General features: G+C 37.7%; 1 protein-coding gene across 1 annotated transcript; it reads left to right on the top strand.

The window, feature by feature from the left end:
* Positions 1–33,093: 33,093 nt before the first annotated feature.
* TMEM47 (transmembrane protein 47) lies at positions 33,094–62,135 on the top strand. The gene is made up of 3 exons (XM_058535620.1): positions 33,094–33,550; positions 48,739–48,879; positions 58,740–62,135. The coding sequence occupies exons 1-3, from the start codon at positions 33,325–33,327 to the stop codon at positions 58,916–58,918; spliced, it is 546 nt and encodes a 181-aa protein (XP_058391603.1). The 5' UTR covers positions 33,094–33,324; the 3' UTR covers positions 58,919–62,135.
* Positions 62,136–72,089: the final 9,954 nt, after the last annotated feature.

Here is a 72,089-nt window from a genome sequence, read left to right as displayed (position 1 = left end):
AGATCCATGGAATGTAATAACGATTTCCAGAAACTGAGATGAGGAGACAAATTCTCACCGGCCTCTCCTGGAGGTAAGGAGTCAAGCAGTCCTAGCTCACTTTGGGCAGGTGTGGGGAATGGGGGAGTCGGTGGAGGGGATTCCTCAGAGGTTAATATCTCCTTCGCCACTGATCAGAAATCAGATTTGAGGAATTTAAGAATATGTTTTCATTGTAGATCCTCTTCTCCTTCATGCCCTTCATCTGCTTTTGGGGATCAAATCACTGGCTAAATTCCTGAGCATATACAATCGGAAATATCACATTCAAGTAAAATAGAAAAATATATTCATATATATCCAGGTAAAGTAAACAAACCAAAATAAATAAATAATAATGAAACTCCTACAGTACTACAGTGAACACTAGTCCAAAATTTGCCAAAAGAAATTTTACATGTGAAAAGGTCTCTTTAATACTATAGTTGCTGTTTCGTAAATAGGAGAGAGTTATCTCACCAGTGTCTCCATGCCTTGTGCATTCTCCCTCGGTTATCTCTCTTTTTTTTTAAAGATTTTATTTATTTATTTATTTTCCCCCCCAAAGCCCCAGTAGACAGTTGTATGTCATAGCTGCACATCCTTCTAGTTGCTGTATGTGGGACGCGGCCTCAGTATGGCCGGAGAAACAGTGCGTCAGTGCGCGCCTGGGATCCGAACCCAGGCCGCCAGCAGCGGAGCGCATGCACTTAACCGCTAAGCCACGGGGCCGGCCCTCCCTTGGTTATCTCTTTATCATTAATCTTTTTCTCATCACCACCCTGCTCCCTGTTCATATTTTGCTCTTCCTGTCGGCAGCTCCTCTCCTTTCTACTCTATCTTACACCTTTCTGCAGGATTCCATTTCCTAAACAACACTGGTTCACGTACTTGTCATTCCTTACATTAGCATGTCTCACCCAAGATCCTCAAAACACATATGTTTCTGGACATGATACATGCTGTTTGATGAAAAAGAAAGGGAATCTGTGCTCAAATATACTTGGAAAATACAAATGAACAGAGTAAAGTCAGTTTCTCTACTTCTCATAACCTTTGGTATCCCAAAAACTCCTTGCGAATTTCCAATTTAGAGCTAAGATATGAAGTACTTCTCAAATTAACTCATCAGAATCATTCTTTGCAGAACATTTTCCAACTTCTTGAAGGACACTTAAGAACACATTTGAGATAGTGGTCAACAGTATAATAACTCAATTCTAAATCTGATATTTCATGAACTTCACAATAGGGCCCTGTATTAGTTTCCCTGGGCTGCCATAACAAAGTACCATAAACTGGGTGGCTTAAAACAACAGAAATTTATTCTCTCATGGTTCTGAATACTCAAAGTCCAAAATCAAGGGCCATGCTCTGAGGTCACATTCTGAGGTTCTAGGTGGGACACTGTTCAACCTAGTACAGGCCCCAACCATCTTGGTAATATTTTCCCTCACTATTCTTTTAGTGTTTCCTATATTTCAACCAATAAGGTTTAGTTACTGTCCCCTACACTATATCCGGTGCTTTCCTTCCTCTGCAGTTCAGACTTACGGATTACGTGCTGGGATGAGTTACCCTTGAGGCAGATCCTGTATGTTGGCTCACTCAACAACTGAACCAACTCTCTCACTTTCTTCTACTACTGAAGCTAGAAAGGGAAATACTTGACTTCCTAGCCACCCTTGCAGCTACGGGTGGTCATGTGACAAGTTCACCACAAAAGTCCTTGATGATAAAATAAAAATGCAAATCATCATGAGGAGAAGAACCTTTTCCTTTTTATTTTACACTTTTCCTGTCTTCCTACCTGGAAAATGGAGAGACATGATGGCTGGAAGTGCAGCAGCCATCTTGTGACCATAAGGGTGAAAGGCATACACACCATGTGGTAAGGCAAGAAGACCAAAGGAGCTTGGGTGCCTGAAAAGAATATTGAGCCTCCCAATAACATGGATTGCCTATTCCTAGACTTTGTGTGTGTGAGAGCCACTGTTTGGAGGGTTTTCTTTAGCTAGCAGCCAAGTGTAATCCTGATTAATAAACACCTTCCATTTATTAAATTCAAATTCTTTCTGTTCTCGATGTTAAGACACTGCTTTCTACAGCTGGAAAAGGAATTTTCTTCTCTGAATTGACATAATGACTGATTGCTGGGATTCATTTATCAATTAATCCTGCCCTGCCAGGCAGGATTCTATTCTACATTCTACCCTTGAACTCTTATCTCAATATTTTGTGTACCTTAACTATTTTCATATTTACCTATATAACTAAAGATAACATAGTTGTATTATATGACTCACAAAAACATAACATACTTAAGAGAAAGTATGGCTTATATTTCCTTCTACTTCATAGCATACAATAGCTGAAAATATTTTATCAAAACATGTCCACTATATTATTAAATTTGGGGTTTGTAACTATCGCTAAAGATGTTGTCTAATATTGTTTTCTCAAATAGTTCTTTTTGCTGAATCTTCTGCTACATCCATCAGACCGTGCTGCTGACATCCTACTGCTTAATAAATCTAGAGGCAAACATTTCAGATATTTTCTATAAGGAAGGCATAGTCTATATATTGATTTCTTTGAGAGAAGAAATTAAGTGTCTGGTACTCAAAGGGTCAGTTCAGAGTTTGTTTTTTGTTCAAACCATAACTTCTCTCTGCTCTTGGAACTTGACTCTTGGCAGAAAGATAGACAGGCCTAAAATGTTCTTTTAGGAGTCCAGAGAGAAGGAGCCAGAAAGGACCGATGCTGATGTTTGCAATAAACTTTGAAGAATTTGGTAAATGTCCCATTTACCCTAAGATGACGTTTTGACAATCTTAGAGGAAAATCCCTTTATGGATTTAATGGATTCTGAAGATAACTATATGTTTGCTTAGGCCTGGCCCCATAGCATAAACAGAGCCAAGCCTCTACTTAGTGCCTTTGCTACGCACGCACACATTCATAAATATATACAAATACCCAACACACACATACATTCACAAACATGCACATATATACACAAAGACATTCGTAATACACACAGGTACACACATTCATAAATAGACACATTCATAAACACACATATATCTACGAATACACACACACACACACACAGACATTCATGCGCACACAGAAACTCTGCACTAATTCTTACGTATCTTGAATATGCCAGATCTTCAAGGTAAATGGAGAAAGAAATGTCCACAGTGTTTTCAGAAGAAAATTTATAATGAGAAGTTTCTGTTGTCTTCACCACTAGATAAGGAGCACCATGAACTAATGGCACCTAATTTGTTTTTAAATAGGATGAGAGAAGCCCCAGACCTCAAATCCCCACAACAAGTATTGTTTTAAAAGAATGCCATGCCACACCCTCTCCCACTTAATCTACGTGAGCCACCCATACTGGCATTCATTTAGTTCCTTAAATGCTATACCATCTTCCTTCCTGATTCAGAGACTTTGTCCATGTTTTTCCTTTCCATCACCTAGTTAACTGGCACTTTTCTTCCAAATTCTAGGGTAAATGTCCTCTCCTTAGGGAAACCTTAACTGGAAGAAGCACCAAGTGAGTTCTTCCTTTTATAGTCTTTTATAATCTTGAGTATATTTCTTATATTGTGCTCATCAAAGGTTGCAATTGTACATTTATTTGTGTGATTATTTAATGAAAGCTTGTCTCCGGCACTAGACTGTAAGCTAAGAAAGCAACGGTTATCTAATTTGTATAATATCATCTCTCCTGCACCTAGTAGAGTGACTGGCACATACATAGTGGATGAACAATAAATATTGTTTGATTTGACGGAAGGTTATCTCTGAAAGATCAGAAAGCACAAAACGTTGCTGCCTTGTATCAGAATACATTCAACTGCAAAAAGACAAGCTGAATACGGCTCAAACAGTAAAGGAAACTTATTGGTCTACACAGCTAGAAAGTCCAGATGTGAGGTGAATTTTAAGGATGGTACAATTCAGTAGATCAATGGGGTATACATGAACCCTGATCCTTTTCATCTCTCTCCTTCTGCAGCATCATCTTAGACCTAATTCCCCTCCATGGTCACAAGATGGCTGCCAAAAACTCCAAAGGTTGCATGTTTCTTGTCCATATTCAGAGGAAAAAATATCTGCCACAGTAAAAGAAAGAATCCTACAAGTTCACAGTAATTGCGCTGGCATAGATCATATGTCCAGCACTGCACCAGTGACTGTGGCCAAAGAGAATGGAATATGCTGACTGATCTAAGTCAATTCAAACTTACCTGTTGGTGCTAATGCTCCCATAAACAGGTGGATATCCGAAGGAATATCTTGGTAGTCTGAAGAAAGGGAAGAGATAAATGGATATTGTATAGACATCCAACTAAAATGTGCCATGCTAATGCTATGTAACAGTGCAGTACATATGGAGGTAGAGCACATTAAGAGGGTTACAGATCAGTGAAAAGAGAACTCATGGAGTGTTAAGGACTGAATTGTGTCCCCCTAAATTCATATGTTGAAGCCCTAACCCCCAGTAACTTAGAATGTGACTGTATTTGAAGATAGGGTCTTTAAAAGGGTAATTAAGCTAAAGTGGGGTCATTAGGATGGGCCCTAATCCAATATGACTGGTGTCCTTATAAGAAGAGATTAGGACACAAACAACACAGACAGAGAGATAACCACGTGAGTTCACAGGAAGAAGGCAGCCATCTGTAAGCCAAGGAGAGAGGCCTCAGAAGAAAACAAACCCACCTACACCTTGAACAGTTCTACCCAACAGAACTATGAGAAAATATATTTCTTGTCTTTCAGCCACCCTGTCTGTGGAATTTTGTTATAGCAGCCCTAGAAAACTAATAGATGGAGATAATACAACTTCCAAATTAATTAGCCAACTATACATAACTTAATGGGAGTACAGTGATAACAGTGATAACACAGAGTTCTTTCATGGGTATCACATTGGCTTTTCACTTGACTCTGGGTTCCTCCATCATATGTAGTTCCTGTGAAACTCTCATGCAAGTAAATTCCTGTCATACTTTAAAAACATTCAAATTCCTGCTCGTTTATGCTCAGGCTTTTATATTACTGCTCTTCTATAATCAGGCTTACATCATCCTCCTAGAAGACTTAAGAATCTATACGTTTCTATTTAAAAGATGTTTATAAATACTAAATACTTTTGTCTCTTGAACAAAACTGAACAAGAGCATGTTCACATTACATATTCAGCAAGAGAAAGTAAGGTCTTCCTAAACAGATCTCCCTAAAAAATACCCATGCCTCAGTATCCCAGGGTTCTGAAAAGCCAGTAGCCCCACAGTCTAACTCCAAGGACTAATATCATGGATCCATCTCTTCAGCAGATGTTTCCACTTCAACAATGGGACTATTAGTGAATATGAGGTAAGAGCTGACATTTTCCAACAGTTGAAGAACGATAGACAAATTCAGGGCCCTGCATCTACATCGACTCCAGAGAGGTTATTAAAGAGACTTCTAGATCAGACTAGGAAACAACTGCAGCATAAACCTACTGCTCTTGAAAGAACTGAAACCCAAATCCTCTGCTTTCCTTCTCTTAATTTAGGATTCCTATATTAGACATGAACATAGGGCCATAAACTCAGCTGTGCCAGAATTGCAGATTTATTTATTGCTTTAGAGCTCATTTTAATTTTTGTAATGATTTTCTATTCTATGCCATGCTGATTATACTGCATTTCCCCACCAGATCCATTTTCACTTCTTCCCTGCTTGGTTCTGTGCCCCAGGAGGCTGACCTCTACAGTCTGCATTTCCTAGACTCCTTTGTTCCCTGGCTTCCAGGTGGGTTTGACCAATGGAATGAGAAAGCAGGAGGTAGTCAGTTCCCCATCCCTCACTTCTCTGCTGCTAGACAAAGCCCTGAGAAGGGTACAGGAACCTTCTGCTATGCCAGCTATGCTTTCTGCCTTACTGGATTGTGGGGAAATCCACATATTCCCAGGTAAGGATATGTCAGGAAGACTGGTGCAAGGCAGGTGGGAGATCCACATGGAAATCTGTGGCAGCAGCAAATTACCAAGTGACACAGTAGTATTTCCAAATGTTAACAATCATTTCAGTTGAATCGGTTCTTACCGACTGAACATCAGCCCTAGTTCTGCTCTAATCCATGGCCCTGCCTGTGGGTTTGAGTGTGAGGCTTCTGCTGGACTATCCTGTGGCCTAAATGAGGCACACTGGCCTCACAGAATTATAACTCCAATATTCTTTAAAAGAAAACTAGAATAAGACTTTGATTCTGTAATTTCAATGAACAACTTAACTACTTTGAGGCTCAATTTCTTCAACCAAAAATGGAGATGGTACATACCTCATAGGATAACTCTAAAGGTAAACGAACTTAGCATGTGTAATATGCTCAGTATTGTGAATGACACCTAGTTTAAGGATGGTACTAGAGCAACCAATCTATGATCTAAACGAGGTAAAGTGACATACATACATACGCGTGTGTATGTATACACACACAGAGATATATATAATATAATATATAAATATAATATATATCATAACATATATTATATATTATTATAATTACATACTATTATATATAATTATATATGATTAAATTTAAAAATTAAATATATAAATTTTAAAAATTAAATAGAAATATATACTATATAATTAATATAATATACATAATATATAATAATATATAATTTATATATATAAATCAGTACTTTGAATTTGTAATCAATACAGCAAGTATATACTTACTATAGTAATACAGAAATCATTATGTTTCAAAATAATTTGAAATACTTTCTCTTATCTTATTCTATTTGAATTTATTTTCTCCATAGAAAACTCAGGATGGATCCATTCCCTCTTTGTTACAAGATAAATTTTTGTGAGGTTGTTATTTCAACCTTATCCCAGTCCAACTCTTCCCACTCTCCACAGTTGCACTTTTGCTGCGCTGGTTTTTCTCCTCCTGAGCCAGAGAAGAAAATGCTTTCTTTTAGATTTTGAAAAGTCTTGAAATAGGCAAGAAAAATATTTTTACATTGAAATAAACCATCTGGCCACTTTATCCTGTTCCACGTCTAACATCCGGAGTTACTATAACATTTATTTATTAAATTCTTTATTCATGAAAGTGATATTACAACTATAAATTGCCATGAGTATTCAGCAACTGATTTTAACTCTTTATTTTCCTTTTTTAACCAAGAAAAATTCTCCTTAAGACAAGAATTAAGAAATATTCATGAAAATTAGAGCATTGATTAGGAAATCTAGATCCAAACCTTAATTCTGCCACTAACTAATTTTGTAATCACCAACAATTCACGCAATTTCCTCACGAGTTAAGTGTAGGATCGGGATAGGTGATCCTTAAGGAATCCTTCAAATTCAATTATTATATCTTGGTATTTCTAAGGTATTTTTAGCATAAAATAGCACCTAACATATATTCACCAATTATATCTCAGGCCATGTGCATTTAATAATCACAGCAACCCTACTTTCCAGATAAGAAACAAAACTGTGAGATTAAGTCTCTAACTCAAGATCTTATAGGTAGCTAGCGGAAGAGTCATAGTTTGAAATGGTTATTTTGAATTCAAATCCTATAATGTAGTGAATATTACCTTATTTTTATTATGGTTTTCCAAAATAAACTAGAAGCTTAAATGACTGAAAAAAAAGCAAGGTTTCACAGGCAGTCAGCCAGTAAGTAAATAAGCAACAATTTTAGCAAATTTGAAAGACTGATAGGTATTCAAAATGTGTCAGTCAAGAAATGTGGAGATATTTTTAATCCATTTATAAATAAACTATAAATGTAATTCTGCATTTCTAGGGAGCAGAACAATAACCGCTACAAGAAATAACACCCTCTTTTTGCCTCAATGGAACCAGGGATTGTTTTACTCCAAGCAAATTCCGAGAGCATGGCACCTGCTGCCTATTTTCCTGCTGTGCTTCTCAGGCAGGTGTTTCTTTGTTGGGTGCTAGTGGAATTCGATGAATGGTTCACTCATGACCTGCAAATCGTTATCTGCATATTTATTTTTATAGTCAGTAGATTGTTCCTCAATAGATAATAACGGTTTCCTAAGATTTACGGAAAACCAGTGACTCTGAAATTCCTACTGGTGGAAGTTTCAAAAAGATTCATGAGCTAGGAGCGTTTTTAACTGTTTTATAAGTAGAAAAAACTAGGAAATATAAAATAATCTTAAATGAATACTTAAATATTTAATATATATTTTAAATTAACTTAATAAAAGGAAATGACAGTAGCCATCTCTGTGGCAGTATTGCAAGGATGAAAGGAATGATATTGACAAAACTTTTTTTGTGTGTGAGGAAAATTAGCCCTGAACTAACATCTGTTGCCAATCCTCCTCTTTTTGCTGAGGAAGATTGGCCCTGGGCTAACATCCATGCCCATCTTCCTCTACTTTATATGGGACGCCGCCACAGCATGGCTTGCTACGCCACCCAGCCGGCCCCAACAAAACTTTTTTTAGATGTGAGATGATATTGCTCTTGGTTAACTATTAATCTCATTTACAAAGTCTTTAGGGTCCGGCCCAGTGGCGCCAGCAGTTAAGTGCGTGCGCTCCGCTGCAGCGGCCCAGGGTTCACCGGTTCTGTTCCTGGGCTTGGCAAGCCATGCTGTGGTGGCGTCCCATATAAAGTGGTGGAAGATGGGCACGGATGTTAGCCCAGGGCCAGTCTTCCTCAGCAAAAAAAAAAAAAAAAAAAAAAGAGGAGGATTGGCAGATGTTAGCATCGGGCTGATCTCCTCACTAAAAAAAAAAAAAAAAGTCTTTAAAAGAAATACCTTTTTGAGGCAGTGATTACATTTCCCTTCACGCTATGCAATGCTTGTCTATGTAGAGTGCTGTAAAAAATAATCTTTGGGGGATATAGAACTTGAACTTCACTTCTATTTATTGATGTGAAAGCATCAGTAAATAGAAATGTCAGTAATTAGAATCAGTAAATAGAAATGACACGTCATTTCTATTTGGATACGGTCTGATGTCAGTTCTTCTGACTCACTGAAATTAAAGCTCAATGTACTTCTTTCCCTGGATAGAGCAATAGAAAAAAATTGCACTATCAATTGATCAAGATCAACTTGCACAGCCTATGCTGTGGTGTCAGGCCCCCTGACAATTAGGCATTTCAAAACCATTATATCTACTGTTCACAGATGATATGATCTTATATGTAGAAAACCCTAAAGATTTCACACAAAAAAAACTTTTAGAACTAATAAATGAATTCAGCAAAGTTGCAGGACACAAAATCAACACACACACGAGTTGTGTTTCTATACACTAAAAAAGAACAATTTGAAAAGGAAATTAAGAAAACAACTCCACTTACCATAGCATCAAAAAGAATAAACTACTTAGGAATAAACTTAACCAAGGAGATGAAAGATTTGTACACTGAAAACTATAAAAAAATCCTGAAAGGAATTAAAGAAGACACAAATAAATGTAAAGACATCCTGTGTTCATGGATTGGAAGATTTAATATTGTTAAGATGTCAATACTCTCTGAAGTGATTTACAGATTCAATGCAATCTCTATCAAAATCTCAAGAGCATTTTTTCCAGAAATAGAAAAAAAAAATCCTAAAATTCATATGGACTCTCAAAGGACCCTAAATAGCCAAAACAATCTTAAGAAAGAACAAAATTGAAGGCATCACACTTCCTGATTTCAAAACATATTACAAAGCTACAGAATAAAAACAGTGTGGTACCAGTATAAAGACAGACAAATAGGCCAATAGAATAGAATAGAGATCCCAGAAATAAACCCTCACATATATGGTTAAATGATCTTCAGCAAGAGTGCCAGGACCACTCAATGGGGAAAAGACAGTGTCTTCAAAAATGGTGTTGGGGAAACAGAATATCCACATTGAAAAAAGGAAAATAGACCCTTATCTTGTACTGTATAAAAAAACTGAATCAAAATGGATTAAAGACCTAAATGTAAGACTTAAAACTATTAAACTCCTGGAAGAAAAGAAAGGGCAAAACTTTGTGACATTAGACTTGGCAATGATTTCTTGGATATGACACCAAAAGCACAAACAACAAAAGCAAAAATAGACAAACGGGACTACATCAAACTTAGCAAATTTTTGTGCATCAAAGGAAACAATCAACAGAGTAAACAGGCAACCTACCAAATGAGAGAAAATATTTACAAACCATATATCTGATAAGGGATTGATATCCAGAATATATAAAGAACTCCTACAACTTGACAACAAAAAAGAAAATAACCCAACTAAAAAGTTGACAAAGGACTTTAATAGACATTTCTCCAAAGATGATATATAAATGGCCAACAAGCATATGAAAAGATGTTGAACATCACTAATTATTAAAGAAATGCAAATGAAAACCACAATGAGATATCACCTCACACTCATTAGGATGGCTACTTTTAAAAAAATAGATATTAACATGTGTTGGTGAGGATGTGGAGAAATTGGAAACCTTGTGCACTGTTGTGGGATTGTAAAATGGAGCAACCGCTAGGAAAAACAGTAGCAAAATTCCTTAAAAAATTAAAAATAAAGCTACTATATGATCCAGCAATCCCACTTCTGGGTTTATATTCAAAAGAATTGATAGCAGGGTATCAAAAAGATATTTTCACCCACGTGTTCATTGCAGCATTATTCACAGAGGTAGAAGCAACCTAAATGTCCATTGACAGATGAATGGATAAACAAAATGTCATATATACATACATTGGAATATTATTCAGGCTTAAAAAGGAAGAAAATCCTGTCACATGCTACAACATGGATGAACCTTGAGGACCTAATGCTAAGTGAATTAATCCAGCCACAAAAACATGAATACTATATGATTTCACTTACATGAAGTATCCAAAGTAGTCAAGTTCACAGAAACAGAAAACAGAATGGTGGTTAACAGGGGCTAGGGGAAGGGGGGAAAGGGGAACTGTTGTTGAATGGGTATAGAGTTTCAGATTTGCAAGATGAAAGAGTTCTGGAGATCCCTTTCAGAACAATGTGAATATGCTTAACACTACTAAACTGTACTCTTAAAAATGATTAAGATGGTAAATTCCATGTTATGTGTTTTTTACCACAATTAAAAAAATTTATACCTAGATTAGCTCAACAAGAATATTGTCAATTCTAACCATCTTCTTACAAGAGGATATAGTTCCTAACAACATTTAATAAGTTTCACCTATAGCACTTAACCTGTGAAATATATTTTTAGAGCATTGGTCTCAGGAAACGTATTTTCAAATGAAGAGTGAATGACTATCACCCTCAGTGTATACAGCAGAACCACAACAACACTTATGGTGATTATTTGGCTGTCAGTACCACCAAAAGTAGCATTCAACCTCATTTTCCATATAATTTCAGCCATCTTTAGAGAAAGAATATGTGAAGTGTAGCACATCTTTGTCTCTAAGAAAAACACTTAAAAATTTAAATCTGTGTGAAATGACCACTATAAATAAAGCTACTAGTCTTATCCATGGTTAGGTTTGCTTTTCACATCGTGACAAAAATAATCCCCTCCTGCCTAAAGGGCCATTTATTCCTAGGTCAGAAGACTCTACCTGCCAAATTACCAGTAAACAAAATACTATATTCCTTGCCATTGAGCTATTTCGTATTTTAGCTCTTTGGCTACAAATTAGTATACCAATTTTCTTGGAAGAAATTAGTGCAATTCAGGGTTCATTTCTTTAATTATAGCTGTAAGGATAAATAAACCTCAGAAGCTTTTTTGCTGTTGTTAAAATAAATGCCTCTTAGCAGCATTTTATGCAACAAGAATTTTCTCTTCTTTTAAAAATATTGCTTATAAGCATGCATCTTACCTTTTACCCACAGTAGAAATGTTGGCGTCATTCTTCACATTTTCCTCTCCCTTAGAAGAAATCACCACCCTCTGCTCATTTTACCAAATAATGTTAACAAATCCATTCTTTTTGACCAACAGCTGGTGTTGAGCTTGTTAAGAGTGTAAACTCTGGAACAACACATCCCGGGTTTGGGTCCAAGCTCCTCCACTTCTTTTTTTTTTTTTTTGCTGAGGAAGATTTGCCCTGAGCTAACATCCACCGCCAATCTTCCTCTGTTTTTGTGTGTGAGCTGCCGTGACAGCATGGCCACTGACAGACGAGTGGTGTAGGGCCGCGCCCGGAACCAAACCCAGGCCACCCAAGGGGAACACGATGAACTTAACCACTAGTCCACCGGGGCTGGACCCTCATGCACTTAACTCTGATCTTCAGTAAAGTACTTAAACTTTCACAGCCACAGTTTCCTAAAAATGGGTATAATAATAATTCCTATTGATATGGTTGTTGTATTAAATGACTTATGTAAGAAACTAATGTATTTGCACATACTGACTGCTAAATAATATTAGCTTTTATCAGGATTGTCTCTATTATCATTGTCATAGTTTCAAGTCCTGTGGTCTCATCACTGGAGAGCTATAACAATCACCGTATTGGTCCACTTCAATTCCATCCTCCAAAAACCCTCTAGAGTGACCAATCTAGAGTACAAATCTGACCACATCACTCCTACACTTATAACCCATCCACAGCTTCCTGCCACTGACAAGACAGAAATCCTATTATGGCAAACAAGAGCCTCCATGACCGGATGCCATATTATCTTTTCAGGCGTATCTCATGCCATCCAGCCTCACATTACACTTCAACAGCTGCCAACTACAGTAGTCCCCCTTATCTGCAGGGGATATGTTCCAAGACCCCCAGTGGATGCTTCAAGTTGAAGATAGTACAGAACCCTATATACACGATGCTTTTTCCTATACATACATACCTATGACAAAGTTTAATTTAAAAATTATTCATGGTCAGAAATTAACAACAATAACTAATAAGAAAATAGAACAATTACAGCAATATACTGTAATAAAAGCTATGTGAACATGGTCTCTTTGTCTCTTTCAGTCCAAACCTGTCCCTGAAGCTGTGTAGCCATCGCTTACCTGCAGTAAATGGCTTGATGTCACTCGTTTCAGGGGATCCCTTGCTGAAGTCTTCACATAGGCTCAATGCTTTCTGGTGCAGTAAGTTGACATCAATCAGAACACATTTTCCATTCATGTCTTCTATCCACAAATGTAATGCCTTTTCCATCTTAACTAAACATTTATCACATGTTGTGGCCATAACTTTTGCAGTTTGAAGTATGACAGCAACACTAGTACAAATTTTTTTCTTCTTCACAATTTCACGAATAGGAGATTTGTTCTTACCGTAGATCTTAGCAACCTCAGCATATGATTTTTTTCTTTCCTTATTAAGTCGAGAATGTTTACCTTTTCACTTAAATGAAGCACTTTGTGGCTTCTCTTTGGCATATCTGAATTGCCAGCATCACTACTCTTGCACTCCGGGGCCATTATTAAGTAAAATAAGGGTGACTTGAACACAAGCACTGTAATACCCTGACAGTTGATCTGATAACCAAGAGGGCTACTAGCATATACAGCGTGGATAGACTGGGCAGAACGGAGCAGGATGGCGTGAGATTTCACCACACTACTCAGAATGGTGCACAACTTAAAACTTATGAATTGTTTATTTCTGGAATTTCCCATTTAATATTTTCAAGCCACGGTTGACCACAGGTGACTAAAACTGAGGAAAGCGAAACCGCCGATAAGGAGAGACTACTGTATTTATGGTTCCCAGGGTATATCATGTTGTATTGTGCCTTCATACAAGTGAAACCATGCTCTGCCCACCTGCATTTCTTTAAGAGCTTTCTCTGGCCACCAAGGCCCATTTCTTCACCTGTATGGCACGCAAAAAATGCTGGGGAATCAACACCTTCCAGGAGAAACCCTCAATGGGTGACTAACAGGAGCTGGTGTATAAAAACTCTCACTCCCTCACCCCTTAGGAACCACTGAGAAATAATTCTGAATTGCATAGTCTACGCTGTCCCTCAGAATTCCCCAACAGGATCAAGCTCAAGTTACCCATAGCAACTGCTTGAAAACAAACTTTTTATTCACCATCATCTCTTCACCATCTTACTTCCTCACTGGTGTGTCCTGGTGTCACCTCTCAAATAAACTACTTGTTCTCAAATTCCAGTGATGGCATCCGTTTTGGGGGATCCCAAACTAAGACCTTACTATATTAATCTAGGTAATTAACGTTACCTGCAGCTATAGCCAGAACATCTCATAACTAAACACAACCAGTGTTTTTTTTCCCCCTTTTGCGAAGTCTAGTGAAGGCTGGTCAGTCCTTCTCCGTATTGTTGCCATATCATCTGGAGCACACCGTTTCCTAGGTCATGTCAGCAGGCAGAGCCGGATGGGAGAGGCACTCCCGCTCTTAACTGCCTTAGCTAAGAAGTGCCACTTTCACTCATTGTCCATTGGCCAGAACTCATCAAATGGCCTAACCTGACTGCAAAGCAGGTTGTAAAATACAGATGGGATAATTAGTGAGCACCAACTGTTTCTCCCCTACCTAATCTCCCATTTTTTCTACAAAGTCCATTATGGCTCAACACCTCAGCCCCGTGATACTGGATCGAGGTCTTTCCTACGTGATCGCATAATGCTTTTAATAAATCTCTATTCGTTGTACCAATATAATTTATGTCTTTGTTGGTCAGGCTGAACTACCACCCAGTGGGCTTTTTGAATATAGAGATATCTTGCTTTTCTTTTAATCTAAACTCTTAATGGAAAATAAACTTCTCTTGTCAAGGAGTTTATCGTGTCAGTATTTTATAAAAGCTTCTGATCTTTGATGATGAAATTCCATAAGCTTTTAAGTATATATTCCATGGTTGTCAGAATGGAAATCAATGACTAGGGAGAAATCAGAAAGAAGCTCAGGGATTGTGTTTTATCCATCTCTCTGTCATAGCTCCTGTCCAATTTCCTTGTATTGCTAGAGAAAGTGAGAAGAAACACAACATTAAAATAATTGAGTGGTTTTCACCTCTGGCTTTTAGACCACCAATTTGGAAAATAGTTGTCTACATTTTATACTAACAACTGTGCTTTATATTTTGCTGATTTCTAGTAGACTTGGGTGATGATAATTTATTATGTCCCAGGAAAACATCTAATTGTATTATCACCCAAGTCTACTTGGTGGATATTTTCCTGTGGCATACTAAAATATAGTTTGTTTCTAATTTTTACCAACAATTATCAAATTATCAGGATTAACTCTTGTTATCACAGTTACTTCTTTCTTCACAGTATATAATTTTTTGGGAGAGGGTTAAAGTGGAACAATATATTTCCTATTAACACAGGCCAAATACACAAAAGAGGAATATAATATATATGAAGGGAATGAGAGCATGTGTGAAGTGGCTTTTATTTGAAGCAGACTTGAGACCTTGAACATCCCTTCTAAGGAAAATAACAAAAAGTCGTATAAAATATAAACATCTTTTTTTTTAATGTTACCACTGATCCGGCAAGAAATAAAGAATAGACAAATTGCAAAAAATAAAATTAAAACAGAAATCTCAGGATGTAAGAGAGAAATAAAGGTAAGCTTTATCCTCGGGGCATCTGTAAACCTTGGTGACCTTGAGCAGAGTATTCTCTGCTGCTATGAAAGGCACAGGGACAGGAGCAGAGCCTAAGGCTTGCCCAAGGCTGGAGTCTAATACAACTCCCAGGTTAGAGCTAGGATCCAAAAGGGGTAGACCTTCAGTGTAATGGTAATGAGAAACAAACCTGGCAAACCAAGGGACAACAAGAAAATTTGACTGTCTTGACATTCATCTTGTACGGAGGGGAAATACAATCTCCTCTGAGAATATTTAAACACAAGCAGTCCTCACATACATTTGTAGCCCAAATTCACATAACGAGAAACCTCAAGAGGAGTGTTTAAGATAAGTGCTCTGGACACCTAGATGACTGGCAGAATAAAACAAATCCTTCTTGGGGGAAACAATTGCAACCCAGCCCTCAAATAATTCCCACAGATAACAATCTAAGGAATATGAGATCACAGAAAAAAATGCAAAAGCCACAAGAAACCAGTTACCATAACTAAGAGGCAGAATCTGATGTGCAAAGAATTCCAATGTTGGAATCATCAGAAACAGAATATAAAATAACTACGGTTATATATTTAAAAACATGAAATAGAGGTTTGAAAATTTAAACAAGAAATAAGAAACAATAAAAAAATAGAAATGCAGATCTGAAATAGAATCAAAAGAATTTGTAGAGATGAAAACCATAATAATTAAAATTAAAATTTTGATGTTGAGTTAAACAGCAAATTAGACAGCTGAAGAGAGAATAAATAAATGAAAGATGGATCCATAAGGACTCTCCAGAAAGCAGCTTAGAGAGATAAAGAGTTGGAAAAATGTGAAAGAGACTAAATAAAGTATGCATGTGTAAACAGCCAGGATAAACACCAAAAGAAATAGACATATGGAGTATTATATCTAAAACAATATAATGAAGAACTATAATAAAAATAAGAAAAACTGGCAACAGTAATGAAAGGGATAAACAGTACAAAATAAATGCATGAAGATATCAGAAATTAATTTTAATATATCAGTAATCCTCTGACAAAGTAAATGGACTATACTCTCACCCTGAAAGACAATGATTTTCCAGATTGGATACAAAATAAAATAAAATCTAGCCAGATTTTGTTTACATGAGGCCTACTTAAATTATCAAAATACAGAAAGATTGAAAGTCAAATGTTGGAAAGATACAACAGACAAGCACTAACCAAAACAAGGGTGGTGTCAATATGTTTGAATCAAACCAAGTAGATTCTAAGACCAATGTGTTATTGAGGATAAAGAGAGTCCTACATAGTGATCAAAAGTTTCAATTTGCCAAAAGATAATAATGATTCTTAACTTATATGGGCTTAATAATATAGCCTCAAACTATATAAAACACAAGTTGACAAAAGTAAATGGGAAATTACAAAAGTTCTATCACATTGGGAGACTTGAACACATATCTGTAGTAACTAATGGATTAAACAAATAAAAACGTAGCAAGAATACAGAAGATTTGAACATCACAATGAATGTTTGGTCTAATGAATGTATATGTAACATTGCATACAATGACTGAAGAACACATTTTCTGCGAGAACTTGAGGAACATTATGAAAATTGACCATATTCTAATCTACAAAGTAAATGGCAATACATTTTTTTTGTCTTCTTGCTTCCTCTTTGTCCCTATTCAATTTATTCTCAACTCCACAATAAGAGTGATCCTGGGAAAACCTAATCTGGTTGAGTCATACCTCTCTGTGGATTTCTCCAATGGCTTCACATCATGCTACAAGTGAAAGCCCAAATCCATAGTCATTACAGTAGCCCACAAGACCTACCCACTTACCCCTCCATGTGGCTTTGTCTCTCCCATCTTATCTCCTCCCCTCTTCCTCACTCAGTGTGCTCCAGGTACACTGGCCTCTGGTGTCCCATTAAAACACTAAGCCTAATTCAACTGCTGAACTTTTTACTTGCTGTTTCTTCTGCTAGGATCCTTCCTGCAGATATCTGAACACTCACGCCTTCATCTCCCTTAGGTCATTTTACAAATATTACTTTTTTACTGAGTTTTACTGAGGCTTTTAACACCCTATCCATAACTCATTCTCTATCCTTCTTCTCTACTTTATTTTTCTCTAAATCATTTCACACCATCCAAAATATTACTTATTTTGTCATCTGTCTCCCTTCCCTAGAATGTAAACTCCTGGCACCTATAGCTTTTATTCTGCTTTATTTATTACTATATCACTAGTTCCTGATGATATAGGAACAGTCAACATCTTGAGCAGTTCCTAGTACTTTGTCTGTATATAATAAATACTGGTTGAATAAATAAAGAATGAATGAGTTTGGAAACTTAAAAGCACTTTTTTATATAACCCTTGAGTCAGAGAAAAAATCATAATGGAGTTATAAAATATTTCAAACCAAATGACCAAAATTATACATATCAAAACTGTAGGATATAGCTAAAGTGGTACTTAGAGGAACTTTTATAGCCTTCAGTATGTATTTTAGAAAACAAGAATCATTTAAAAATAATTAACCAGGCATCTAATCTAAGAATAAAAAAAGAACAACATAATAAACTTCCCCAAAATAGTAGGGAGTAAATAATAAAGATCATAAATAAATAAAATAGGGACAAAAGATAAGAGGCCAACAAAACTCCCAAAAACAATTATTTGAAAAGACTATTAACTTGCACAATCTGGTCATATTAACAAGTAAAACAAAATAGAGAAGGCAAAATAAACAATGTTAGGAGTGAAAGAGATGACATAACTACAGATACTACAGCGAATAAAAGATAAAATAATGTTATGAATAATTTTATTAATAAATTAAAAATATTAAATAAAAATTTTTAGAAAAATGCAACTTACCCGAATTGGTTGAATTAGAAAAAAATAGAAAACCATTAAAATACAGAATCAATAGTTTAAGTTGTCCTACCAAAAAAACACACTAGAATCAGATGACTTTGCAGGAAAGTTCCAGAAAACATGAAATAACAAAGAATTCCAATAATAAATGAAATTTTCCAGTAGAGAAAAAGAAGGACTATGTCCTCCAACTCATTTGATGATGACATAATAACCTTAATAGCAAATTTTGTTTTTAAAATAGTATATTAAAAAGTTATAGGACTGGGTTCCTTGAAGAAATGTCTAATCCTAGGACTGGGGCTACACACAATGAGCCTGGAGCATCTTATGGTACCAGAAAGAAAGGAATTGTTTGAAAAAGACAATACAAAACAAAACAAAACAACTCAATGATTTGAGCATGTCACAGGAACATAGGAGCCGACATTTGAGTGACAAAATAAATAAGAAAATATTGAATTATAACCCAAAGTATAAAATAAATATCCATGAGTCCATAGTTATATAAATAAATGATTACATAAAAAATAATTAAAGGAGAAGAAAAAAGTCTCCTGTGCAGAAGAATTCCAAATAGTTTACGTAAATACTCCTCCCTCAAAGAGCGGGAGCATAAGTCTCCATTCCTTAATTGTGGACTGTGTATAGGGACTTCCTTCCAAAGAGTATAGTATAGAAAGTTATAGGAGCATTTCATGAACACAAATCACTACTCATAAACAAGCTACCTGAATATAGTCGTGTTGAAAAAATAAATAAATCATCATTACTAAATTGGTATTATCCCAGGAATTATTTTAATATTAATAAAAATATTAATAAAATTCACTACATTAAGAGACTATAGGAGGAAAAAAACACTTGATCATATAAATAGATCAATGAAACACAGTTGATAGAATTCAACATCCTTTCCTAACAAGAATTTTTAGAGAACTAGAAATAAAAAGGAATCATTAACCTCTATCATTAACTCTGGAAGGCGGATCAGCAGTTGCCAAGGCCTAGGTGACAGGGGTCGGGGTGAGGTGAGGAGGGAGACTGCAAGAAAACAAGACGGAACTTATTGGGGTGATGGAAGTATTTTACATCACGATGATGCTGGAGGGTACACAACCACATACATTAGTCAAAAATCATTGAATTGCACACTTAAAATTGGTGAATTTTACTTTATATATATTTTATTTCAATAAACCTGACAAAATCCAAAAGGAACTATTAACTTGATGAGGGACACCTACAAAAACAAAAACTACAAAAATGATAAAACTTCTTGTGTACTACTCTTGTGCATCAACTCTTATTTCATCCATGCTGCCTTTAATGAGTGTGTTCAGGAGTTACCTCTCCATTATAACTCTCCTAGATATCTCATTCCCTCAGTTTCATATGGCTGCCATATACCTGGATTTTACTTCTTGCTCTGGCACCTTAGGGTGGAAAATCTGTTTACGTGGTCTACCTGGCTTCTCCTCAGGATGCAGCTTCCTGTATTCTTCCTGTTTCTGCATTCGTTGCACTGCCCATGAACAAACAATGCTCTGGCTCAAGGTCAGAACCTGCCCTGCTCTTTCATGAGGGAGGAAGGGGCAAAGACACCTGCTTCATATTCACATGATTTTTGTGATGCAAAAAACAACTAACTTGGGGGGCCGGCCTTGTGGTGTAGTGGTTAAGTTCACATGCTCTGCTTCAGCGGCCCAGGGTTCACAGGATCGGATCCCAGGAGCAGACCTACGCACTGCTTGTCAAGCCATGCTGTGGCAGGCATCTCACATATAAAGTAGAGGAAGATGGGCATGGATGTTAGCCCAGGGCCAATCTTCCTCAGCAAAAAAAAAAAAAAAAAGAAAAGAACCTGGACAGAGCTGAGTGCAAATATTGGTCAAACTGCAATATCAAATGATAAAGTTAATATTGAAAATATAAAGAATTTTTCTAGGATCTGTACCTATAAGTGAAATTATTGGATGAACCAAAAGCAAGAAAATAACCTTAAATTAAATGTAGATTTTACAATGCCCTTTTATGCAAATCATAGTTTCTCTATATCCATAGCTTTTTACATTTGCAAATAAATGGATATTAAATAACTTTATTTCTTGTGTTAGAAAGATAACTAGATCATTTTATATTCAATATAACAATATTTCCTAAAATGGGGCTTAATATTTATGACCTTTTTCAATAGGCTGAGATATAAACAAGGTCATATCTCCTTTATTTTTCAAATTGATTGCTTATTAGCAGTATGTCCAATTTCTCCTTTGCGAGGGCTTTAGCTTGCATTAACCAAGAAAAGGAGAGTTTACCTAGTTCAAAGAAATCAATTCTTCTCCCAAAGTCTATCCACACAGAGAGGTAGAAATTCTGGTTATCTAACATCATTGCATTGTTGCCATATGGAGTCACAGTTGGACTCTGGTTCTCTGAGGTCTGAGGGGTCCTTGACCACTGCTGAGGTGAAGCCTTTGGTGTTTTGGATCCTTTATGGGACACAGGGGTACCCTGGTCTATGGTTCCAACTTTACCGTTGTGTGTGTGCGTGTGCACACGTGTGTGTGTGTTCTTAACATCACTCTCACATTCTCAGCCCTTATTCTTTAAAGTAAAATGGGACCTCCTCAGAGATTGAGCATCTATTTACCAATCTTGTGATATAGGCCCAAGATATTTCCTTTGCATAAGAGTCTACTGATGGATGTCTCCTAATATCTTTCATGAATAAATGATTATCTAGTTTGGGGTTTTTTTGGTTTTTTGATTTTAAGTACAAAGGGAACTTAGACACTTAGGAGTCATTCTGGATTTGGACTGCATCTAGATTTTTGTCTGATTATTTTCAATTTTTTACCATTGCTTCTCCCACAGTTAATTTGACAACTACCAGAACATGCGCAAGCACCATAAACAGGTATAACACACACAGATAATTCTTGGTAAACGTTCCTCTCCATGGTGAGTGGGCCTATGGTAGAGTAGCCTCTAGCCCTAAGTCTTAAGTATGCCCTGAGCATCAGTTGGCTTGCTTTACAGAGACAGTGGAGAGTGTTAGTCAATTTGGTTAGTTGGATGAGTAGACATAGGTTTCTTACATGAGGTCATGATACATTAAAACGACATAAAATATGACAGTACAAAAGAAATCTGACCTGGGAGACATCTGTGTCCCTACATTTATTATCTTTTGCTTAAGATGCCATCACTCATCTCTAGTTAATATAATAGTCTTACAAAATTTTGGTTTGTATTAGTATTCAGATCATGCTTTACACAAAGTGAGCTTGGCGTGTGTTTTTTATAAATACTGCTTAGTCTGAAAGACTAAGTCTCAAGGTGGAGAGAAAGGCGATTAGCAATGTCAGGAGAAGAAAAAAGGTGAATGGAGGGTTAGTCTTGAGCTGAAGTCTCCTGGCAGAAATAAAACAAAAGGCAATTAGCGGTGCTTGTCAACTCTTCTTCCCTCGGTATAACATAGCTTTAGGCCTCCTTGTGAAAAAACATTAGCTGAGAATAATGAAGCAATCTTGATGTTCTATCAATTGCAGATGACATAAGATAAAAATCTCAGCTTTACTACTTAATTGAGTGGCCTTAGGTAAGTTAACTCAAACTTTATGCAACTCGGTTACGTCACCTGAAAAGCAGTGCTGGCACTTACCTCTTTGTGTGGTTGTATTCATTTAATAAATAAAAAAGCATGTATAAAACTCCTAGAAAATGCTAGCAGTTGGTAGGTACTCAATAAATTACAGTTAATATTAATAAAACGATGTGCAATGAAATCTAATTTGGAGCTACTTACATCTCTCACACACTAGGTCATTAATACACGTGTGTCACAACATTCAAGCCTCTGACAGTCCTTGTCCAGTCATCTGAGTGATGGCCACAGAATCCTCTCTGTCTCCCAACCTTCTGGCCAAACTTGACAGCACACTGTAACGATCTTATAATGAACTCCTCTTGACTCAAATTTAAATGAGGCACCAAATAGAACAGATATTGGGATGCCAGAGTGAGGGTGACAGAGACTCCTTCTTCCAATTACTGAATTTACAAAGAACAGCAAGTAGGACCAGTTCCATATCTCTGGAACCCCTCAGCCTGATAAATAACATAAAAATAGACCTAGAATGGAAGCAGGACCCCTTAAAAAAAGAGTAGCTTTATATGTCCAACCTGGATCAAGCCTGAGCTACAAAGAAGTTTTAATGCCAAATGAAGTTTGCAGTTTTTATTAACATATTGCAGCTGGACATTCTTTTTATTTTTTTCTTTTTTTTCCGCTGAGGAAGATTTGCCCTGAGCTAACAACATCTGCTGCCAATCTTCCTCTTTTTGTACATGAGCCACCACCACAGCATGGCCACTGACAAATGAGTGGTGTAGGTCTGTGCCCAGGAACCGAACCTGGGCTGCCAAAGCAGAGTGTGCCAAACCTAACCACTAGGCCACCAGGGCTGGCCCCAGCTGGACATTCTAATTGCTGAATTGAGATTGTATTTGCCACCTAAAGTGACCATGGGACTCTCTATTACCTGAAAGTGAACAGACACCCATGAGCTCTGTAAGAGATTTCAACAAAGAGTGGAGGTAGATTACCCCACACTAAAAATGTTTAAAGAGAACTTGGAGGAAAGAAAAAATATAGGTTGCCTTTTTTTTCTTCCAATTTTTTTATTATGTTAAAATATACATAACATTAAATTTACCATTTTAACCATTTTAAGTGTACAGTTCAGTGTAATTAAATGCATTCATAATGTTGTGCTACCATCACCATTATCGATCTCCAGAACTCTCTTCATCTTGAAAAACTGAAACTCTAAACCCATTAAACAATAAGTCCCATTCCTCCATTCCCCTCAGTCCCTGACAACCACCATTCTACTTTCTGTAAGTTGTCTTTTGAATCATGTTTTTTCAAACAGACCAGTTACTCATAAATAGTGGAATCATTTCCAACTATTCACTCTTTAGTATCTATGTACTTGGTTATTTCCAAAAGGCTTCGCATTTTTTTTCTATATACTGCTTTTTTAAACTTTTTCTTCTTATGGAGTCATTGCCAAACAAATTATTCAGAGCATAGTCAACTCTAACTTAATCTAGACTAATTTCTCTATTTCTGATCTCTTTCCATTTAAAGCACTATTAATGACTACCAACAAAACTATCCTCATTTATGCACATAACCTACTATTTTACTTTTTTCTGATACTTCCCAGAAGGGCTGATGGGAAGGCAAGAAACACCTTACAAGACTAAACATTGCAGCATTAGCAGATATGATGAGAAACTCGGGCATGCTTGGAAAATCGTTTGGAAGAGTGAAGGAAAAATGGAGTGATGACAAAACCACTTAAATGCTTGGCTTGCATAGTAAAGAAGTCTGACTGAGAACAGAGATCAAGGTCAGAGTGAACATTCTGCACTACAGATTCAGCAGGCCCGTGTCTGGATTTTGCAGGACACTCCTGATTTTTAATATTTTGCCTAGCTATTCCTTTAGAACATTTAGTTGGTCAGAACTTGTGTCCTAAATTTGGGTTTGATGACATGCTGGTTGGCATGGATCCGGCTTGGTAATGGCAAAACCAGCCCCACATTCAGTAAGGGCAGTAGGAACATTATCTCAAAATATGCAGAGTTTTCAGTTTGGCGAAATTGCTCACATCCAAGTGAAATTTGACTGTACTTCAGGGAAAAATGGTTGTACATATTTCCTGGGGAGAGACAAGGATATTCACGAGGATTGGATGTCATACAAATAATACGGTATGGGATATGTGTGTGTGTGTGTGTGTGTGTGTGCGTGTTTTCAGACAATTTGATTCACTGCTTGCTTATTCCAAAAAAAAGTCAGAATGTGGATCATGTGAGAGACTAAATATGACAACAGCAGAAAAAGGAATAAAAAGGAGTAAGATTTTTTAAATGGAAAAATCATGCACACATACTTTAGAAATGCTTTTGATTGTTTCTACCTCTCTCTTTCTAGCTCTGTTTATCTCACTGGATTTACAGAATGGGAATAAACATTGAAAATCATCAGGAAAATATCATGAATTTAAAAGGATATGGAAAATGAAAGTAGAATTAAGAAGCCTGGAATAACTGAAAGTATTTTGCAGCAGGTCTATCAATAATTAAAACCACACTCTTTAAAATAATTTCTGTTTTAGTTTTGCTGACTCCAAAGCACAACTTTAATGTATTTTTTTTAATATTATTTGATCCTGTACTCAGAAACTTGAGCAAAGAATGAAAACCAGATTTGGTTTTTCTCCTAAAAGGAAGCTGGTTTCTAAGAGAGAAATGTACTCCAAGAAAGGCATGAGCAACAGCAGTGCACACCAGTTCAGTCAATGAAAAAACGTGAAAAAAATAAAAAGACCCAAAGCACACACAACACACACGAAAATTTGTGCTCTCCCTCCTGGGCACACACAAAGTATTAAAATCTATGATCAAAGAAGTGTCCAGAGATTGAAATGAACGTGACAGTGAATTGGTAAAAAGATTCAAAACATTTTGAGAAAAATTGCAATAGATACTGAATAGAAGAATATATTGGAAAAATGTACTTCTCTGACTGTGTTTAGGAATCTCTTTTATCTGTCTTGCTTTATCAAAATTGGTGTTACCTTGTCAAGAAATAACAAAGGGTTATCAGAAATCAGAGCTTCACTTAGTTCACTGTAGGGCGATGGTGTCAAAACATAGAATGGTGGTGTCAATCACCCTGATCCTATGCCAGCTGTGAAAAATTGGTCCCTGCAAGGGTTACTAGCCTGTCCTGCAGTCCTAATTGTCAACTCTAGTAATCAATAACTGTTTTTTATCTTCTATTTTTTTCTTCTGACCTGCCAACTATTCATATATAATTGAGCATTTATAATTTTTAAAGTAAATTTTACTTGTCTTCCACTTTAGTTTTCTCTCCATCACCCTGAAAATCCTGTTATCTGCTCTCTCTGTATATCGTGTCCCCTTGATGAACTTTCCCAAATGCCATCTTTGGCTTACTTTTGCTTCCACAGGCAGTTTCTGTTCTCAACACTGTTCACCGGCACACCATTTTTTGTTTGTCAATTTGTCAATTAAGAAGACTATATATGAGTTTCCAAAATCTAATAATTGGCTTGGCTAAAGGTAAGGAATTGAAAAGGAGCCCAGAGAGCAAATGTCAAAGTGGCCAGAATTTGAAACCACCACAATGCAGCTTCATCCTCTTACTTTACCTAGAGATAGCATTGCCAGGCCTGTGACTCTCCGTATTTGATGGTCTTTATCAGTGGTGATTAGCTGCCCTTTTGTACTTTGTTCCATGAAGCTTTTTCAGATGACTTGGATAATTGAACTTCTACCTTTTCCTTCTCGATCCCTGTGGTTATTTATGTTCTGTGAAGCCACATAAATGTCTCAAAGTGAATTCACAAGAAGCCAGGGGTCACTCTTGGTGTTCCTCAGTCTAAAAAGTTGGTTTTTAAGGTGCACTTGGAGAAGCATCATCATTTGTCTTCATTAGTCAATTAACACCTTGTCAGAATCTTGGGACCACACTGAGAATTATAGCTCTCAGAAGTGGGAGCAAAACGAAACAAGGTGGTTTAGAACTACTGAGTCAAGAATACACTGATGCCAGTTGAAGTAGATGACGCTGACTAATTATTGCCAATGGGACTCAAATCAGTGACAATTAGAGCTTGCTGAGAGGTGGACATGAAAGAAACACCATTCTCCTGGTCACCACTTAATGCACTAAAGAGTAAGGAAGAAAATGATGATTTTTAATGATCTTAGCGGCTACTTTCATACAGCTACTTGCGGTAGAGGTTGAGCCCTGAGAGGCCTGAGAAGATGATGGAGATCAGTGCTTCTCAAACTTTAATTTGTACACGAATCACTAAGGATCCCATTAAACTACACATTCTGATTCAGTAGGTCTGGGGAGAGGCCAGGAATCTGCATTTCTAGCAAACTCCCAGTTGATTCCAGAACTGCTGACATCCTCGGACCACACTTCTAGTAGCAAGGATTTAGAGGACTAGGGATGGACTCTAACTGAATGAGCAAAAGAGGGAGATGAGGGAAAGATGGGCTGACAGAGAGAGAAGAGGGGATAGATGTGGATTCTGATGAGGCAAGCAAGCCATGGAAGGCTTTACTCTTCATAGTGTAGCGCCCCTTCCTCATGACTTCTCAAGAGGTCCAAAAAGTTTTGTAAATTCAAAACTATATAGTGTTATTTGATGAGTTTTTCCTGGAAATTGGTGAAGAGGCCAACATTTGCACCTAGGTTGGTTAGGGGTAGGATTGAGCATTTGACTAGATGCAGAACCAGATACAGAGAAGGACAGAAGAAGCAAGGATTTGGGAAAGGATTTTGGACTCTGAAGGATCATGAAATTAGAGATTAAAACAAAGTTTACCTAAATCTCCCAGGGACCAGAAGGCCCTAGCTGACATCTGGATTATAATAATATAATAATTATGATTCGTCCTTACCATATGCCAGACATTACACATTATATAAATAACCTCATTAATCCTCACAACTTAATGATGTAGGTATCACCCCATTTTATAAAGGAGGGAACTGAGGTTAATGGCATGCCCAAATCTGTATATTCAGTAGGTTCCAGAGTGAGTATCCTAACCTCGGTCTGGCTGAATCAAAAGCACTTCCCATTCTTGTTTACCGAAGACCAAATAGCTTGAGACGGGGAAAATGTGAAACAGGTAGGCTAAGGAAGAGTTGCAAGAAAATGATTCAGGAAATGACAAAAAGCACTAATCTTCATATTGTTCTGATACTCCCACCTATATTTGTTTGGACCTGAATGAGCTCACATTTCGAATTTTGACAGACTGCTGACGAATTGTGCAGTACTACTCACTCATTTTACAGACAAATTTTAAAAGGTGAAATCTAGAGGTGAGAGCTACACTGAAATACAATTCTTAAGAGGATCTTTTTTCCACTAGCCTCAATCCCCTAGCATTGCTGACATTTAACACCACCTTTTGGAAATTCCAGAGAGTAATGCTTAGCTGCATTCTTCTCCTTGGAAGTGTGAGTATAGATTGCTCCAGTTATCCTTTCTACTTAATCCTTTTTAAATTTCAGCCTGTTCTTCAATTAACTTTGAGCCATCACTATACTTGAGATGTATGAATTTTGGGATTCATTTTTTTCCCATTGTGAATGTTAGTCCTTCACAAAGGAGGAGAGGGATTCACTTTCTAATGAAAGAGAACTTTCTTACACTATAGACATAGTCCCTATTAGGAGAACACTTGGGAAGGACCCCCAGCAATAACAATTTTGAGACTGTCTATATTACGAAAAATAAGCACAAGGGAGAGAATACAACAGTGTCCATCAGCATGGATGAAACTATTTTTGCAATGACACTGCTCCAGTCTCATTTGGGAAGTGGGAGTTCTAAGCAGGCATTTCTTAGAATTTTTCCATTAGTCACAAGTGTCTCCATTCAAATGGCCAAAGGTAAAAGGTCTCTACAACTCACCAAGAAGTGCACAAAATGGCTTTAGACTAAAATATAAAGTCACAGAGGAAGCTTAGCTAAAAAGCTCCAAACAGAGCAATGGAAGGGGTGAGCAATTTCCCAGGACGATTCCTGATGATGATGATTCCATCTCTACTCTAACTTCCCTTGGCCTGTGTTTAAGTCAACACCTAAGTCGTGATTCAACACTAATTCCCTTCAAGCTCCACCAAGCATCAACTAAACCTGCTCATCCTACCAAAGTATTCAACTATTCAGGGTAACCACTTCTGAGGCTTCTAGTGTTCCATTATCAATTTAGTCCTCAAGCATGGGGCACGCAGGAGAGATGTAGAAAAGACGTATCATGCTAATGGCAGCCAAGGATAACTGAAATGCCACCAGGATGAGAATATGTTGCTAGGCCTGCACTTGCTTCAGGGTAACCAGAAGATTCAGCTTACAGTTGTAGCAGCAAAGAAACAAAAAGTAAAAATGCAGTCATGAGGTGCTTGAAGTGCTTACACCTGGTCATTCCTCCACAAAGCTATAAGTGAGTACAAATAAAATATAAATATAAAGGAAGATTTGTGCCTATAAGTGATTGTTATTAAGGAAACAGACGCTTGAAAAAGATGGAAAAGACATCTAGACTTAGTCCCACTGGGAATATTCCAATTTTCCCTGTATTCCTGCTTCCTGGGCATGTGACACACTTCTTTCATTACAATAAAAATATTTATTTTAAAACTAATCATCCTTCAACTCCAGTGGCCTCTTGTGTTTTCACTTCCATGATTTATTTCCTTTCTTTGTGGATGAGTAAATTATTATGGTCATAGTTACTACTACAAAACAACAATTAACTTGGAATCAAAACATCAACACAATGTGAATAGTGAATGTGCTATTATTGCCTTAAATCTAACTGTTCAACCATATCGTACATTTTTAAATCGGAAAAGAGACTAGAAAATGACGGAATTTAGTTTTTTGGATGTGGAATTCTTCATTTTTATCAATGTTCTTTTTTTTTAAAAAAGCAGAAATATCAATTATTAGTCACAATTATTTGAGATAACTCTAAGCCAAGAATTTTGCCACAATGTAACAAGAAATCTCAATAATGTAATACAGAATACTCTGTAACCTGGAACTCTCTTGGACCTTACTAATTATCATAAATAGCAGGCAGGCCTCATTATATTATGGTTTCATTCGCATCAGAATCCTTCTAGCATGGACCTCAAGAATGGAGTTATAGTTAAGAGAATAAACCACTCAAGTATTTTTCATTTCTAATTTCTAAAATATTTTGCCAACGTTATTGTCTGTTACTCTGGAAAAACAGTTGGTGGATATTTCTAATCTTTTAATGATTGCTTCATCGTTTTCCCCTCCATTCTATTTCTTCCTCTCTGAGAACAAACAGGTTTAACCAGTGCACATCTGGATGTGATCTCAGTGCTGAAAGTCCACAGTGTAGGAAGTCCTTTCCAGGATCTGGGAAGAAAAGCATGACTCAAAGAGCGGAGCCAAATGGCTCTGTCCCTGATGGACAGAGCCTACTCTATGTGGATGGTGACCCGGATTCAGAAAAACTGGGCGAGACCTCCCCACTGCCTACCGAAAGAAGGCGCACAGGGTTGACATTGACCAGAGGCTGCTGTGACAGTGACAAGATTAGTGGCTTGAACAATGTATGAAATTTGCTGGGCTCATTCCTGAAAACAGTAAATTATCTTTCCCTTCCTAACTAAGTCCCCTCTGGCTTATTCCAAACGACTGAACCTTAGTAGTTGTACATTTCAACCGCTAAAGAAACGTAGAGATGGTGCCCTTCCTGACAGACTGTGAGCTGACAGGGTAACATTAATTCCTCTTGATTCTTTTAAGACATATTCAAAGTCTGGAATGTGCTCCTCCTCCTCATCTCTCCCACACCCTCCACCTCCCATCATGACACTTTTCCACTTTTCTGATGAATCCTTTCCATCAGACCTCACTTCTCACATTGCTGCCCCATTTTTCTGGCCTGACTGATTAAAGCGTGGAGCTGATCTTTTCCTTTACGTTAAGGTCTAGCGAATGACTCCTTCCTGCCTTTCACTGGCTACACAACTCACGCAAAGTCACATATCAGAGTTCTGTGACTCCAATTTTCATGGAGCTCTTGTACCGTGGGATACAGTAAGCCTATGCCCCCCTGAGGTCCACGGATAGGGGTGACAATGGTAACACGGTACCCCAGGCTAGGCTCAGGTGAAAGAGGGCGCCTCTGGCCTTTGTGTGACGCTATAGTGCAGGGCCAACAATGTCATCAAAGTCATCACTTCTAAGAGATCTCTAGTAAATTCTCCTGACCTAGGGACTCTAACGTCACAATTCAATGTAGGCCCATATCATTTCTCAGATATGAGTCTATTTCAATCCTTGTTTCTACCCTCCTCCTACACACACACACATACACACACTCCTTAGTTGTCACCTCCCACCCCTCCCACTTCCAGCCAGATACTTCTTTTTTTGTAGGTTTTCATCCAATGTTTACTAATTGTTGGAATCCCCTGCTCTATTTTTTCCATCTTTAGGGTAAATTCAGGTCCACCATGCCTTATATAAAACCTTTAGGGTTAGCTGTGTTGAGGAATTCAGTCTTTTTCAGATTTTTGAAGGATACTATTGCACATGTTTATTCACACTAAGTGGGATAAACCAAAACCATAAATAGCCTCACATCAGTTTGAAATTGGTTTTTCCACCAAATGAGTTTGCTACAACCTTATGAAAAGAAAAAAGAATACTTTTGTTTTAAGAGCTTTTTATATTTTGAAAGCGAGGATTAAGGATAGTTGATCTGTATTATGTTGTGCAAGTTCTAGAAATGATTAACAAAGGAATGAAGTATTTTAGGAGAATTTGGCTTTTTGGTTAAAAATAGCTTATTTTTCTAATTTTGGAGACAATACAGAGACAATTTTATAGGTAGTACAAAGAAGGATGGAGTCACTCAAGTAAACAGTTGAGAACAAGCCAGAAAAATGAAGCAAAATGAGTGGGGGTAGAGGTGAGGGCTAGGGTAGGGTAGAGGAAGAAGAAAGCCTGAATTAGAGGGAACAAAGATAAATATTGGCTGACTGCAAATGGAACTTATTAAAAGGGCAGGTGATAGAATTTGGAGAAAAAAGATTTCTTTATAATTTTGAGGTCATAGTCAAGAAATTTTCTTAAACATTATTTTCAAATGTACATTATAAACCCATGAACATAAATCCAGGTAGAAGAAAAATATCACTAGCCTGGTCGTCCCTATGAATCGTCCAGGTTTTTAATTTTTCAGTGTTCCATTAGGAATTGTTTTCAAGGAAAAGCACTTAGGCTTCTATCTCCTTGGAAGGTTGGGAGGCCAAGGAGCCTGTTGGAAGTTGGAGGTCAAGAAGCTCCGAGTGCTCTAGGCATTCTTTACTAAGGGCAGTAAATTTCCAAATGTAAGAAAACCCTAGGTTTTTATTTCACATTGGGTTGGTTCTTATTCTCAAGTCATTTGACACTAACTCGATTGTTTCTTACACTCAAAATGTTGCTTCCATCAAAATGTAGTCAGCTCTATGGAAAGATGTGGTTAGAAGGAAAGAAATTATCAACAAAACGTATGAAATCCTGCAAGGTTGAGGACAGTGTTTCATTAAAAGAGAGAAGGCATTTCCTCCATTCTTCAGATCTTAACCACTATTTTGGGTTTCTCACCAAATTTTACAGATGGTGAAGGATCTGGGAACACCCCCAACCCCAATGATCTATTCAATAAATAGTTTCTTTTATAGGAAAAATGGAAAGTAGTCAGAGATAACGAGACAGATAACCCGCCAATTACAAGCTGAACTAGCCAATTACAGAATTGCAAATTCACTTTCAAGGCGTGTTTATTCCTCGTACAGAAAAAATAGAGCGTTTTCTTAACAACAGGGCCAAGGTCATATTGGGCTGAGTCCTTAGCTCGGAGCGCACAGTAGGTGCTCAATAAATACGTGTAGATTGATTACTTCAAGTTATGCCACTTTTCCTATGCGACGCCCTGGGCTAGGTATTGTGGGGCACAAGAGCAGGTTAATGCCCAGGGAGGAATTCTGACCTAACTTGACATAGTGCAAGTTAGCCTAATGAATAAAGGTTTTAGCCAACACGCAATCAAAGGAACAGAGCAGCGGGGAAGCAAGTAAGGTTTACTTCACATTTTGCGGGAGCTTTCATTCCCATTTTAGCGTCTGCGTTCCCTAAGCAATCGCCCTTCATAGGGGGCGCAAAAGGAGGCGAGCCCAGAGAACAGAAGCGGCAGCAAGCTTGAGGGGAAAGTTCGAAAATAGGGAAAACTGGGGGGTTCCTGGGTCCGAGACTGGGTCCGTCCTGGGTTTGAAGAGGACGAAATGCTTTTGGTCACTTTTTCTCCTCCTTCCTCCAAATCTCCCAGGATGAGAAACTGGCGGGGCGCGGGGTCGGGGGTGTTAGGGGGTGTTACATCACTGAGAGAGAGAAAACCTCTCCTTGCGCCAATGGCCACAGCCCAGGAAACCTACGAATCCACAGCTGACGCCTTCTAGAAAAGGACCCACCCCAGCTCGCTAAGAAAAGGAAACCCACGTGACAGCAAGGGGTGGGGGCGGGAAGCAAGGCGACCCCAGAGCAAGCTCGGACAGGGGTGGGGCCAGGGGCCCGGCAGCTTCGAGGAATTGCCGCGCGCAGCTGGTCCGGGGCAGAGGGCTCGCACTGGACTCCGCGCCCGGCGGGCACGCGGAGGGAGGACCAGCTCCGTGCGCGCCGCGCATCGGGGGCAGAGAGGGGGATCCGCTCCGCGCGCGAGCCGGGCAGGGGCGGGGCGGGGCGAGGCGAGTTCGAGCCTCTCGCTCCGGGAGCCAGGAGCCAGAGCTTGACACCGCCCGGGTGCGGACCCGCCACCCCTCCCAGCTCGGCACCGCCTCCCGCAGCCCGGGGAGGGGCCGGGGCGGAGCCAGCCGGTCCACGCCGGGGCGGGGCGGGCGCGGGCAGAACGCGGCTCGGGGCCGGCGGCGAAGGTCCGCGGCGGGATCGGCGTGGCCGCGGCTGCCGACGCCCCCCACCCCGGCCGGCCGTCCCCGCAGACCCACCTGCGCGGCGCGGCGGGAGGCGCGCGGAGCCCCGAAAGAGCGAGTCTTCGCGCGCGGCGGCTCGGCTGCTTCCCTCCAAGGGGGTCGGGCTCCCCGCTCTCCGGACCCGCCTGCCGTCCTCGCCTCCGGCGGGGCCGGCCGGCTGCGGCGCCCGGGGCATGGCTTCGGCGGGCAGCGGCATGGAGGAGGTGCGCGTGTCGGTGCTGACCCCGCTGAAGCTGGTCGGGCTGGTGTGCATCTTCCTGGCGCTGTGTCTGGACCTGGGGGCCGTGCTGAGCCCGGCCTGGGTCACGGCCGACCACCAGTACTACCTGTCCCTGTGGGAGTCCTGCCGGAAACCCGCCAGCTTGGACCGCTGGCACTGCGAGTCCACGCTCAGCAGCGGTGAGGGCCCGGCGCGCGCGACCCCTGCCTCCCGCCCCGGACTGCCCCGCGCCCCACGGCCAGGACAGCCGCCTCCTCTCCCCGTCACCTTCTGTGTCCCCTACCCTCGCCCGCCCCGCTGCATCCCGGCCCTCCGCGGACCCTCGGGCTCCAGCCGCTCCCTGATGTCCACCCCTCTCCTCTCCCCGGTCCTGGGCTCTGGACCCAGTGCGACGTCCCACGCCCTCTCCTCCCGTGGCCATTCCTCGGGCTCTAGAGTAACACGTATGCTATTTTGGGTAATTGTTATCATTTAAGGCGAGAACCATGTGGCTGTGTTAAAAATGCAACGCCTTCCACATCCCCGTTAAAAAAGAGACACGCAAAAACGCCCCAACTTCACGAAGATGCTGTGGGTTCTCGGCTCGGGCTTCCCCACTTTCTTCTCTCTGAAGGGGGATTTGCCTGAGTTGATGTCTTAGTGCCCACGGTTCTGGCTGGTCTACTCCACTTTATCTGGGTTTCCCCAGTGAGTTTCGGTTTGGGTTTTATTTCCTTAAATTTTCGAGGGATGTGGGGAGTTGGGCGAGGGACAAGCTTCATTTCCTTTCCTTTTTTGGTGACACCGTCGTTGGTTGTGAGTTGCCCTTCCTTCTCTCCCACTCCAAATCCCTCCTCTCTCCTCCATACCTTTCTTTCTCTTCTCCATGAGCTACTCACAGATGCCTGGAAAGTTGTGGCTTATTCAGCCAGCACTGGAAACTGCAAATGGATGGTGTGGAGGATGGAGAAGTAGGTAGTCACTGGGGCTAACAGCCCCAGGGGGGCTTTACTCTCTCGACCCCCAGTTGCCTTCCCCTGCGCCCCAGTTATGCCTTTAGAAGAAATCCGCTAACTTCAGATTTCTTGTTGCAAACCCTTTTCCTTGCTAATCTTGATTCTTCAGCTGCTGGTGTCAGTGCAGAGAAAGGGGAATGAATATAGGAAGAGGACCTGCCCGTGATTTTACACACTTACACACACACACGCACCCCTGAGAACCTCATTAAATTTCTTCATGACAGTTTCATGTCTTTTCTAGGACTATTTATAAAGCTTTGCTGGAAACGTTTCAAGTTCCAAGAAAGTTAAAATAGCACAAAAAGCCACAAAATTCTGATTTACTTTTGTGTTTAGTTTCTTGTTATAAGAGAGATTAGTTCACTTGGTTAAGTTCTGTCCATAAATTTGATTTTCTGTTTACAAAAGGCTTTTTCTTTGATATTACCTCAAAATTCCCATTGAAGGCTTTCGTCTTTGTTGCTTAATTCACTGTGGAGGGGACTGGTTGGCAGCAGGAGGTCAACATTTAGGTCTTTTAATTCTTTCAGGGTTTGTTGTTTACAACTAAAGATAAAATAAATCGGTGAAATGCCTTTCTTCAGTAACCAGGGGATCCAAATAAACTTGGGAGAAAATATCTTTTCTTACCCCTTTCCAATAGAAATGGAAATTTATGTAGGAATGCCAGCTTCAGCATGTCTCCTTAGCAACGTGAATCTTTTGCCCCTTTCTCACTGTCTCCTGAAATAATAGCCTCCTGATTGCATAAAGACTTTTCAAGATAGGTTAGAGAAGCCAGCTTCAGCTCCCATTTTCTTTTCAGGCCCCTATCCTTTTCTCTTGGCCAGGAATGTGGGTAGTGGGGAGAAGCCAGCTTGAGTTTGTTGAGCGGTATGCAGTGTTTGCTAATCTTTCCTTAATTGCCTCCATACTCATTTATCGCAGCTTTTTGTCCTCTCTAGGCAAGGAAATAGGGAGACAGGAGCTTAATGCAAATACAGTGATAATAGGACTCTGCAAGGTAAAAATCAGAGGCAGTCACAGTTTCTGATGTTTGCCCGTTTATCTACCCTTTTGCTGAAACTCATACCCCAGCATTTATTTCTATTTCAGTTCCGGAAAATGAGCTTTAGTTTTATTTTGCTTAAAAAATAATTTTCATCCCAGAAAGAGTATAGTTCGTAAGCAAATGGAGGGGAGGCACATGGAGATGGTTTTGTTTGAGGCTGTCTGGAAGAAGTTCTTGACTCTCTTTATGTAGTAGCAGGTCATGTTTCCTCTCCTGGGTGGTAGGGGGCTGTGGGAGGCAAGGCAACAAAATGTGGAAAATTGCTCTGTCTCCCCACTTTGCAAAATGTGCTTTCTTAAAATGTTCCATGGACTGGAAGCTTCTATCCACCAGTGTTTTGAAATGAAGGGGGACGCTTGAATTGAAACGAGCAATGCTTTTCTTGCCTGTTCCAAAAGGCAGGCAGCTTTTCTCAGTCTGTTTGCTGTGTGGAGTAGCAGCAAGCCGGGAGGGAAATGTCTTCTCTGAAGGTTTTGAGAGATCCACTTCATTGTCTCTCGAAGTGAATTACCTCAGGAGGAACCACCAAGGACAGTTTTACTGAAGGCTCTTCACCTGGATCTTCAGGGCTTAATTAAAAACCTTTGTCTTAATTAGAATTAAAACTGCTGTGAAAAGGCAAGCTTGTATTTACAGAAGGGAAATTTCAGGAATGTTTCTACTGACGACAATATGTCCTACTTAGGCCCAGTGCCTACAGAAACTTTCCCCGCAGCCATTATTTTTAAAGCTGCATTTTAATTTTGGTACCAAATATGCGTTTGCTGCTTATAACCTGTTTTATGGTTTTGAGCGAAAGCAGAACCATGCCTTTTGTGTCCTGGTGTATTGAAGGTTGCCTCAGCACTTCTAGTACAAACCAGTAAACCGGGTGTCAGTCAACTGTAATGCTTTTCTCTGGTGTCCCAATTCAGGGTGTTAGGGACAGCCCGGGCATTCATCTTAAGCTATAAGTTTTCCAAAAAGACAAGAAAACAGCTAATTGTCATTCACAGTGGAAACAGAAAAAAAAAGTATGCTTGTTAGGAAGTTTTAGAATAGGTAGTACTCACATGGCTGCCAGCCACTGAATTTCTAAGGATAGTTTTCCCTACTACTGATTTGGCAGCCTTTTAATAAATCTTTAGTCTTGTTCTTAAAAAAATGATAGTAATGTTTTAGACTTCTGCTTAGTCACATTTAGTTTTGATCACTTTTTTTTAGAATGTGGTTGTTAGGGTTTCCCAGCCATAGCGTTACAAAAGAATTCTTAGTGCAAATTGGGTTACTCAAGTGTATACAGAATGCTGACACTCTGAACTCAACATCAGACCTGCTGTATAACCTCTAGGGTGGTTTTACGTTTCTTTTTTAAAATTTATAAATATTTAGATATTTTATATAAAGCAGATTACTTTTTTGATGTCTGTGTGATTTATTGACTAAGTGAAAAGCCAGGACATACAGATGGCCAAATGAACACATTTTACTAAGAGTAATTTTGGGATATAACAAGTGCATTTATCCGTCTTTGCATCCACAAAATCTATCCATCTTTGCATTCACAAAATCTATCCATCTTTTCCATCCACAAAATACTCGATCAAATAGTTAGTGCCTTTTTCAAGGAATATTGTTAACATCATTCGTGCACTGTCCTAAAAATAGCTGCATTTGTAACATGAGTCACTGGCAGTTTTGAAATGGCAGTGTACCGTATGCTAATAACAGGTGAATATTATTTTCAGTTGACAAGTGGTTCTTTTAAGAGTACTTTATATGTAGCTCACTTTTTTTTAACTGTATTGTAAAAATCCTCTTTAAAAGGCATTGTAGGAAAACCTGTCTTAGGTAGTAGTTTAAGATAATTCCAACTGCCTAAACACTGCAAGTCTTAGAAAATCTGAGATACAGTGATTCTGAGTTTAGACGTGTATCATCTGTGCATATTTTGAATCCGTACCTTAATTGGAAAACAGAATTTCACTGGGAAACCTCACAGTATGATTTACTCCAGGGAAGGTTCAGCTTGTTACTTGAAATGAGTTGATATTGACGCATGTTTACAAATAACTCAGCAAGCCTGCAGGTCAGACAGTTATACCCTCTTCTGGCTTCCTGAAAAAGAACATAAGTAGAACAAATGCAGTTTTATTTAACCTGCACAGCATAGATGGGTGGAAAATTACACAGAGTAGCACTTAGTACCAAAACTTTCTCAATAGAAATAAGTTATACTTATTTCAAGATCTTCATGATGACTTTCTTTTAATATCTCCTAAGATTCTCAAGTTCTCCAGATTGACTTTTACAAAGGACATTTTAATTTGTGGGCAGATATAATTCCTCTTTTGCTCACATTTGTAGAATGATTGTAGTCTCCAGGGAGCCATTTAGATCAATCTTCGTCAGCTAAGGGATTTGATGGGCGTGTGAGAAGCCTGGTCTTTCATAAAACATTTCAAAACAAAACCAAAACAAACAAAAGCATATCTCAAGCAATAGATTTTGCCTGCTGTCAGGAATTTCAAGTTTCTGTTTAATAGTAAGACCACTTAGCGAGACCATAGATTATCCAGTGCTACTAGATATGATATATTAGTGAAAAGGATTGTAGATGCTTCAGAATAAGTCCCTGGAATACATTACCCAAATACCACAGTAAACTTCTATATGAACTATGCTAAATTATAATATAATCCTGTAGGGGGGCAGAGTAGTGTTGTGGAGACTACATTAGGCTTTTGATTCAAACTGCTCTGAACTTGGCCATTCACCAGTCATGCGACCTCGTACAACTTACTTAACGTCTTCAAATGGTTTGTCATGGAGATTAAATATACAAAAGTACCTGCTCATTAGGGTTGTGTTTCTTCCTTATTAAATATACAGAAAAACAAAGCAAAGAGAGTTTTTTTTTTAATAATTGAGGACTTTTTTCTCCTTAAGTGGTAAACTTCCTTTGCGTTGAATAATGAAGTGCGTGTGTTGTTAGTTTCAAATTTAAATTTTGGACATGCGTTACCTAGCATTTAACAATGCTCTTGGTAGGTTATGATCACAAAACTGTTATCTAATTTTATTTTCTACTATTGCAGGCCAGACATGTCAGTTATTCCCAATGTCACAATAAACTTGCAAGGTAGTTAATGTTATTCCTATGTATTATTGAAGGGATTTTTGTAAGTTTACGAAGTTCTCAATCAGTGGTAGAGTTGGGTTTTTTCCAAGAGTGTTCCAGTTAATAATGATGGGAAGCAAGCCACCCCAAAAGTTAGTGGTGTAAAATAACAATCATTTTATTATGGTCATGACTTCTGTGGCTCAGGAATTCAGATAGGGCATAATGAGGATGGCTTGTCTCTGCTCCAGGATGTCTGGGGCCGGAGCTGAGGGTGACTTGAATGGCTGCGGACTGGAACGTCTGGAACTGCAGGATCCTCTTCCACACGGTTTCACTGGGTTTAGCACCTTGATGGGAGTGGCTGGGAGGCTGGACTCAGCTGGGACTGGCCTTCTAGCGTGGTGGCCTCAGGATAGCTGGACTTCTTACAGAATGAGTGCTTTTCCCCAGAGCGAGGGTCCTAAGAGAACCAGGTCCTGTCTGAACTAGCCTGGGAATCACAGAGGAGCCATATGGCCAGCCTAGATTCCAGGGGAGGAGAATTGAACTCTGCGTCTTGATGGAGTAGCAGCAAGGTCACATTGTAGTAGAGCATGTAGTATAGGAGATGCTGTTGGGCCACCTTTGCAGCATATAATCTGATGCTGGAGTCGGGCTACAAATCTGCAGTCTTACTTTATTGCCTCCAAAGAACAAAGACAACTACATAGCTTCTTTCCTTAAGAACTTTGACTCGATTATATAAATAATGTTTGGTTAGGGCAAAAACTACCCTCAACCAACACATGGCTTTAATGATTGGTCACTTGTAGAGGGTTACTTTAGATTTGAAATCAAATGAACTCAAGAACCTAACCTGTCCGCAAATAGAGAACTTTTTCCTCTCTCTATATAACCTTAGGTCATCTTTGGTTTACAGTCTCAAATGACCAAGGCTCAAACTGATTAAGAATCTGGACTATAATCTGCTACTTCATGTGGTGTGATAAAATTTTAGTCTTTTTTTAGGAAGTTTTGTATGAGTCTGTTGAGGTGGTTTGTACATGAACACTAAAATGTTGAAATCCCAGACAGGAGCCAAGTTTTGTAGTGCTAGAAAGACATTGGAGTTGCAAAGTTGTTTTTTGTTTGCTTGTTTTTCTTTATTTTAATAACATAATTTTTCTCTTGATAATTGCCCATATATTGAATCACAGAATCATAGCATATTTGGAGTAGAAAAGATTTTTAAAATAATCCTGTCCAATTAAATTTATTGCATGGGTAAGAAAAATGAGGCAAGACACAATGTTAAAGACTCAATAAAGAGATTGTATTAGCTGTGGTATTTTTGCAGGGTGAGTTTTCAAAATTTCTTCTAATAGTGCAGATAACTATCTCTTGGTGTTTGAAGGACTGTTGGATACTATCATGTGTGGAACTTTGTTTGAAGAGGTTAAGGACTACACGTGAAGTAGATGTCCACTTTTTATAGGATTGTTTATCATCCAAGATTTGATTTCACATAGAATTTAAAGAGTCTTCAAATAGACTCATATATGTTGATAAGTCTGTTAAGTTTTAGATGTTTATTATCCTCAAATTTACATTGTTAGCATGGCTAGTCCTTAAAAATCAATGAAAACTTTTTCTTTAAGTTTCTCCATGATAGGGTACTTTAACACAACTGCTTAATTTTAAATTGAAAAATAATCCCAAATGTATGTGGAAGCCAGCCATGTAATTTTCTTAAATTATTAAATGAATATAAATTTCACTAGATCCACTTATTACTGCATTCTGGCTTTATTTTTAAACAGATACATTTATGTATCAAAAGAAACTGATTTTACCTTAAGCAGAATTTCATTCTCACATGTCAAAGGCACTGACAGTTAAATCTTACCAGTCTTTTCAAAGTATCGGATTGTCTCCCTTGAAGATTAGACAAGGACACCTTTCTTTACCCCTTTTTCCTCTTATATTTGTGTGGGATTTTGAGACACTAGTACACGATCAGTTTTCTATTGTAGTCTTACCTTTGGCACCAAAGACTCCCATTAAAAACAAAACACAAAACTCGACAAAAATGAGGCATCTATGGTTCCCAAAGAACCAGGAAAAAATATCTGGGAGATCATTTTTGTCTCTACCAGCTTATTAACTATTGTGAGATTTAAAATGATAGTTTATTTATTTATTTATTTATTTTTGTGTGTGAGAAAGGTCAGCCCTGAGCTAACATTCCTGCTGATCCTCCTCTTTTTGCTGAGGAAGACCGGCTCTGAGCTAACATCTATTGCCAATCCTCCTCCTTTTTTTTCCCCCCAAAGCCCCAGTAGATAGTTGTATGTCATAGTTGCACATCTAAAATGATAGTTTAATGAGCCATGTTTCAAGGTAATGTCACAAATATTGATTCTTTTCAAAGTATATGTTTATTAGTAAAAAATGTTAAAAAATAGCAGTTGGGACCCCTGTCACATATTCTCTATGCATAAAAGGGCACACCCACAAAAGAACTCAAATTTCCATCAATGGGGGTTTTATTGCTGTCATGTTTTAAGGTCCCTAATCCAAATGTTCATCAAAATGCTGCCCTAGAGCGTTGTGAATGCAACCTGGAGTCTATTCCTAGCACCACTAGGTGACTTAAAGAAAGCTAGAAATGACCTCTCCCCTCCTTCCTATCTTCTCATGTGTACCCAAGGAGTTAACTTCATTGAAACCTATTCAGCGATTTCCTGGCAGGGAGTTGGCGTTATCCTGGTACAAAGTCAGCTAGTCAGGCTGTGTGCCAGGCACTGTGCTAGGTGGTGAGAGTAAGGTGTTGAATGAAACAAACGTTTTCTTTTAAATTAATAAAATAATATAAATGTACAAAGTGCTGTAAAGAAGGGAATGTAATTTCAATTTCTGCAGAGGGATAGAAAAAAGGATCTCATCTAAAGAAGCTTGCTAACAGGGAACTGGTTGGGAGCACTAACTTGCCAATGTTATCCCTCCGTATTTACTAAAGGGGTGTCTTAATCTTGATCGGGGGTGACTGTCTGGCTGTCTTCTGTCTTCTCTTTGATTATTATTAGCTACCCTAAACTCTTCATAAAAGCTTTTTAGTTGCTTGAGGAACGGCACCCACTCCTAGTCCTGGCGTGGGTTTTCTTCTTCCTGCTTTTCCAAATAACCAAGTTTTCCAAGTTGTAAAGTTCTTAGATTTTTTCCAAAGAGTGGAGAAGGAATGATGTTCAATGTAGCAGACTCATCACAACTTTATAGAAATACTAGGGTTAGAAATCACTATTGAGAAATATCAGTACTGATTAGATAATATTAATTACCATCAAATGCTAGTGAACACTTTCTGCTGTAGTGGTGGTAAGAAACAGCCGTCATTAGTGGTGATGGTGTCTTTCTTTTTGTCTAAATACTGAAACATGCTTTAATAGCAGGGCTCTTTGCTAAGCACTGTGTACAGTGGTCTTATTTGGGGGAAAATTACGTCATGGTATTTAGATTATAAATTGCATTTCCACCAAATTTTCTAAGATAGTATTCTGTGAAACAGTTAAAATGCTCCTTTATCTGTTAAAGAAAAAAGGATGTGTATTCTTCTAACATCAACACAAAACAACTCAAAGGGTTTCAATGAAATTGTGATGGATTGAAAATTAGTAAGCTGTCTGGCACTTTTGGACAACCAGAATTTTCCAAATATTTTGCAAAATTGATCTGCACTTCAGTCATTAGAGTTGTTGTATCACTTATTTGGGTGCTTACCTGGGGTCATTTGTGTGCTTAAAATCAAGTTGGCACTGTGCTTTTAATGTATTTTTTATCCATAAATGGGCTTAGGCCTAAAGAGGAGGACTAAATCGGATAATTGCCAGCCTGATTAACATGGGTATCTAAAGCAGATGTTTCTCTAATATCCCTCTTCACTTTGTGGAGCACAGTGCACGTAGTGTCTATATTGTTTGTCTTTTTATGAAAGACACGTAGTTGTTGGCCTTAAATATTTGTACGTGAAAATGTTAGTTTTGATATTAGTTGTTTGAAGAAAGAGGTAGTCGCTTTAATTATTGAAATTAGAGTCCAAAGTCTTCTTTGGGCCCTGTTTGTTTGTCTTCATCTCAGGGAATAGTGGAAAATTAGCGCAATGCTGATGGATTTAGGTCAGAAAGCAACTTAGCCAAGAAAACAAAGTTTAAACTCCCTCAGTAATGGTTTCAGTTTTCTACTTCATTGGCCACATGCAGACTAACTTAAGAAAGTTAAGTATTATCATTTGATACCTCCGGAAATATTTTGGCTGTTAGGTCTATAGTTACCTTCCTTGTACCAAAAAATAACAGCACCGTTGGGGTTCATTCTTCATATGTGAAGATATGACCTTACTCTCCAAACTCAGAAGTATGTAGCGTTAATCTCAAAATAAATTCTTAAATTACATTTGATGAAGATAATTAAATGTTGTAATTTCTGACAAAGTGAGCTAGTTGGGAAAAAGACATGGTCTTCAGTGAAGAGATGGATATCTTAGGGAGTGTGGCTTTGAAATGTTATTCTGTAATTGAGCTTTTTTCCCCTTAAACAAATATAAACCATCCCAGTATTTCCAATTCCTGATGATAAAATGGGATTGACAAGACTGTTTGCTTTCTGAGCTCTCACTGGTATAACTAAAATAAATTTAAATGTTTTGCTATAAATATGTCCTACGAGTGAATAAAGGGATTTAGAAGAACTGAATGTTGCCTAGGGATGAGTGAAATGATCCAGTTCATGGGGGTGAATTAGGAAGAACTTGTGGATGACTTGGGAAGCAGTGTTAAGATATAGGAAAGATCACTCTTCTCTGTTGAGTAGTGAATGATTTTGATTGCAGTTATGGATATCGTTTTGGTTTTCTTTTGGAGAATTCAAAGGTAAAATTAATAAGTGCCTGTCTAGCAAATTTGAATGTGATTATAAAAGTTATTAAAAATCAATATTTTAACTTGTGATGAGAATTAGAGAAAAGTGAGAATCATTAAAACATTAAAATCATTAAAGCATTAAAACATTAAAGCATTAGAATACATTGACGGAAGTACTCCCCATCCAAACTGTGGGAGTTGAATTTATAAGGTTAAAAATTTGTTTCTTCATTACTTTTTAATTATTTCTTATTTCCTAGAGGAGGGGGCAATTGTGTGCTCAGGAGTTTACATAACAGTAGAAGTAATCTCAGTGTATAAACAATACCTACAGAGGTAAATAAATTAGCCAGTGTTGGACAAATTAAAGGTTTTGAAATGAGATAGGTGGAGGAAAGCTTTAGGCGCTGGTGTGGTGCATTGACCTTGACTCAAAAGTGTGGAAAATGTGTCATCATTAAGATTTTGCCTTTCCTGAAAATCAGAAGTAAATTTTGCCCGTGAATTCCCTAAGGGAATGTGAATTCTGCAATTTGGCAGTTATAATGTGGCCCATAGAATTTTCATAATGCAGTGGCAATTTCAGACCAGTCACACGTATTAGACTGTAAAGTAAGTCAGCACAATTCTGCAGAATACTAAAGCATTTATAGTTGTTGGAAACTGGCGCTAGCTAATAAAAATACCTTGAAAGAGGACTTGAATTTAGTTCCTGAGTTGCATATTAATGTTGGACTTGATGTTATGACATAAGGACTGCCCAATTTTTATTCTGTAATTGCAGGGGGAATTATAATATTATATATACTCATTCCTGTTATTTTTTCCTTTTTTTTTTCTGTTGGAGAAAGCGCTAGTGGAGAAGCACATACTGATCTTAAGCGTTGGCTTCCATAGGTGCAGTTCCAATGCCTCCAGTGTGTCAGCTGTGTCAATTTTGCCAGAATACTCTTAAGTGGAACCTGGCATATACTATGGCAGCTTCATTTCAGGTTTGGTTTCCAGATCCAAAACGTTCTCCCAGCCCATTTGAGCCCTCAGAGGTTTATGGACCAAAGATGTACATTATTTCCTCAAAACTGATTATCACTTGTTCTCTCAGGTCTTAGAAACCAAACTCAGATTTCAGATCAGCTGGCCTGACATTGAACAATGACCAGTTTTAACTGTGCAGAGCACTGCTATTTGTCAACCAGTACCATGGCCACTGATGTTCTGCAGAGCTGGTTTATCGTCACTGCTCCACTACAGTATTGTTATATCCTTTACAGAAATTTGTAAAACGAATGCAGAGTAATAAATCTCTAAGGACTCTTAACACTTCATCTGACTAAATACTGTGAGGCCTATAAAATTGGGGAACTAAGATTGATATAGAAATTAACCGATTATGAGAACTTAAAATAGATAATTTTTTTGAAGAAATGGGGCTGAAAATTGAGAATTTGGTGACATTTTAATTTGTTTTGCAAACACTGAATATGGGTTAGGAAGTATTTGTGGCATGCAAACCTTCTAATGGAAAAACCATTCACGTAGAGACAAGATTTCTGGTCATTTACTATATTACTGTAAAATTGCCCAAGTCCTATGGTATATAACAAAACACTTTATATGTATATAGTCCTGTTAAATCTACATTTGGTAGATAAGTAAATATCTGCAAACACGAAGCCCAGCCTATTATTTTAATGGCCATTGGTAGGTATCTATAAAAGTATTTCTCACTTTTTTTATTCCCATATCCTAGTCTTGTTTAGTAAGAAAGAGGGAAATGGTATCAGCCTGATTGTGTAGTCCCTAACTTTAGCTCACCTGTAAGGCAGGCCCTAATATTTGGACAACGGATTCTAGCTGTTGACTGGAAGAGCCACGATGCCACACTCCCTGTTCTCAGCTCCAAAATGCCTAGTGCTGAACTTGGAAAAGTGCCCTGGGCCTCCTAGACTGTGGTAGCCATATCAAACCACTTTTTCAGCTTCCTGATTGATGTTCAGCTAGTCACCGAGTCAAAGCTTTGGTCCTGGGCAACGCGCCTGAGTGAATCATTCCAAATGGATAGCATGACAACAATCCCAAAACTTGGCACTGTCCACCAGAGATACAGCTTCAATACTTCAGTCGAAGCCCCAGCTTCTGGCCAGGATAGTGGCAGACATGGCCTAGTTATAGTCTCTCTTGGAAGTACAACAGCTTTTCTGTTTGAGCAGGCATATCTATGGTCGTGAGCTGAAGGGAAAGGTAACACTATCACAACAGTGGTGATGCTGGTGCCATGCCTTTTTGCCTTGATATCTACAGTGACTTTTTCATTAGCCACAACCCTCAGTACTAAAAACAAATACAGGACATTTAGAAGAAAAGCAGAACTGGTTGTATTCATTTACTTGTTAGAACTATTTCCTGTGCTATAAGAGGTTCCCTTCCTAATTAGGTTCTAATCCCTTTTAATGACTGTTATTCTCCTAGTGGCTTCTGTCGCATTTTATTGGTTTTCCATATGAAATAAAGTATTACTATTTTAAGGAAATTCAACATTATGTGAGGTTAGGATTTTTTGCAGTCTTCTATTGCCAAATTGGATAAGCATCACTTTGCGCTCCTGTATTACTCATTTTTCAAATTGACTTCATTATGAAATTATTGTCTGAGAGGCCTTTACCTAGAAAAAAGTTCAACATTTTAAAATGGTACATAAAGTATAGACCCAGGGGTCAGCGAACTACAGTTGGAGGGTCAAAACCAGCCCACCACGTGTTTTTGTAGATAAAGTTTTATTGGGACACAGCCTTCCCCATCTGTTTACATATTGTTTATGGCTGTTTTCACACTACATGGCAGAGGTGAGTAGTTGTAACGGAGACCATGACCCACAAAGCTGAAAATATTTACTATCTGGCCCTTTATTGGGGAAGTTTGGCAGTTTTTTTCTCTTAGTCTATCTTTACAAAATGCAAATAAATACATGTATTTTAGCTATTCTATGAGGATATCTAAAGTAGAGAAAAGTGATCAAAATTAATTCCTGTTTTATTTTGAGTTGAAAATGGAAATAGATGTGTGCCATTTTATGCATATTGGGCTACGTGAAAGAGCTTATCAGAAAAAAACAATCTATTGTACCTTTAAGATATTTTTAAATGAATGAATATTTAGTTGTATCTTGATTTAAACAAAATCGATACTTTAAGAATTCTTATTTATTTAAAATAATTTGGAGGAAGTTGCTAAAAGTAATAATCATTTTATAAAGGTAGTATTCCGACTAGAAAGTATTTGGTATAGGCTCTCTTAAAGTCTCCAGGAATTTGGTGGATGGATGGATGGGTGGATTTTTTTATTTTCTTTGTACCTCAAACACTTTGATATAATGAAAATTTGATTTATTATTCAGAAATTTCAACTTACAAGTTTTCAGAAAGATTTCTGTTATGTTCAAGTGCAATCTAATTGTGCTATGTATAAACTTTTTCAAGGAAACTTAGAGACTTCCAAATGTAAGGATTATTCTTTTGGTTTTTTAATTCAAAAGTACATGCTGTATGGAATAAAAAAGCCATAGTATGGCTGTCCTTTTAAACTCAGGTTGAAAGCCAGATATACTTTTGTTTGAAGTTATATGGCTTTGTTACAAATAGATGGCATAAAAAATGCTCTCCACTTTCTTGTTCATCTTTATAGTTTAAGAAGTGTAGATTTGTTCTGTTTTCCCCTTGTTTGTTTGTTTTGTTTCCTGAATGCAATGCGAGTTCTAGTTCAGGGCCAGTTACATATCCAGAATTTATTAGGAGGAGAGGACGTGGAAGAGGACGCTTGAGGCAGGGGTGTATAAGTATAAATAAAAGAAGAAAATCTTAGAGTATTGTAGATTCCTCCACTCATCCCTTCTCCTACAGTGGCAAAGAGTGCACTTTGGAAGCTTTCTGCAGGGATAATTTCAGAGTGCAGCATCAAAATATCATGAGTTCTTGACTTTGGATAGATTACATTGCAATTTAACCATGGATTAAAGTCTATTTTTATTTCCTGCACATACATTAAAGTGAGGGCCAGAAGAGGCAGCCTGGGACTTCCGAACAACCCCCGCCGAAGAGTGTTCTCCATAGTATCATTTTCTGTGATGCTTCCTAAGCTAGATAGTGCTTTCATGTATTCACTTTGCTGCTTCTTAGAGAACATTTTACTCTTCTTATGGAATGGAAAATGGGCCAGTTTTCTGTCATACTATTTCTACATCTTTATTTTATAAGAAATGACAAATGCATTTCAGTGAGGTTTACATTTCCCTCAGGGCATGGGAGAGTCTTAAAGTATCCGTGTACAGAGGCCTGCACATAGTAACTGGTCAATATATGCTTGCTGTTTCCATGTGTGAATGAAGAAAGGGGCCGAGCAGCCATTCAGAGTCCATTCTGGCTCCCTGGGAATACTTAATTTCAGAAACCATCCCCGTGGTGGTAAATACAACTGTAAAATTAGAATGAAATGAAAGAGAGGAGGGAAAAAAAACAAACAACTACAAATCCTCCTGATGCAAATTTGCTGCAGGAGTTGTTTTAGTGAAGGGGAGGGGGAGAAAGGCAAATAAAAACTTGGGGTTTTTTTTGTGCAGAGAAGGAAGGCTTTCCAAGAAAGGACAGCGATAAAAAATAAAAAAGAATGTACTCTGCCACACGCAAAAACATGGATGAATATCAGAGACATAAAAGCCAGACACAAGATAAATATCACAGATTTAAAAACCAGACAAAGAAGAGTCCATACCATTTATATAAAGTTTAAGAACAAGCAAAACAAATCCATGGTGATAGATGTCCGTCAGTAGCCTGGGTAGGAGGGTGATTATTGACTGGGGAGGGGCTCAAGGAGACCTTCTGTGTGATGGAAATGTTCTATATCTTATTCTGGGTGTATACATATATATATACATGAGTGTATAAATATATATAAAAATTCATCAAGTTCTCTACTTTCTATACCTAAGATTTATGAACTTTATAGCTCAATAGAAAAGTAATAATAATAATGATAATAGGTCCTGGGGGGGCACCAACTTTAGCATGAATGCTTAATAGAGTCCTTGGAAGAAAAGCATGGTAAACTCTGGGTCTAAAAACTCTGCTGAGCTTGACATAGGAGACTTTTCTGTATAAAGACATTTATAGTAATTTTTGTTGCAAAACATTTTGAATCTCAAGGGTTGCTTAGCATGCGGTAAAATCACGTCTATTTAGCTGCAGCAAGGTGGAGGCTGCTGAGGGTAGGTCTGTTTTTGAGGACTTCCTGCTTAAAAGCAGTGCCTTTCTCTCTTTCTTTGCAGATTGGCAGATTGCTACTTTGGCTTTACTCCTGGGCGGTGCTGCCATCATTCTCATTGCGTTCCTGGTGGGTTTGATTTCTATCTGCGTGGGATCTCGAAGGCGCTTCTACAGACCTGTTGCTGTCATGCTTTTTGCAGCAGGTAAATATATTCATTACTTTCAAACCGGTATTAAAGTTCCTTGAACCTTTCTACCATCCTCCCTTCTGCGGAAGCAGTATGTGGTTGCTGCATTACATAGTAATTGAGAGGCGTTTGCTATATTTTAAGGTAAATTGGCTAAAGGTTTATCATATTATCAGTTTTCAGTGTATTAAGCATTTCACAGAGCACAATGGCAATTTCTAAACTTCTAACTAAAACATGAATAAATAATAGTTCTCGACAAGGCTGTTGCCTTAGGAATTGCTGCAGATATATTTACCAACAGTCTTGCTTCACATCCAGTTTTTTTTCCCTCCTTTTACTGCCCCGTTGGTGATCTTAAGGCAACATTATTTTTTCTGACATGAATCTGAAAAGAAATTCCAACATATGTACCCTTAAAGGTATAAATCTGTTTGGAAATAAAGGTGGTTAGACTGAAAAATCATAATGTCTAACTTGAACCATCAGGCGATTCAATTATCTGAGGTCAGTGGCATATTCATTAATTTAACAACCATCGTTCTATGAGGCACAGCTTGGATTAAATATCAACCGAGGTAAAAGGGAGGTTTTACTAAAAGTCAGGGAGCTGTTTAGAAAAGGGACTTCCAAGACTAAAAGCCCAGCACATTATTTTATTATGTGTTTTAATTTTCATTTATAAGAATAGCCTTGGATATATTGTTCTTTTTGACTCAAACTGAAATTTTCTTGTGGTGCCTTCAATTTACCCTGTCAGTCACATCTGATTTGCAGACGGCACAATAAGCCCCTGTGACTGTCAATAATGAAGGCACTGACAGAACCATCTAGGCTGTTAGATGGATTTTTTAAAGCTGTTTAAAGATGGGAATAGATGAAATTTCTCAGGATTTGAAGGGTAGTGTAATTAAAAACATAAAATCAGAAGTGTTCTGCTGCCCCCTGCTGTTTGTGTTTATCTACTTATACCCTGAAGACGGGACAGAATGTAGTTGTCATCAAAACGAAGGTCCAAATGGCTGAAGGACTTTAGAAGTCCATCTAATTCAAATCTCTTAAGTGACTTGCTCAAGATCACATAGTAGTTACTGGCGGACCTGGGGCTGGGAGGCTACTGAATCCTAAACTAGTGGTTCATCCACTGATAACTCCCTCACTCATTCATTCAGCTGTTTCTTGGGTGCCTATTACAGACTGAACATTGCATTAAGGCACCTGTAAAACTGGCTAAATAGCACCACAGATACTTCCTAATAGAGTAGAAAATGCTATTACAAAAAATATTTTGAACTCTTAGGCGGTGACCATAGTATCATTATTTGGCTGATCTCATGTGTAATAAAGGTCTCTATTGTGAATCGTTTAGTACAACATGAAGATTCTCCTAAAGATTCCATCACTATTCTCTAGTTTATTTCCTGGTTCATGGATTTACCATGGCTCTTTTTCAATTTTTAGAATGAAATAACTTAAATATTTTAATTGTAGTATAAGTTAGCCCTTGCAGCTAGGATTTTTTAACAAATTGATTGGAAATTGTAATAGAATTTCTTGATAAATTGTTCTGAAATGATATATCATTCTTTACAACTGGAATTATGTTTTGAATAATTTTTAGAATATTCAGATATTTCTGATTTTAGGAAGAAATAGAGATATTCTAGACAGTCTCTTATAAGAATCTAGTATTATTGTGCTACCTAGTTACTATCCCATTTAGCCTTTAACTTACCACATAAATGGCATATGCAGAATCAATAAAAAAATCCGTTGTTTATAGCACCTATTATAAACATTCTTAGAAGAACAGCTGGAAGTTTCCAGTTTTTTAAAAAAGTTCTGTATGTTTTTCCAAGTATAGCAAAATTTATGAAAATGTGAAACTAAGTACTGGTGGTAACAGAAAATATACTTAAATGAACATGAGTTAAAGGTAATGGGTTTGGTGAAAATAAAGATTTTGATTTAGCTCTAGCTACCACAAATATTAGTAAATTATAAAATAATGAAAGGAATCCCTACAGCAATATTCATATAGCGTTATTCTATCCTCTGAGACCTAAAATCAGCATTATACTGCTATAAAAATGTACATGTGCTGAGATTTAATTTTACTCATTCTCTTTTGACACTGTGCTTATGGGAACTTTTTTGAAATAACCAGTAATTTAGTGTTCACTTTGGATATAAGCAAGGTAAAACTTCCTGGTTATTTGAAATATGTCTTGAAGAGGTTTCTCTTTCCCATCTGCAAAAGCCATGAGAGAGCGGCCTGTAACAGATTTCTCGGAAACATATTCATTACACATAATAATCCATTATTCATTTGGGTGTAAGATTAACAAAGTTGGAAAATCTGCCTACTTGAAACAATGCTAGATAAAATCATGGTTGTTTATTTTGCTTGCTTCTTAGTAAACATGCTTATTCTAGTGGTTGGCTTGTCTCACTTGTAATTCAATTTAGTGATTCTTTGTAAACATGTGGTTAGGGCCATTTCCCCTTTTTACTCATCTTGGTCTGCTTGAAAATGGTCTGTGTTTCTCCTCTTTTCTCAAGATGCTTTCTTCTCCAAATAATATCAAGCCTTATCTCAGTGTTCACACACACACACAGAGTAATATCTATCTCAACTGAGAACTATTCTTTCTTCTCTTCTGCTGAGACATGCAGTACATAAAATCAAGACAGACACAGCACTGCCACTTGGAAACATCTCTCCACAGGACTACATACTTACTTAATTCAGTACCATGTGCTGTGCCTGGTACTCTGAGGCACTCAATAAATAGTTGAATGATGATGGGAAGATGACTAAGGCATGTGGCTTATGACCTGATAGGGAAAAACAGGCATGTGAAAAACTAGCTAACTGTAATTCTGTGTTTCTTAAACCATTTCTCTCTCTGCAATTTATGAAGCAGCAAGTTTCACATGACCACAAAGCTAAGACCAAAACAGCTCAAAAAATTAATAGTTATAAAAATGATTTTTTCACTTATTTAACAAGTGTGTGTTGGGCACCTGTAGTATGTAACTATACTATCTTGGTGTTAGATGATATACTTTAAGGGTTTTTACTAAAAGCTGATGATTAAGTCTCAAAAAGACAGCCAAATAGATTTTAAAGGTTTTTTTATCTTCTCTTTTTCTCTGAGGTCCTTAATCTAGAGTGGGCTTGTTATCTGCTTGAATAATTGCTAGAAGAGCTAAGAGCTAGCCATCACTGCGGACCATCTAAAACATTGTCCCATGTTCCGTAACTCTCTCACTCAGTCACTGGTCTTAGAAGTCTAGACTTGAGAATAAGATGTTATCTATAATAATAATGTCGATAATAATAATAATTAACTGCACACCTACCATGTGTCACACTGCTAGACACTTGGCATATGCTATCTCTGATGTAACAATCTTAAGATCAGGTATTTATTTTCCCCATTTTATCAATGAAGAAATAGGTTCAGAAAGGTTAAGTAATTCTCCAGGGTTATCCAACTAGTAAGTTGCAGAGGCAGAGTTTCAATTCAGGGCATCTATCTGACTTGAAAGGCCAAGTAAGGATTCACGAGTCATCTTTACTTGGGTATGTATAAAAGTAGGAAAACAAGAGCAGAATCAGCCTAGAATTTTGAATTCAGCTGCCAAGTGGGTACTGCAGTTGGAGTCCATCCTATAACTCCAGTTACTCCATCTCTTGGGAGCAACACCTGAAGGAAGTCAGCAACTTGAGATGTCATAAGGACCACAGACTGATCGGTGCAGCAAGACTGAACCATAAAGACTCAGTGAAGTTAGAGGGGTTGTCTCTTTCTGGGTCCTCTTCTTTTATTGTCTGGTTTTGCAGATCTGCTTATGCCACTGGGACTTAGGGTGATTGTTTCCTTTTTTTCCCAAGGCCTTTAGTATAAATTGCAGAAAATTATCAGTCTTTTATAATTCAGATTTTAAATAACAGAATCCTCACTAATCGTATTATTAATGGTGTTTCCTTTCTGTTATATCTGCAAAAAGCCTCCTGTAAATGAATGTGTATGCAGAATGGTGACTTTTTCTTTCAGGTCCTACAACTGCTTTTTATCTCGGAGCTGTCTCTGATTAGAGGCTTCTGTTTTGCAACCCTCCTCACCATCTTGTAATACAGTGAGATGGCTGGAGGGATTTTGAGTCTAGATTTGACAGAAGAATCAGTGTCCAGCTTAGATTTCAAACTAAAAAGGAGTTTTATTCACAGATCTTTATCAATATCAAACTACCCTTTGGCTAGAACAATTTACAGTATCACTGCCAATTACTACTTTTAGTAGTTGTAGATTAAGTTAAAAAAAGAAATGAATAGCTTCCTATTAACCCTTCATGGGCAGATGTTTTTATTCTCCAAATTATCATTTCCTTTATGTAAATTCTATATTTAGGGAATTGGCTGGTAACTCCTATCAGTTCTGTCATTAAATTATCTTCGAAGTCTGTAGCTGCTTTGCATACACCATTACTGCCTTTGTTGAGGACATAACTCTTCCTCAAGTGGAACATCTCAGTTCCCAAATTTGAACTTCCCCGATTTTGTTTTATTTTTCTATGGTAACATCTGACTTAAAATGTCTATGTGACTCCTTCTTTTCCCTTTCCTAGATTCGGTTATTCAGTTTTTCTTTTATATTCTTTTCCTTACACTCCCTGACCTTTCTTCCTCACCGACGTCTGCTTAGTCATCACTGCGCACAGGTATCCACACGTTCACTAACCTCTTAGGGGCCTGTCCTTCTCTAGTCTGCTCCTCGTTTAGTCTGTCTTACACCAAACACATGAGATATAGTTCTGAAATACAAATCTAGTCTTGTCTCTTGTCCCTTCAGTTTCCCCAGAGGCAGAACCTGAGACAAGGAATCAAGTGCAAGTACTTGATCTGGGAGGTAGAGAAGAGATATGGAAAGGGAGACCGGGAAGGGAAGGCAGCCAATGAAGAAGTACATTATCAAATCGCTGTAAGCAGCTGGAGCTTAATCTTCCTGGAAAAGTTCTGGAAACAAGTGTAGAACACGCACCTCAGAGTTATCTTATGGGAAGGACTGGGGAAACTGGGATATTTATAAACCAAATTCTGAGAGTCATTGGGAAGAGCTGTTGGGGATGATGGGGAGACAGCAGTGTTAATTTCACAGAACAGCAGGCCTGCCCCCAGTCAGGCAAAGTAGCTTTAGTGGCCAGAGGAAAAGTCCGGTAAAGAAGTACAGGTGGTGCCAATTGGAAGTCAGGCTGACATATATAGGAGTGATGAGGATGAGAGTATATAGATAGGGCATCAGCAGCATCTGCAATTAAAATAACCTCTGAGATGTCTCCCTATAGAAAGCAGTCCGTTATTTTTATGACACACTAAGCCTTTTATAGTCTGAATGAAACATCTCCGTGTGAATGTACCCTTCATTTCACCCAAGTGAATTTTCTATAAGCACACCCTCTTAGACCTCTAAGCTCTATACAAACGACTTCTTCTTCCTAGAGGTCTTTGCACCTTTCTCTTCTGACCAAGTCCTGTCCATCCTTAAGAACCACTTCAAATGGTGCTTCCTCTCTGAAGCCCTCCCTTCTTTCTCCAGACAGAAGTGGTGCTTGGAATGTCGTTAAAGCTCAGTAAACATGTGGTGAATGGGCTATAAGTGATCGTGCCTCTACTACTACTGGTGAACACATTCATTTGTAATTATCTGTGTGTCTGTCTCCACCATAGTGTATGAAATAGAAAAGGGCAAGGGCCATGTCCTGTCTGTCTTACCCTTTCGCCTAGAACACAGTGGGCATCCAATAAATGTTTGTTGAAATATTGAAATATCCCCTTAAAAGAAAATATTGAGTATTTCAATATTGAATGTTTTGAATATTTCAGTATTGAAAACATTGAAAAATATCCTCTTAGAGAAAGCTAGAAATAGCACAAGAATTAGTACCTCCAAGTTCTTGTCGTGCTTCTCTTCACACAATTTCATGTGTGGTAGTTTTGTTGCCTCTTTTCAAAAAAGTGGGGAGGGGAAATAAAATGAAACTCAAATTCCCTTCAAATTTTAAAACGCTACACAATTTTCCCTAGGTTGCCTCTGAGGTAGAGCATAGAGGATACCACAGCCAATGCCTATTATGTTTCAGTGATTGGTGGTAAGGTAGAAATATAGTATGGTGGTATTTTCTTGAGTTCTGGATTCTTTAGCTTTGTTTATTTTTTTCCTTTGCAGCATCTACAAAAGGCAAGGAGGCATTTTTACCTGCATCTATGTGTATTTTATTAAATGGAAAATCATTTAGAAATGATTACAAATTCTTTACAATTTTGCTGTTACAGGCATTTTTCTCAGTGATTCCAAAGTGAGAAAAATAATTCAGAGGCAAAAAGCGTTTTAGGGTAATTTTCGTCTGGCTGTAACACAATCAAGTTTTATCTCTAAGAAAGCTGCTCAGGAGAGTATGTCACTGGAACCTAATGGAGTTGTATTTCCACTTTTCCACGAAAGGGAAATTATGTCATTGTATTATACCATGGAGGCCAAATATTTGCTAAATAAAACACATTGAAATGAATATTAAAAGCAGTCTAGGTAAACACCTCCCTCCAGGGACTGACTGGTTCACAAAAGAAGCAGTATAATCCTTTTAGAATATAATTCAGGTCAGTTATTACTTCTCTGCTCAAACTCCCCTAGCAGTTGCTCATCACACCTAGAATAAAACCCAGACCCCTGACCGTGGTTCCCAGGGCCATCCCTGAATGGGCCCTGGCTGTCTTTTCCATCTCATCTCATGCCGCTCCCTTCCTTGCTCTCTGTATGCAACCATAGCATCCTTACTGATGTTCCGCTGCTCACAATGTGCTCCTGTGTCCGGAGTTTGGCACTGCCTGTGCCCTCCACCCAGATCGCTCCCTCCCCACTATATTGACCAGCACCCCTCACTTCATTCAGGTCTGTGCTCAAGTGACTTCTTCCCAGAGAGGCCTTCAACTCTAGATCTCAAAGAGCAGCCTGCATCCCTCTGTCTTGTTTTCTTGCTTTCTTGTATTTTTGTGTCTTAGCAATACCTGCCATATTCTGTATTTATTTACTGATGGACTGCCTACCCATGAGGGTAGCAACTTGTATTGCCAGTGCCTTAAACTGTATTTAGAAACATTCAAATATTTATTGAATGAATCAGTTTGTTGAATGAGGAAATGAATTGCTATTCCGAATTCACATTCATATTTCAATCATATCCTGGAACAGTCAGTCATGATTTGACTAGTGACTGGAGGATAGAAACCTAAGGAGAAATGCCTTTTTTAAAACTCACTTAGTAACTTTGGAATTTTTTTTTCTGTAGTTCCTGGTTGATAGTAATTAACTTCTTGTTACTTTTAAGACATTTAAAACATGAAAGCACCCTTTTCCTCACAAAAGCACGGAGCCTGCTGAATTTTTTAAAGTTAATACACATTTAGCAGTTACTGGATGGAATATATGAAGTGTCAGTTATATAATATGATATCAGTGGTCCTCACAACGACTTAAAACCTTTTTTGAGATTTTTAAACTATAAACAAGGTGTGATTTCTATTTTGGATGTCGAGAGATTCTTTTGTTATGGACCTGTCTATCCATCCCCTCTCAGGAGTAACATGGAAGTATGGTAGGCCAGTGCTGATCCAGAGCAGTGTTGAGCTACATGGCAAAAATATTTGAAATTCTTATATCTGGTTCCAGAAAGATCACTTGACCCCTAGTCAGAACCTTATAGAAAGTAATGATTTTGAGGAATTATGCCCTCATGAATTTTCAGTAATTCATCACTTTTATGCCAGAGATAGATGACTGTTATGTAGACTTTCTAGGAACATTAATCATATTGGTAATGATCTCTTAGAGGTACTCAGAATAGATGGGAGTAGATTTTAAAGCACAAAATTCCAGTTTAATTGAACACACTATCCATTCTGTTGTTCTTTTTAAAAAATGCAATAAACAATCATTTTTACTATATCAAAGTTTATTCTTGTCTCCTACTCCTTGTTTACATTTTTGTTGTTGCACTTTTGGAGTTTACAGTATTTTTAAGATGAGAAATAATAATCATTTTAACCAAAAATTTACTTTATATATCAGAGGCAAACTTTGTTTATAAAGGGCCAGATAGTAAATACTTCTGGCTTTGTGGGCCACATGGTTTCTGTTGCAGCTCCTCACCTCTGCTATCATAGTGCAGACAGTACATAAGTGAATGAGCTTGGCTGTGTTCCAATAAAACTTTTTTTCAGAAACAAACAGCAGACCAGCTTTGATAGTTTGCCCACCCCATCACATATTACTCTACCCCAGATTTTTCAGGGAGAAGATTGTCTGTATCTTGAGGGTGGAAGCCGTCATATAGTAGAGAATGAGGCAGATGCATCAAATAAATTCTAGTTAAATTGATTTAAATAAAATAGAAATTGGGGCCGGCCCCGTGGCTTGGCGGTTGGGTGCGCACGCTCCGCTACTGGCGGCCCGGGTTCGGATCCCGGGCGCGCACCGACACACCGCTTCTCTGGCCATGCTGAGGTCGCGTCCCACATACAGCAACTAGAAGGATGTGCAACTATGACATACAACTATCTACTGGGGCTTTGGGGAAAAAAAGGAGGAGGATTGGCAATAGATGTTAGCTCAGAGCAGGTCTTCCTCAGCAAAAAAAAAAAGAGGAGGATTGGCATGGATGCCAGCTCACGGCTGATCTGCCTCAGAAATAAATAAATAAATAAATAAAATAGAAATTATATAATAGTTGATCCAATAGGAACTTAAGATTTTGAATGGAAGACATGATCTCTTGTATAATCCAGTGTCTCCCATATAAAAATATCCACAGGATAAATACCACTTTAATTTTAGATATTTAAAAAAAAAAAAAAACTTACCCTTCCTGATGAACTGGTTTGTTTTATTTTATTTTATTAGGTATGACTCATCACGTTTCCCCTTTAGCCCTGACTGAGAGCTAAGATTTAAGAACTAAGAGCTAAGTTTTGTGCTCTCTTGTAGCAGCCGTCGTTAGCTTAGGTTTTGCAGTACCATTATCTCCCATGCCTTCATTGACTTAGTTCTTTTTTGAAAAGTACATGAGGAATAAATATATAAATGTCATCTGTTATATCTAATAGAAAGGGTATAATTGGTTGTGGCTTCTTGACAAAGATGACTTTTGAGCCCCTTTTTAAAGATGAGAGGTATGGACTGGATGAGAGGAAAAGAATGAAAATAGTTTTTGATCAGAGTAATATGAGCAGAGACATCAAGGTACAACTGAACTGCTGGAATATTGGGCTGAGTTAGGTGGTATTGAGAAGCAACAACAAAAGCACATCTTGAATCGCAGGTTGACCAGTTTCATCAGTACGAATGAATTCAGTTCTCCAATTCCTCAAGAGTATAAATAAATAACAAGGGTGTTAGCTAGTATGTGGGGTCACTATTCTTGGGGAGCTATTTACAGGTTTTGTATAGTGGAACAGTTTAGCTTAACTAGTACTACTTGCCATAATAGTGATAATTACATATGTGTTGTAAAGTGAGAATCACTACTTTGTATGCTCATATAAATTGTTATATTGTACTGATTATTTCATCAAATACTATTATAGTGATGTACTAATTATTAATAGAGTGATTCTTAATATTTGTGAATAGTGTTAAAGAAAAAAATGTTAATATTTGAAAATATATCATCTAGAATAAGCAATGCTTCAAATTTTTTGGCTTTTACATTTATTTGACTAAAAAGTAATTCTCACACATATGTATATTTCTATGTTATATCATTTTATTTCCTGTAAATAACATTTTTCTAATTTTGATTTGCTTTTCTTTCAGTTGTTTTACAGGTTTGCAGCCTGGTGCTTTACCCAATCAAGTTCATTGAAACTGTGAGCTTGAAAATTTACCATGAGTTCAACTGGGGTTATGGCTTGGCCTGGGGTGCGACTATATTTTCGTTTGGGGGTGCCATCCTTTATTGCCTGAACCCTAAGAACTACGAAGACTACTACTAGAACCAATAGTCTCAAATTTAAAAAAAAAAACACCATCCAACAAAAGGATTACGTCTTCATCTTTTCTAACTCACTATTTTCTAAAACACTTGTGGAGCATCCAGCAGTTTGCTCAGTTGATTTAATGTCTTTTGCCTTTTGGCTGTCAACATCATAACCAGCTTTTACATCCGTTTTAGGGACCTGCACAAATTAAGAGAGCTGATTAGACATAGGCAAATGCTGCAAACTTCCAATATGTTCATGTCATTTTTCTTGACAAGTGAAGGGTCTATATGACAGCAACCATTGTGAGAAACTAGTTGGAATGAGAAATGCCTGAATCTCCTATTGCCTGCAGGGGAGCAGCTGGCATAAGCAACACTTAGAAGTTCCTTTGTGCTGACAAGGATTCCACTGTTGGAGTCCTTATCACCTGCTTATTCCACCCAATGACCACATTGGCCGTTGGTTTTTTGCTTGAGTGAGCTCTTGAAAAGTGAACTGCCCTTCAGCATCTAATGGGAGTTCTGAATGTAACTGGTTAATGGTACATATTCCACTTTGAAGAATATTTTTTTTAATAGGAGGTCATGCTTTGGCAATCAGCATCTCCCTGGGAAGGGAGTCAAGACTTGGAGACATGTGCTTTTCATTATGTAGTTAGAAATTATGCCTCAGCCCTATCTAGGATGAGGAAAATTGAGTCTCTACTTTCCCTGGGGCAAATAGAAAGAAATATGCATGAGTTGCTTTTGTCCTAAGTACCCTTTAAATCATTTACCAAACATTACAGCAAATAACTGTGCATATGTAACAAGCTTCAATATTTTTATAGAAGGTGACCCATTAGTATAAATGGTGATAAGTTGTTCCCTAGCCCTACACATGCATTTGCCTATTACACATAAAATTAATATTTGCTCTAGTGAAGTGATTTGAACATTAACCTTGTACACGTTGTTAAGAGGCTTAGATCGGGTATTCACACTTATTTACCATACAAAAGTACCTATACCTTAAAGCTTTTGCTCTATGTTCTCTACTGTTTCACGGGAAAGTTTCAATAGAATTGTATAAGAAGAAAAACTGAAATGTTGTTAATCTGAAAATGAATGATTGTTCTGTAAGCACTGTAGTTCAAAAGAGAGTAGCAATTAGGCTGATCAGTTCAAAATTCTTTAAAATACAAGGCTGCTTTTCTTTCAAGTATTTTAAATGTCTATTAAAAAATAAAGTAATAGCGATAGATTTATATAAATGTCTAAATGTCTCAGTAGAGGAGTAGAATTCATCTGGTTATCACCTGGTCCTCTGAAGTTAATGAATGGGCTAACTGATTTGTGCACACAATTATGATGGATTTATGTTATGGGAATCGTTTGTTAACTGTTCAAATGGAAGGAAATATCAATAATAGGGAGGAAGTTTGCAACGAATCTTACACTGCAAACTTGTGTTAATCCTGTTTAATATACAAATTTGGATAGTTTAATTATAAACATATTTTTATATCAAATATACAGCTCTAATATAAAAGTTATACATAATTATTTTTGTTAACAAAGACATTAAAACAGTATGTCCTGGTTTTGGCCCTCTTACAGAAAGAAACATTGGAAAAATCATTTAAAATGTACCCGTGTACTATTGTATTGCAAAATCCGTTAAGAGCAGGACCACATCAGTAGTATTTTAATAATTTGTTTTACCTCCCAGAGCAGAGTTCTGCTTTCAGTTTGTCTTAAGAACTGTTGCCAAAACAGCAGAGAAAAAACTATTTTATTATTCAAATGCTTAAAAAAAAACGATCTTGTGACTTTTCTATAGACTCACAGAGTAAATATGAAGAACCAGGCTTATTCTTATTTTAGCAATGACAGAGAAAAGTGATTAAATGCATCCTAGAGAGAAACCTTGATAAAAGTATATGATTCTATATAGAATCATAAGAAACCATGAGTGGAAATTTTCCAGAAAGATATTAGTATTATAGAATCTTTTGCAGCAATTTTCTTGAGAAATAGTAAAATCTGGGCCAGACTGTTTTGCAGTTAATTGTATATTGTCAGAGCAGCATGAGAAATACTGTATTTGTTGGATAGGGGTTTCAGCTATTAAACACTCTCTATTGTGAGAGAAGCTCTTTATTCCTGAATAATGGAAGAACAGTACTTGGTGCTGACATCAATGAGGCACTTTTCTTAGTCCTGGTAGAGGATGCAGTGTGCTGTTAGACCAATATGACATCTCAAGTCTTATCAAGTTTTCATTCTCTGTCAATATGACAAGCTGGAAAATGACAGACTATGTTATAGGCTAAGGCACACATATTTACAGTTTACTGAAAAGTAGATTTCTTATATAACTTTTTTCCCCTTCCCAGTGAAGAGACCTATGCTATGTTTCTACCATCACTAATATTTGGAAGTGTTTCATGACTAACAAGCTCGGTACAACATGAAAGGTGTTGTTGCTCATCCGAAATACTGTTTTGTCTCTCAGAATAAACACAAGTGAATTTTTCACCTACATTAACATTAACGTCTTTGCAGCTTTAGGTTGGTTTGATGTTTTCTTACAAGCAAAACTGTTAACTATAAACGCATTGTTTATCTTAGAGAGAGCTATATACACATACACACATATAGCATAAAGTACTCAGCAGGGCTAGTTATTCGGAGCTCTTGCACAACTATTTAGCTTTTTGTAAGTTCAACATGTAAATTTTAAAGACATAAATATAGAGAGATCTATGTGTTTGAAATATAAATGATATATATGGATTAGCATGTACCTGTATATTATTAAACATGCAATGAACTGACTGGTAAGTGACGTCTAATTGTATGGCTAGCAATGTAATTTATTCAGACTGTATTTTTGTACAGAGCAGCGCACACTAACCTATGCCTCTGTGTCCTCTTTAATGCCTAAAACTGTGCCTAGAAATTTCATCTGTCTTAAAAAATAAAATATACTTCATGCTGTTTATGCTATTAGTTTCTCTACTGCTGTTCTATATTTATTATTTTAAAAAATAAGACATGTTTACTACTTAAACATGAATTCATGGTATTCTGGTTATTTTTTTCTAACAGTCATCTGGGATAAACCTGTTTATCACTCCAGTGGTTTTGAGTTTGCAGTTTCACGATCAGTTCTTCATTTCATGATTTTTGTAGCTGACATGAAGTTATCTATGTGGAAAAAATAAAAATAAAAGTGGTTTCACTGATCTGGTTTGACTTTGTGTCTTCTCTACTGTGTAGACCCTTTAACAGATTTCTAAATTACATGTCATCAGTTCATTTTCTCCTTTATAATATATATTCTTTAGAAAACACAGCTTAATAGGACATGCTCATTTTGTGTAAAATTTTTTAAACTATTTTTTATTTCTAATTCTCTCCCAAGATCCTTTCTATCTTCTGCAACTGAGTTATATGAACAAGAAAAGAAAGAAATATTAAATGTCTTTAAACTTTGTTTTAAAATGCACAGGAAGGAGATACAGTATAGGCTATAGATTTTCCTGCTCTCATCACACAGAGGAGTAGTGAAAGGGTTTGATACTCTATTTTGGTTTTTGTTTAGTTTTCAGTGTTTGCAAGGTATGTTAAAGCAGGCTTTCTGCATTATTTCTATTTTTTTTTGTGGGGAAGATCAGCCCTGAGCTAACATCCATGCTAGTCCTCCTCTTTTTATGCTGAGGAGGACCGGCTCTGAGCTAACATCTATTGTCAATCCTCCTCCTTTTTCTCCCCCACAAAGCCCCAGTAGATAGTTGTATGTCATAGTTGCACATCTTTCTAGTTGCTGTATGTGGGACACGGTCTCAGCATGGCCGGAGAAGCGGTGCGTCGGTGCACGCCCGGGATCCGAACCCGGGCCGCCAATAGCGGAGCGTGCACACTTAACCGCTAAGCCACGGGGCCGGCCCTCTATTTTTTAATTAGAGAGGCGCTCTAAATTTTCAGCGTGCATGCGCACGTGTGTAATGTGAAGAAATCCATAAAATTAAAGTCAAAATTACCCATCGCCCTTTGTGTATATAAATGATGAGTATATTTGGAAAGAAATTTAAATTAGACAATAAAATTCACTTGTATGATTGTCAAAATTTTCTTGAAGATATAAATAGAACCATATATAATTGAGCGAACTTTCTTCTGTTGTTAAAATCAGTTCAAATATAAAATATAGATTTTTGTCATGAAGATATCTTTTCATGTCTCATGAACCCTCAAATTTTGAGAGGTTCCCAGTTTATTTTTCTGCTAAAAAGAAAATAGCATAAATCATGTACAAGCCTATGATATATTTAATATCAAACTTTCAAAAGTTTGCATATTTAACTTATAAATTCTAACATTTTCACAAATTTTCTATCATTTTGGAAATTTTCCTTTTCAATGGCCCTATTCTAATTTGATGGAGTAGCATCATTTGATATATTAGGTTTTCAGTATAAAGTACTTTCATTTTTATACAGAATTCTCATGAGCAAAACACCTTTACAAACATGTCCTGCCTGGTAATTATTCATGACCCAGTTTCTCTGAATTTGGAAGACATGGAGACATAACTTCACTACGATTTGACAAGGGAAAATTCTTTGCCTTCGGAGATTTCATTGTGAACATGAAACAGGAAAGCAATTTTAATTTGCTTTGCCATAATGGCCGTGTAGCCTGTTAGCAGTTTGTTTTATTAAGTCAGGCCCATGCTATGTCAACACAGTGTTCCACTTTGATGGTTTTAAGTCACTTTGGTTAGAAAATAAATTGGTAGTGAAATTATTTTGTATTCTGTAGAATAATGCACTAAATACCTGGGTTTCTAATTTATCAAATTTTCATGTTATGACCTTCTGTTAATAGCTTTTCAGAAGTGTAATATTAAATAAGATGAAAAGAGCAAATAAAAATTAGAATTAAGTGCTTAGTATTTTCACAGGAAGCACTAGTTTATTTAAATAATTTAACTTCTATGTCAAGTATTGGGACATGGTATCATAGCTACTTAATGTCAAAGTTAAAATCTGACTAAAGAACAAAACTGTATGTAATAAAATCCCAACAATTTTTCTTATATAAGGCGAGTTTTCATACTTTTTGGGAAGTCCTCACATTTTTAACAACCACTAAATGTTGCCATGAGCATATGGTCCATATATCTACACTTGGAAAATCTGTTTTCAGAGTCACCGGCTAGGTGACTCACACATTTGTATTCCAGCAGTAAGTCTAATGGTTCCAAAATATAACTAAGAGAACAGGAGCTGAACTGTTCAAGTGGGAAGGATAATATGTAGTGTTTCTAAGCCAAGATTAACAGCACACAAAGAATGGTGCTCTTTGTAAAACTAAAGCTGTTTTGAGTGGTTCACCAGAGAAACTCAGTTTTGGCAAGCAGTTATTTTTCCAAGTTGAATGACTTCATAGGAATAATGATTATAAAGGAAGCTTGGAACAAGTACTGGAAAATCATGTCATCAAACCAGCAAAAACCTTGAATACTTCAATTTCTGCATGTGACAAGGATTAATGAAGAAAATAGTATCTATACAATTTATGATTTGTGTAGTGTGTGTATATATATATATAGAGAGAGAGAGAGAGAGAGAGAGAGATACATAGATACACTCTATATATATACACTAATTTTGGCATGGGTGAGGATGTGTCTGTGGGTGACCCAAAGGCATTTCCTATACTGTAGAAGAGACGCAGTCAGGCATGGAGTTGAACTTAAAACATTGTATATATGTGATGATGGTACTGAAGACTGCCCCTTGGTTGCTTTGAATTTATCATCATAAAGGTAAAATAAATATCATACAGCCTATTTAATATTTTAATAAAAATATAGTTCACAGGAAGAATTCAAAGAAATTGTTTTAACCTTAACAGGAGACATTTCTCTTAAGATTATTATGAATGGGAAGTTAAATTGTTAAGGGTTAAATGGAGAAGAAACACTACTTTGCTGGTCTTTGACACTGTATGTTAACTGACAAAACAGATAACGCTATCACGCTTGGCAACCTCTTCCAGGCAAACTTCTGCTGTATCAAAGTGTTTTTGGAGAGTACGTTCCGCTTTGTGGCCATATTGTTGTTCAGTGGTAATGTGGCAACTCAAGAACAAGTTTTCCAATTTTTAGCTTTTAGGTGATGCTTTTTCTTAAACATTATCTAGCTGTTACGGTTGTGTTAATTGAGTAGTGGTGTGTCTGAAAGAAGCAAAATGAGAAATTATAATAAAAAATTAACACTTATATGGTTAAAAGTATGTTTCTCATTCAACTCCAAGCTACGAATGCTGTTCCGTGTTGGAACAAATTTGGCATAAATTTGACATAGAAATCCTTATGGAGGCATAATGTGTCATATAAAATTTCCAGTTATATTTTACAAAGACCTTGATATTTTTAAGTGCTTCTTAATGAAGCAGAATTTTGGAAAATACATTCTCAGAATATTTTTTTGCAAACCTCAATATTTAGCACATATCTTTCCAGCCGACTTTCAAGATACGAAATACTTTGAGTTACTTTCCCCCATTTTTTGAGGCATGGATAAAATTATTTTTTTCCCTATCTGCATCAGAAAGTCGATAAACAGTACATATTTAGCCAGGCATTTGAGCTCTAGGAAGTTCAAGTATGATCCTAAACACGGCAACCTCCTCCTGCTGCCTATGATTGCATGCTATCTTTGAATCAGAAATGCTCTAAAAGTTGAAGCAACAATGAACACTTCTTCAAACCAAAAGCGCTGTTTAGCTTCAGTTAAGCTTGTTTGACTGTTGTGCTGTTTGGTGGGGAAAGCACATGTAACATGCTGCTTTCCTAAAGTTAAGCTGCTTTTGATTTATTAGTATAATAAATATGTACAAATTTCATGCGTTTATATTCTTAGAATGGTTTGCATATTATCTATTTTGGAACTGGAGCATTTTTAGAATTATTTACAATTTATGGAAATACAAAGTTAAAGTCAGTAAGGATTGGGGAAAAATATCTACAGGAAAAGGAGGTCAAACATTTGGATCTTCCAAGTTTTACCATTTAGTCATAACTGTGTGACATAAGACTGTGCAGATATGAGAGTCGAAACCTGACAGGTTGATGTAATTGATTACCTTTGGAGTCTATGCTCCACCCATAATGATTTTTCTGAGAACAATAGCGGACTTGGCAGGCAACCATATTTGCACCACATGACCCTGCACCCCTGGTCAGGGGTGATTACAGCAGCAATGGTTCCTGCCTTAAGCTAGCCCCCTGTTTCTCTTGCCCATTAATTTGGAATTGGTCTCTGCATGTAGCTAGTAATAAAATGCATAAACTGTGGGGCTTTGGCGTGTGTGCAGGGATGCAAAGAAAAACTGCAGAGAATAAAAGAATGAAATAGGCAGAGAGAAGCAATCAAGAGGGACCATGCAAGACCCAGAGAGATGAAAGAGTTGGTAGTCCCAGTTCTTAGTAAGGTCAAGCTGCCTTGTGTTCCATGAAATACTCCTGTGTCCTTCCAATAATTTCCTGTTTTGGTTAAATCAGTTTTAGTTGGAACCAGTAGAACTTCTTGCTAGACAAAGCACCCTTTGTTATAGAGTTCAATATTCAGGTTGTGCTAAATCTTCAGAAAAGAATTGAGAAGTACATGAGGATCTCTTGACACACTTCCCATCCCACCCCAGGGTGCCCAACACTATTGCACCGTCAAAAATTGTTCCCAGTTGTCTCATTCACAGTAAAATGTAGCTAAGTGAAAATATTTTAGTGTAAACTCTCCCTTCTGTGTGTATATTTTTTCTAGGATCAAAGTCATATGCTAAGGGGGAAAGATCAATAATTATCAGATGGCATGAAAACTGCCCTGGAATCTCTGAAGCCACGCATGGTAATTTCTCCCTCATCTTAGACCTAGAATGCATTGGCAATCTACATGAGCCCATAAGAGCTGTCCCGCTGCTCAACTCCAGAGAGCACCATTCACATGTGTTCTCCAAGAATGCTAGTCCTGCTGACTTTGCCCATTTCTTTGCACTTATAGGTTCTCCTGAGGATTTCAGAGTAATGCCTTGCACACACAATACTATCAACCAAGGTTTCCATTGCCTTCACTCTAGTGCTGCTTTGGGCTCAGATATATCAAGCCCAAGTAAAATCAAGCATGTTACAGCAAACCCGTTGATTGTATATGGTAAAAGAGTCTACTCATCCAACTCCTCTGGAGACCTGAACTGCATGGCTGCTTAAGCAGGTCAACCTAAGGGTTACAGTTATTCTTGGATCATCCTTTGGCTAACATAGTGGCCTCCACACATGCAAAAGTCGTTATACACAGCACAGACAACGGAACACAAGATCAAGGACTTGATCTTCCTCACATTTGTGTTCCCAACTCAACCTAGGATTAAACAAGAGATGGAAAGTAAAAAAAAAAGAACCCTTCTTATTATTATGTCCTTCTAAAGGCAAATCTGTGTGTGTGTGTTTTAAGAAAAGATCATTACTTGTTCATGAAAATCCACTGATGTAATAGGTATTTCCATATCACATGCACTATCACATAGATAAACACCTTTAAAAGGAGGATTGTTTTTTCTTGCAATGAGACCAAAAATATTTAAGTGTTTAAATGACATGGTAGGATGATTTTTTTAGTTCTTAGTGCAAAGTGTCATAGGCAGTCAAGTTATCTGTCGTCTCCACAGCTTTCATCCAGGGGCTAAGTCATCCACTTTGGGAGGTTTTTTGTGTTTTTTTTCCTATTTAATTTAAAAATAAAGTTCTATTGATTGATGTGAATTTTAGCTTTGAGAGGCATTTTTCTGTGTTTCTGTATGACAGCAGACGGCCTTGAGCCCTTAAGACAAACTGATTCATCACCAGAAGCATCCACTGGTATAATACACGATCCCTGCTTTTTGTGAACAATATCTTCAAATTGTCCAGAGAAGCCACGTGCATGCAGAACACGAGACGAAAGAGTGGTTCTGACAAGCGGTACTACTGAAAAAAGGGTCACAAGACTTAATCGATGGAAGACTTCAGGGATATAGTGGGTCGTTTTAGTTGCTTCAGTATTTGATATCACTAAATACTCTACATCATCATTTTCTTGTTTGTGCAAATTTCTCAGGCCTTCAAAAGATCCTTGAACACATTTAACAAAAAGTCCGATCCTTTAGCACATTCTCTTTTTCTGTGTCCTGAGCAGCAAAAGCTATTTGTTTTTGAAATACCAGGCAACTGTCACATTTCTTGGGTCAAAGGAAAATGCATGCTGTGTTATTTTCCATTCTTATTTGGATCTAACAATGCAAGGCAAAATAATTTTGCATTCCTTACTCCCTCATCAGGAAAATGACATAAGAATCCACATAACAAACATAGCACGAGGCATTGGGAGTGCTGTATTTTACACGCTATATTTAAATGCTGCAGGAATAAGAATAGAGTCTTAAAAATACATCCGGTCAGGACTTGCTTCCTCCTTTCTCCAGTCTTTAAATGCAAACGCGTGCATACTGACAGCTCTCAGAGAAATAGCCCTAATGAGAATTTCTCCCTTTCCCAAGGGGTGCCCTCTGCCACCATCTATTTATGGAATAATAGCAGCCTCCCTACTTCATTCTCACATCGTAGGTTTAAAAGAGCAATTTCCATTTTTGAAGTATTGCTGAAAGGAAAGAAGTCATCTTTTATCACAGTCAGGAAAGGTCAGCAAGTCAGTAATCCTCCATTCACTTACTGACAGAAATATCCTCTTTCCTTCCACAGCAGACCAGAAAAGTGATTTATTTGAGATTGGCATTAATACATAAAATGGCCAATGCACCTAGCTATGCCTGGGCAATCCCTTACATGGTCCAGAGGCTTCTTTTATTACCTGCGGAGGCTGTGAATTGAATCTGTTGGAGCAAGTGTTGTAGATAGGATTCCCAATCCCCTCCCGAGCACTCTTCCATAATATCTAATCCTGGCAAAGCCAAAATATTTTCATAATGAAGACCAACCAAGAAGCTCTTTCTGCTCCTGTGCCCAGATGTTGACCTTTCCTTTCCATTCGGGTGCACACATATACACACCCTATTTACGGAAGTTTTGTTTGTTTGCTTCTTTCGAACTTCATGTTTGTTTTTCAGCCTTCCAAACATTCACTAAGTTTTATTGCATCTTTAATATGGGCCCAATACTGTACAAGGCAATGGGACATTTGTTGCTAGTGCCGCTGAGTGGATTCCAACCCCTAGTGACACTGTGTACAACAGAGTGGAACGCTGCCCGCTCTTTTTGTGCCATTCTCTTCCTTTCTGGCACTATATCAGACAATGCTCTGCTGCTATTCGTAGGATTTTTACCAAAAGTATAATCTGAGACTTCAAGGGTCTTATAATTCAAGTAAGGAACACAAAGCATGCACATAGAAACAATAATTCTGTCTATATTGTGGAATGACTTACAGTTCTCAAAGTAAGTTCATTAATTTTATTGCAACCTGATACTTTTACTAACAATATAGTCTGCAGCAAGATTTTGACCAAAATTAATACATGGTTAAACAAAATGATACCTGTAAGAATCAGTCTGGGTTTTCCTGTCCAATTGTAGGCTACATGTTTTCTTTTGGAAAAAAAGCAAATCTCTACCTATGACTTGTATTTTGTATAATCTAAGACACTACTGATTGTAAGATTTTCTGTACTAATAAGAAAGGAAAAACACAACCAAGATTGGGTGGAAGGGTGGTCTAACAAGTAAAACTGGGTCACCAAAGGATACAGCCTCAGTATAAAACTAAGCACCTCAATAGAGTGGCCACAGAGAAAGGAACAGCAAGGGAACCTTAATATCTCAATCTCGGCACTGGGTAGAGGATTTGAACAAGTAGTCAGTACTCATGCAGGTCTGAGGTCTGAATTCACACTTCCATTGTGGTCCAAAAAACCTCAAGCAGAGAATTTAATTTAAAATGGTCTCAGATGGGTAGTGCCTGAGTTGGCTGGCAAAAGCAAACAAAAATTCTTTCTGGAAGACCTTAACTTTGATCCAGGCTGATAAAGACTGAGGATGCAGTTGATTATAAGATGCACCCTGATTTCATAGATGTGAGAAAATATGTTTTAGGATTAATGAATATGGTTATTATTTATTTGTAAGTGATTAAAGAACTTTCACCTCAGAATTAGCTTAGTTATGATTAAAATAACTGAGATCTAAGAAGAGTTAATTGTCTTATATATCTTTTAGTCATTATTTTTCAGTGCCTTTAATTTTAGGAGACTTATCTACAAATCTGAAATATGTTTCTAGCCTAGCAATTCCAGGCTAATATGTCACTTATTCACAAAATAATAATGGTGACAGATATTAGATAAGACGTTAAGTAGTTTATTTGAAAGACTTGCTCTATATAAAAGCAACCATTTAAAAAAGTATCATGCTTAATGGCAGCTCAGGCTAAAGGAATGGAAATGAACCAGAAGATAATCTTGTAGGGGTGCTTCCATACATGACATTCTAATTAGTATTGTTTGCTGTTTAATCTTTTTTATTGTGAAATAAAACACACACAAAAGTGTACAAATACATACGTAGAGCTTAGTAGTTTATCACGGAGTGAACATCCACATAACCATAACCAAGATCAAGAAATAGAAATTGCCAGCACTTCAGAGATCTTTCATGCTCTTGCATCACTGCTCCCCCATTTCTCCCACCCTAGAGATAATAATTTCCTTTTTTTAAATAGCTTGACCACGTAACTATTCATCCTTATATATTATGGTTTTACTTAGTGTGTTTTTTGAACTCAGGAAAATGGATTTATGCAGTATTTGTTTGGTTCTGTCTTATTTTGCTCAACATTGTGTTCTTGAGATTTATCCATATTGTTCCATATAAGCTGTAGTTTGTTCAATCTCATTGCTGTATAGTATTTCATTATATGAAGATGCCACAATTTATTTATCCATTCTACAATAGCTGGACATACAGTTTGCTCTCAGTTTGGACTATTACAAATATTGACAGTATGGTTATTCTTGTACAGGTCCCTTGATAAAACTGTGCACACAATTCTGTTGTGTATTTATAACTTGGAATATAATTGATAAGTTATAGGGAATTCACATGTTCAACCTAATAAGTATTTCCAAGCAGTTTTCCAAAGCAGTGCTATCAATTTGCACGTCCAGCAGCCATGGAATAGAGGGCCGATTTTTTCACTTTTTTTTTTTTTTTTTTTTTTAGTCATCTGGCCTGTGGAAAATTTTTTCAATGACTTTTAAGAATACGTAAAAATTTGCAAGTAGCATTGTAGGATTATACTGTCAGGATTCAAAACTATTCACAGGCCCGGACAATGAAGCAATGACAACAGGTTAAAATTCAGTAGGAACTATACAAGGTACATCATCTGACCAAGTACAGTAGAGGGAGGCTAAGTGTCACAGAATTTCACACGAAAAAGATGGTGGAATGTTACAGAGGTGTAATTGGAAAAAAAAAGTGCTATCCAAATCTACATCAAGCAGGGTCAGTTTTCCCTCAGCAGGGCTTGTGTATGCCCACCCCCTAATGAGGAGTTACCATTTCTCTCAGTAGATGTTTGTTAGTTAATGAATAAGCGAATGAATGAATGACAGAATGGTTTCTGTTCAAAGCTGAATGCTAGATAGAGAAAGTAAAGACACTCGAGCAAAACTCTTCTGAGAGTTCTCTCTCTTTCTCTCTAAATTTCCTTTTTATTCAAGGAAGGACAGAGAAAACTAGGTGACAATTATCAGAGGAGAAGCAAATGATTAAAATACGAGCCAGTTAAATCAAACCTAGGAGTTTTTTGGAGACATTTATGAAACAATAGGTTTTATATAAATCAAAAGTCTTAGTTATGCTTTCCAAAGCAGAACTCTTTTCCTATTCTGTTTCATCCATTTCTTTTGGGTTTCTTTTGATTTTTTCTTCTCTTTTCTTCTGTTAAGTTCGTTATTTTCTTTATCTTTATAAAAGTGTCATTTCTATGAAAAGGAATCCTGCAGACAAAGGCCTGCCAAATCAAGAAGTCGCTCTCTGGTCATGCCTTGCTCAGCTTAGGTGTGCACTTCCACAGAGAGTCCTGTCTCCCTGCAGTTCTCCCCATTAGTCATTTCACCCAGTGCAGCATTCTAGTTTTATT

This window comes from Diceros bicornis, chromosome X (genome assembly GCF_020826845.1).
Source record: "Diceros bicornis minor isolate mBicDic1 chromosome X, mDicBic1.mat.cur, whole genome shotgun sequence".
NCBI classification, from domain to species: Eukaryota; Metazoa; Chordata; class Mammalia; order Perissodactyla; family Rhinocerotidae; genus Diceros; species Diceros bicornis.
The sequence above is the reverse complement of the archived record's forward strand: the minus strand, read 5'-3'. Positions and strand labels throughout refer to the sequence as shown.

What these genes read in the sequence shown, in the direction of transcription:
- TMEM47 (XM_058535620.1), top strand. Translation starts at nt 33,325, where the DNA reads ATGGCTTCGGCGGGCAGCGGCATGGAGGAGGTGCGCGTGTCGGTGCTG. An exon ending in CGAGTCCACGCTCAGCAGCG is followed by an intron (nt 33,551 to 48,738) that starts GTGAGGGCCCGG and finishes CTTTCTTTGCAG; the next exon opens with ATTGGCAGATTGCTACTTTG. An exon ending in TGTCATGCTTTTTGCAGCAG is followed by an intron (nt 48,880 to 58,739) that starts GTAAATATATTC and finishes CTTTTCTTTCAG; the next exon opens with TTGTTTTACAGGTTTGCAGC.